The following is a 72,089-nucleotide window of genomic DNA, read 5'->3' as shown; positions in this document are numbered from 1 at the left end:
GGACATATTAGAGCTCATTGTACCTTTCTCATTTTCGGAGAGGTATAGAACTCTAAACCTCTAATTTGGTAGTTATCGGACAGTCGTTGTGGGGTAGCGAGAGTCTCTAGGACCGAAGTTTGATTTATCAGTTCTTTGATTTAGTGGGCTACTATAGTGTTGGTATCATCTTTATCTTTTTGTTTATGTTTCGAAAATTAGTTGTAATCTTGGATGACCGGTTAAATGGAATTGTTTTAATTAGATCTAGTTTTATTTTGATCTCTTATTTATGATTGGATTGATTATTGTTCTTGGAATTTATGCATACGTGTTGGAGCTCTTGAAAGTTGTTGAGGGTTCAGATCCTCTTGTGTACCTAGATATCGATCAAGCTGGGATCAAGTGGTAAAGTCCAAGTTGAACTAGGATTTTGAAGGGTTTTAGAGTTGTCAGAGTGTAAAATATTCAATGTGGGGGAGTGGAGACCTTGTAGCAGGAAGACTTTATGCCAAGGCTCCGCTCTTAGCCAGATTCTCTAGTTCAAGAATTCATGCAACTGCTTAATCTTCAAATATCTGCATCGGGGTCATCACCAGCTGTTGAATTTCCTTTATAATAATCTTATTCGTGGTGGTATTAGTAATCGGTACAGCGTCTTTGAATTTTATTCTCTAGGGTGTTATGAGCCCAAGTTGAGGGTTATGTGGAGGGATTCCTTGTATGTTATTCTTTGATTGGGGATTGGAAGTTTTAGACACGAACCAAAGCCATGGTAGGGTTAGTTCAGTCTTGATGGTTCGGTGTGCATTATTAGGCAACAAGTGATGTTATTGGTTAGCAGAACGTGTGACATCCCCAAATTCACAGCCAGAAAATACCGATTTGTTTAAGCTTTCTTTTAAAATCCGAGTAATCTTTTAAAGAAAACTGTTGCGGAATTTGTTCCCAGAAAACATGATAAATACTTTATCCAAACATATCTGAAGAGATGTATTTTATTCGTTTTTAAACATTTGGGATGTCTTGGTCAATACAGATACATAAGCATAAATCGAACTTAAATTCATCTACACTAATGATATACATCTCTTTAATCTCTAAGTTTAATGTGCCTTTGCATCGATTCTTGTGATACAAAAATATTGAGCGGGTCAGGTTTGGAAAACCTGGTGAGTATATAGGTATTTCAATCCCACAATGTTATAATATATATATATATATATATATATATATATATATATATATATAATTTAGAATTCACACAATATAAAATTTGCTCTCTCTCTCTCTCTCTCTCTCTATATATATATATATATATATATATATATATATATATATATATATATATATATATATATATATATAACCAACTCTCAACCCACCCCATCAATCCTCTCAACGAGATTATCCATACCCTTGGACGTTAAATTTTAACTCTTACTCCCGAATCTAATCCATTTTCTCGAGTCCATGATTGTGCCCATTCCATAGTCCCGAAAAAGGGAGAATTGGTCTATGTCTAAATCCATACTCCTGGACTAATGACAAATTATATGTCCTATCATACTCCTGGACTAAGGACAACTGACTATGTCTTAATCCATACTCCCGAATTAATGAAAACTGACTAAGTCTTAATCCATACTCCCGGATTAATGACAATTAACTAAGTCCAATCCATACTCTCGGACTAGGGACGAATAACTATGTCTAATCCATGCTTGCGAATCAATGACATATTTTAAAGTTCTATTCTTTGTATATATCTCGCTCGTACTCATAAAGAGATACTACCCCATAAACATTATAACAAAGCTTAGGTTTACTCTTTAACCTAAGTTATCATAATCAATCGGGTATGTTCTTTAACACTTAATTCCGACATCACCAAATAACTCATACAAAACATACATTTAATACATTCAAACAATAGTTGTATTAAAAACATGTTCATGAAAGGGACTATGCACTCACATGATAAGAGGATTATCGGACAGCATTACGGCTCTTAAAGTAGAACTCTTCGATGAAACCGGGATATCTTCACACACCGGGCTTCTCGCAGGCAGAGCTTCGGCACGAAAACTCTTTTCTTCTCGGGATCTTTGGAGTGTCGGGTCTTGCTACGGGTGTCGGGATTATACCGGGGCTTCAGGGATGCTTCAAGAGGGCAAGAAAGGGTGTAGAGAGTGAGAGAGTAAGTGAATTAGCAACCATGGTCGGCTGCCCTTTGGTTTCTATTTATAGGGTCGAATTTCTGGACTTTCGTCGTGAATCTCAAATATTCACATTGTGAGTTCAGTGTTCATCAGGTGAGTCATCGCAACTTGGGTCTGTCATGCTCTAGAAGATGTCCATCATATGTTCACGTCATGAACACCCTATTCACCTCGTGCCCCGAACTTCTGAAATTCATATCTCTCGTATATGAGCTCTGTTTTTGACGTTCTTTATATCCACGCGTAGGTGAGATTATGCTCTACAACTTTTGTTTAGACTTCGTCGGCTAATTCTAAATTTATTTTTATTATATTATTTTTAGTAGGTCGGGATAGGAAAACTCCGTTACAAATTCATAACTTCTTCATCTGACGTTCGTTTTTGTCTGTCTTTTTACTATTGAACTATTATAGACGAGACCTTCAATTCTCATTTAGATTGCTTCGGCCAAAGATCACTCGATCTTAATTTCGAGATTTGGTATGCGTACCGCTAAGCAGAAACTTAGAAAAATGATAACTTCCTCATACGAAGTCAGATTTGGGCGTTCTCTTTATGCACGCTCTCGGTTTAAGGTATTATACGACTTTTGTTTAGATCGCTAAAGCTAATTATCGCTCTATCGTAAATTCACTATTTACATCGCGTTGTGTCGTGAAACTTCGACAGGTCATAACTTCTTCGTTATAACTCGGATTTTGAATTCTTCATATATCTGGAATACTTGTAACATATACTACAAATTTTATTAAGACTATTCATTCTAAATAATCCTCTATCAAAAAGTCGTTTTCGACACTTATCATCTCATAATTGACTAGCCCTGATCTACGGGCGTTACACCTATCTCCCCCTTAGGATGATTACATCTCGGAATCATCAACAAGATAGGTCTGGTATAATGATTCCATGCGTCATCTTTCCATCCTAAGTAATAGCCATAATCTATATGTATCTTCGAACGAGTATCTAGCTTTTGGACTTCTCGATCGCAGGTACCGCTCAATCCTGCATCTGCTCTTTGTACCATGTTGGAGGCTCAATCGTAACCTTCGAGTTTCAAAATAAATCCTTATTGAGGACTCTTTCTTCTTCTTCGGATAGGTACTTTCCTTTACCTATTGTAACAGACCGATGGGTCATGCTCTAATGATCTCTCATCGTATGATGCAATGCTTAGACTCAATTCTCTTATGCCTCGTTCCTGAGTTTAACAAAAGAAAAGAAGAGAAGAGAAAAGAAAGTAACGAGAGAAAAGAAGAGAAAAGAAAGGAAACAAAATTTTCTTTTGTGTTCCCGAGTTGGAGAGAAGTGGAAGGAAAATGAATCATTTTGTTCTTTCTTTCCAAATCCTCCCAAATCGGAAGGAAAGTTAGGAGGGAAAGTGATCTTCCCATTTCCCTCCACTTCCTTCCAATTCCCTCCTTTAATGAAACTCGGGAACACCAATTTCTTTTATTTTCTTCTCATTTCCACCCATTTCCTTTCCTTTCTCTCCTTAAGTTGAACTCGGGAACGGGGTGTTAGAGTCAAATTCCAGAATGGAATATACCTGTAACGCCCGCGTTTCCAGGCTAGGCATTTTCGTTGATGTAATAGTCTAGGTTAACCTTTGTAACCCATTTTGAAATAATAAGAGTGTATTATTTGAGTATTATGTGTTTTGTGCTCAATTGCTTAATTATGTGGTTTGATTAATTAAGAATAAAAATAAGCATCAAAATTAAAGTGTGAGATAAGCCCGATATCATAAAGTTGTAGTGGTCGAAACAAGGATTCCGGAGATATAAGGAATGTCGAAATCCGAGTTATAACGAAGAAGTTATGACCTATCGAAGTTTCACGACAGAACCGGCACGACCCAGCGCGACCCAGCACGATGTAAATAGTGAATTTAAGGTAGATAGATATCTATCCTTAGTGATCTAAATGAGAATTGAAGATCTCATCGATAGTAGTGCAATGACGGAAAGACGGACGGAATCGGAGTTCAGATGAAGGAGTTATAAATTTCGAACGGAGTTTTCCTGTCCCGGCCTACTAAAGATAATATATAAGTAATATACTTGTAATATATTAAAAATAAATTCAAAATTAGCCAATGGAGTCTAAACGAGAGTTGTAGAGCATGATCTCACCTTCGCGGCGACATAAAGAACGTCAAAAACGGAGTTCGGATGCGAAAGTTATGAATTTCTGAAGTTCGGGGAACGAAACCCCAAAACTGTCAGAGACCACGACGTGGCAAGTAGTGTCACGACGTGGCAAGTGTCCTGACACCTCCGGGAGGCCCCCAGATGCAACTTGGGATGACGCATGTAGTGACGACCAAGCCCACGACGTGGAAAAAGGTTGCCACGACGTGGCAATGGCTAAATTTGCCCTATAAATATATTTGAAGGGCCAGCCATTTAGGGTTGCTATTTTCTCTCCTCTCTCTCCCGTTTTGCATCGATTTGTGTGCCAGAAGTACCCCGAAGCCCCGGTATTATTCTCGAGCCCCAAAGCAAGTCCCGAGATCCCAAAGATCTCGAGAAGTGTGGTTCCCGAGCCGAAGCTCTGCTCGCGAGAAGTTCGATTTTTGTAGAGATCTTCCAGATCTGCAGAGGATTACTACTTTTGCAAGTCGTAGTGCTGTCCGATCATCTTCTGATCAAGTGAGTGTATACTACCTTTCATAAACACGATAATAATACAAGTATGGTTTGAGTGTATTAAGTATATTGTTGTTTATATGTGTGAATGTGTATTCACTTTCTTCTAACTCAAAGATATGATTTATTCTCTAAGAGATACGTGTTATGTCTGTGTGTGCCTCATCTGCTATGTGAAATATGTGTTGATTAAAGCATGATATACAGGTTTTTAAACTATGTATAAAATGTATATTTTTATCTACTAATATGTTGGGTAGAACATGGGTAGATAGTTGGTGTGTAATAAACTGATGAGAGGCCTCGTTGTTGTTTGATTTAGTCATCTAGCGGAGTTTAGATGACGACCACTGACTTTTCTAGATAGTCTTGTGGAACATTAGCAGGTTCACCACCTGTAGGTGTTAATGAACTTGGGTGTTCATTCGCTATACTCCATCCCCCTCATGGTTTCCTTATTTGACTTATATTGCTGAGGTACCCCCGAAGCATGTGTTGTCGCCCTGATAAAATATTCTTAGACTAGGTCCCTTATGTTAGTTGTCTTAGGGACATAAAGTGAGAATAACAGGAATGGGTAATTGGGTTATTGTTGGTTGGTGGAAATTAAATATAACTATTTATTGTGGGTTGAAAACCCTATATGCTCACCAGGCTCCCAAGTTTGACCCACTCAGTTTTATTTGTATTACAGGAAGTGGCGCAAGGGCATAAGATGGATGAACCATCAAGTTGTTTTGTTTACAAGTCTGTATATGTATATATTTGTTGAATGACTTGTAATGTTATCGTTTATGCTTATTGGTCTGTATCGGAACATGACACCCCGAGTTTTGATTATATAATGAAAATACATTTCTTTTATGAAATGCTTTGGTAAACATTGTTTTATCATGTTTTGTTTTTTGGAACAAATTCCGCAACTCTTTAAAATCAAAAGGATTTACTCTGAAATTATTTTAAAAGCATAAATGAAAATCGGTCTTTTCTGGCCGAGATTTTGGGGATGTCACAGTTGGTATCAGAGCATTAGTTTAAGCAAACTACGAAGTTGTAGGATTTCTAGACTTAAACTTAGAATGCTAAGTGGAATTTTGAGATGTGTGTTTGTTATGTTTCAGACACGAGCACTAGTTTATTTTAGGAAAGTTGCCTAAAATGCTTTATGTGCTAAATGTTATATGTTGCCATATATGATATTAATTGTTCGGATCTATGGTTTGTTGCCGACCGGATCTAGAAACCTTATGTGTGTAGGATTCTAAGCATACGTCTATGAATTTAGAACTAGCATGTAAACGTTTCGGAGTGATAAGGATGATTTGAATATCTATCGTGATTGAGGATCTAATTTCACCTTATTCGGTGAGTAGATCAAAATGGTGAGAACAAGAAGTGGAGTTGGAACTGCTGATGAAAACAGGAATCAACCACCAGTGATTGAACAAATACCTGTAGTAGCAGCAGCACCTGAGCCAATAACCATGGCTGGTGTGCAAATGATGATTCAGACGATGTTGGATCGTCAGATGGATGAAACTAGACGGTTGCTTCAACAGAATCGTGAAGAACTATCAATTCGTGTGGAAGAGCCTGAATTAAATGAAGGGCACTCGGAAGGTGGAAACTTCAGTGGGTCTGTTGGTCAAGCCAACCCACCGATAGTTAGGCAAGATAACCATGATGGAAGGAATGATGGAATGGGATGCAAGTTCAAGGACTTTCTAACTTGCAAACCATAGACCTTCAATGGAAAGGAGGATCCGATTGGGGTTATGGATTGGATCTCAGAAATGGAATTAGCCTTCATAACTTGTGGTTGCAGAGGCAAGTTGCAGACTATCTATGCAGTGCGTCAGTTCCGAGGTGGAGTCGTTCGTTGGTGGAACACTCTAGGGAAGACCTTAAGCCCTAATGAGCCACTGCAATTGTCATGGGCAGAGTTCTTGGTGCAGTTCAAGCGCAAGTTCTGCTCGGCTCAAAATCTGTTGGAGTTGGAGAATAAGTTTTTGACAATGACGAAGGGTAGCATGTCAGTTGATGAATACACCAATAACTTCACCGATAAGATGGAGTTTGCCTTGCATATCGTCCCAGATGAGCTGAAAAAGGTGGACCGTTATGTGAAGGGACTCCCATAGGAGTACAAGGTGCCAGTACGTCAGGCACATACTCTAGAGGCAGCTATTTGGGCTGCCAAATCTGTTGAGAACATGATTAAGGGGAAAACCACCGACAAGGTTGAGGTTGGTGAGAAGAGAAAGTTTGAGGGAACATCTGGTTCCGGTAAGAAAGGCAAATTTTCGAAATCTGATTGGAAAAAGTTTGGAGGAAAAGGAGGCGAAGCGAAGTGGTGTGATAAGTGTAAGAAAAAGCACTTTGGGAAATGTAGCGAGGATATAACCTGCTACAAGTGTGGAAAGGTTGGACATTTTTCCAATGAATGTCCGAACAACAAAAGGATGTGTTTTGGTTGTAATGAAGAGGGGCACATTTTGAAAGACTGTCCGAGGAAGAAAGAGGCAACAAAGCCCAACATTCCACCAAAGCCGAAGGCGAGAGCCTTCCAGATGACACTTGAGACCGCGAAAGATGAAGCTGATGTCGCTTCAGGTACCTTTCTCGTAAACGAATTACCTGCTCAAATTTTGTTTGATTCTGGAGCCAACTACTCCTTTATTTCGCATGAGTTTGGTAGAAAGCTAGCTTTGCCTGTTGATAGACTAGATAATGCTTTATTAGTTGAAGTAGCTACTGGCAAGTTTGTACCTGTTAGCCATCGTATGAAAAACATCTTAATCGACCTTAATGGGAATAAGTTCCACGAGGAATTATTGCCTATCGAACTTAATGGTTTCGACATCGTGTTGGGAATGGATTGGCTTAGTGCCAATGATGCCGAAATCTTATGCAAGAAGAAGATAGTTAAAGTAAACCCGCTTGGGAAAGATTCGTTTATGGTGTATAGGGACAAACGCAGAGTGAATTCTGGAATCATTTCTCTAATGAAAGCCAGAAAGTGTTTGACCAAGGGATGTACATCATATTTAGCATTCGTGATCGATGCTAAGAAGGAAAAGAAGGTGATGCAGAGTATTCCAGTGGTGTGATTATCCGGAAGTATTTCCCAAAGATCTTCCTGGATTACCACCTGATAGACAAGTGGAGTTCAGAATTGACTTGTTGCCAGGGACCACGCCAATAGCAAAAGCACCTTATCAGTTAGCACCGATGGAGATGAAGGAGCTGATGATGGAACTTCAGGAGTTATTGGACAAAGGTTTCATTAGACCTAGTTCATCGCCCTAGGGAGCTCCAGTGTTATTTATGAAGAAGAAAGATGGAGGTATGAGAATGTGCATCGATTACAGAGAGTTGAACAAGGCAACAATAAAGAATAGATATTCGTTGCCGAGGATTGATGACCTATTTGATCAATTGCAAGGTTCGAGCTATTTCTTGAAGATCGATCTAAGGTCAGGATATCATCAGCTAAAAGTAAGAGAGCAAGATATCGAGGAGACTACATTCAGAACTAGATATGGACACTACGAGTTCTTGGTTATGTCGTTTGGACTAACCAATGCTCCGGCAGCATTCATGGATTTAATGAATAGGGTTTGTAATCCTTTCCTTGATAAATCTGTGATAGTGTTCATAGACGACATTCTGATTTACTCGAAAAGCCAGGAGGAGCATGGCAGACACTTGCGAGAAGTGTTAGAAGTTTTGAAGAAGGAGATGCTATATGCAAAGTTCTCCAAATGTGATTTTTGGATTCGTGAAGTCAAATTCTTGGGTCACGTGGTCAACCAAGCAGGGATAATGGTTGATCCAGCAAAGACTGAAGCTGTGATGAAGTGGGAACAACCGAAAAGTCTCACAGAGATTCGAAGCTTTTTTGGGATTAGTCGGATATTACCGAAGGTTTATCCAAGGCTTTTCTTCGATCGCTACTCCATTGACAGCTTTGACCCACAAAGGAGCTACTTATGCTTGGAGTGATAAGCATAAAGAAGCATTCGAGAAGCTGAAGAAGAAGCTATGCGAGGCACCGATACTTTCTCTACCCGATGGAGTTGAAGACTTCACTGTTTATAGCGATGCGTCTGGTGTTGGATTGGTTTGTGTTTTGACCCAAAGAGAAAAGGTGATAGCATATGTGTCTCGACAGCTGAAGGAGCATGAAAAGAATTACCCGACTCATGATTTGGAGTTGGCAGCGGTAGTTTTCGCTCTTAAAATATGGAGGCATTACCTCTATCGCACGAAGTGCAAACTTTTTACTGATCATAAGAGTCTCCAATATCTCTTTAATCAAAAGGACTTAAATATGAGGCAACAACGCTTGCTGGAGTTACTCAAGGACTACGACTGTGAGATACTTTACCATCCCGGTAAAGCTAATGTTGTTGCTGATGCTCTCAGTCGGAAAGTCAATCTTGAAAGGAAAAGGCCAAGAGCGTTGAGAATTGAAGTTGTCTCGACCATTGTGGAAAGTATAAAGAAAGCTCAAGAGGAAGCTTCTGAAAAGAATGACCGAAAGGAGGAACATTTGGGCAAAACGTTGGTGTTCGGTGTAAATAGTCATGGAGTGAAGGTGTTCCAAGATCGGATTTGGATACCTAAGACAGGGGGAATCAGAGATCTTCTGATGGAAGAAGCTCACAAGACCATGTACTCGATTCATCCCGGTAGCACTAAAATGTATAGGGACCTGAAACCCTACTACTGGTGGCCGACGATGAAGCTTGATGTTGTAAAGTATGTGGCTGAGTGTGTGACTTGTGCGAGAGTAAAGACACAACATCAGAAACCGTACGGGAGTTTAGAAGCATTGCATGTGCCTATCGGTAAGTGGGAAGACATTGCTACGGATTTTGTCACTAAACTGCCCAGAACAAAGAATGGTCACGACATGATTTGGGTGGTCGTTGATTGATTCACTAAGAGTGCGCATTTCATAGCAGCCAAGGAGAAATGGTCTATGGAAAAGCTTGTGAATTCTTATGTGAAGGAAATTGTGAGGCTCCACAGTGTTCCGTTAACGATTGTATCGGATCGTGATAGCCGTTTTACCTCAAGGTTTTGGAAAAGTCCACAAGAGGAAATGGGTACCAAGTTGTGTTTAAGTACAGCTTACCATTCGCAGATTGATGGTCAGAGTGAAAGAACAATACAAACACTTGAAGATATGCTGAGAGCATGTACCTTGGAATTCCTAGGTAATTGGGATGAACATTTACCATTGGTAGAATTTTCCTATAATAATAGTTTTCACTCGAGCATTAAGATGGCACCTTATCAAGCTTTGTACGGACATAAGTGTCGTACGCCGTCTTGTTGGCTTGAGGCTGGGGAAAAGCAGTTTATGGGACCGGAGATGGTTCATCAAACTACTGAAAAGTTGAAAATATCTAGGGAAAGAATTTTAGCAGCTCAAGATCGTCAAAAGAGCTATGCTGACAAGAAGCGAAGACCGATGACTTTTGAAATTGGAGATTCGGTTTTGCTTAAAGTCTCGCCGTGGAAGGGACTTATAAGATTTGGTAAAAGGGGAAAGTTGAGTCCAAGGTTTATTGGACCGTTTAAAGTTCTTTAGAGGATTGGGAACCAAGCTTACAAGCTCGAATTACCCGAAGAACTGAATGGAATTCACAACACTTTTCATGTGTGTTATTTGAGGAAGTTCATGGGAGAAGTTCCCGACATAATTCCAATTTCTGAATTGAGAATTGATGAGAAAAAAAGGTTGATTGAAGAACCAGAGGCAATTGTTGAACGAAAGACTAAGAAGTTGCGACGCAAAATGGTTGGGTTAGTGCTTCTCCGATGGAAACACACGAATGGGCCGAATCTCACCTGGGAGACGGAGAGTGACATGTTGAGTCGCTATCCGCATTTGTTTGTTGATGTGTGATTCCGGGGACAGAATCATTCTAAGGTGGAGAGAATTGTAACGCCCGCATTTCCAGGCTAGACATTTTCGTTGATGAAATAGTCTAGGTTAACCTTTGTAACCCATTTTAAAATAATAAGAGTGTATTATTTAAGTATTATGTGTTTTGTGCTTAATTGCTTAATTATGTGGTTTTATTAATTAAGAATAAAAATAAGCATCAAAATTAAAGTGTGAGATAAGCCCGATATCATAAAGTTGTAGTGGTCGAAATAAGGATTCCGGAGATATAAGGAATGTCGAAATCCGAGTTATAACGAAGAAGTTATGACCTGTCGAAGTTTCACGACAGAACCGACACGACCCAGCGCGACCCAGCGCGACGTAAATAGTGAATTTAAGGTAGATAGATATCTATCCTTAGTGATCTAAATGACAATTGAAGATCTCATCGATAGTAGTGCAACGACGGAAAGACGGACGGAATCGGAGTTCAGATGAAGGAGTTATGAATTTCGAACGGAGTTTTCCTGTCCCGGCCTACTAAAGATAATATATAAGTAATATACTTATAATATATTAAACATAAAGTCATAATTAGCCAATGGAGTCTAAACGAGAGTTGTAGAGCATAATCTCACCTTCGCGGCGATATAAAGAACGTCGAAAACGGAGTTTGGATGCGAAAGTTATGAATTTCTGAAGTTCGGGGCGCGAAACCCCAAAACTATCAGAGACCACGACGTGGCAAGTAGTGCCACGACGTGGCAAGTGTCCTGAAACCTCCGGGAAGCCCCCAGATGCAACTTGGGATGACGCATGCAGTGACAACCAAGCCCACGACGTGGAAAAAGGTTGCTACGACGTGGCAAGGGCTAAATTTGCCCTATAAATAGATTTGAAGGGCCAGCCGTTTAGGTTGCTATTTTCTCTCCTCTCTCTCCCTTTTTGCATCGATTTGCGTACCAAAAGTACCCCGAAGCCCCGGTATTATTCTCGAGCCCCGAAGCAAGTCCTGAGATCCCGAAGATCCCGAGAAGTGCGGTTCCCGAGCCGAAGCTCTGCCCGCGAGAAGTTTGATTTTTGTAGAGATCTTCCAAATCTGCAGAAGATTACTACTTTTGCAAGTCGTAGTGCTGTCCGATCATCTTCTGATCAAGTGAGTGTATACTACCTTTCATAAACACGATAATAATACAAGTATGGTTTGAGTGTATTAAGTATATTGTTGTTTATACGTGTGAATGTGTATTCACTTTCTTCTAACTCATAGATATGATTTATTCTCTATGAGATACGTGTTATGTGTGTGTGCCTCATCTATTATGTGAAATATGTGTTGATTAAAGCATGCTATACAGGTTTTTAAACTATGTATAAAATGTATATTTTTATCTACTAATATGTTGGGTAGAACATGGGTAGATAGTTGGTGTGTAATAAACAGATGAGAGGCCTCGTTGTTGTTTGATTTAGTCATCTAGCGGAGTTTAGATGACGACCACGGACTTTTCTAGATAGTCTTGTGGAACATTAGCAGGTTCGCCACCTTTAGGTGTTAATGAACTTGGGTGGTCATTAGCTGTACTCCATCCCCCTCATGGTTGCCTTATTTGACTTATATTGCTGAGGTACCCCCAAAGCATGTGTTGTCGCCCCGATGAAATATTCTTAGACTAGGTCCCTTATGTTAGTTGTCTTAGGGACATAAAGTGAGAATAACGGGAATGGGTAATTGGGTTATTGTTGGTTGGTGAAAATTAAATATAACTATTTATTGTGGGTTGAAAACCCTATATGCTCACCAGGCTACCAAGCCTGACCCACTCAGTTTTATTTGTATTACAGGAAGTGGCGCGAGGGCATAAGATGGATGAACCATCAAGTTGTTTTGTTTACAAGTCTGTATATGTATATATTTGTTGAATGACTTGTAATGTTATCGTTTATGCTTATTGGTCTGTATCGGAACATGACACCCCGAGTTTTGATTATATAATGAAAATACATTTCTTTTATGAAATGCTTTGGTAAACATTGTTTTATCATGTTTTGTTTTTGGGAACAAATTCCGCAACTCTTTCAAATCGAAAGGATGTACTCTGAAATTATTTTAAAAGCATAAATGAAAATCGGTCTTTTCTGGCCGAGATATTGGGGAAGTCACAATACCTTCCTTCATATTCTAATGTGATATAATCACATTTTAGCATGTAGCATTTTTATCTACTAATTTCTCTAACAACGAGTGCGATACTATTGATCGCATTGATTTCTATCTTCTGACTTAAGTCAGATGTTACATCAAACTTGGTTCTCTGAACCATGTAACAAACTCATCGTAGTCGGACTCAATTTGATATGACCACTAGGGTCGGAATAACAATCATCTTACTAGTTATTACCAAAATAATGGTAATGACATAGTTGAATAAAACATAATCAATTACTAGCTTCTTGGTAACCTTCTGACTTTCCCTGATCCAAGTGCGATTCCTCTGCTTCCGGTAGTATAGGCCTCTACTACCATTCACACCTACTCACACTCGTCCCAAGTATTGTCCCGCAGTCAATCCAAGTCACCACACAAGAAGATCATACAATCATCCAACACATCATATAACAAAAACCAGGGTTTATATTATTTCTTGAAACGATTACACAAAGGTTCAAGTTCACCCTATAATATAACTCTAATCAGCTACACTTCTTCATACTAGTTATATCCTGATATGAAGTCTTCATCCTTGATTCCTCGCATTGTCATCCGCTTCGTCAAGGATCATTTGAAATGATCTTGTCTTTCGCTATGGCATCACATTCGGCCTTGTAGCCTCTTCTCTTCTTGGGCAGTTTTGCTTGAAGTGTCCTTCTTCACCACACTTAAAGCTGGATTCTCTTTTGGTCGTGCATTCACTGGCGTAATGACCAATCTTCCCGCATTTGAAGAAGGTCATCTCTTTAGAACATCTCCCAATGTGCTTCCTCTTGCACTTATCACACCATTGCACTCTTTCTTCGAACTCCTTCGAATCAGACTTCGAGAATTTTCTCTTCTCATCGGACCTTGAGGATCCTTCAATCCTTCTTTTCTCACACACTTCATCCCTTTCTAGATTCTTTTCCCTTATTTGGGTCTCAACATTCTTAGCAGCCCAGATGGCGGCTTTCAAAGTGGTTGTTTGCTTGACCATTGGACCAAAGTCCGTAAGTAATCCATGCGCAAACTTGTTAACCTTGGAGAGTTCAGTTCGAACTAGGTAAGGGACAAGCTTCATCTTCTCCGTAAAACTAATAGCGTACTCGGTGACGCCCAATCTTCCCCTCTTCAGATTCTGGAACTCATTTTTGATTTCAAGAAGATCCTGCTCAGAGCAGTATTGCATTTTCAATTGCACCACAAAATCTTCCCAAGACATCTTTCCAGCTTCTCCCTTGGGCATCGAACCAGCTAGTAGCTTCCACCAACTTAGCATTCCAGACTTTAACAGAGGTATCGCGAGAGTGGTCTTCTATCTGTTGCTACACTCGCAACTCTCGAACATTGTATCCATCTCGGAGACACATCCCATAACTTCCATTGTGTTGGGCTTCCAGATAGACACAGTGGTTTGGATGCCATGAAGTCCTTGTACTTGTATCCTCGTCCGTCATTTCCTCCATCCTGGTTGTTCTGCCTAACAATCGATAGGTTGACTTGACCAACAATTCCATTGAAGTTTCCTCCTTTTGACTGCCCTTCATTCACTTCGGGTTGTTCAACCGGTATTGTAAGTTCTTCATAATTATGCTGAAGCAGACGTCTAGTTTCCTCCATTTGGTGGTCCAACATCATTTGAATCATAGCTTGTACCCCAGCCATTGTTATCGGCTCAAGTGTTGCTACTACAATAGCTACTTACTCAATCACATGTGGTTGATTCCTATTTTCGTTTGCGTTTACAGCTCCACTTCTGGTTCTAGCCATTTTTGATCTATACACTGAATAAGGTGAACATAGATCCTCATTCACGGTAGATATTTAAATCATCCATATCTCTCCGAAACGTTTACATGCTAGTTCTAATACCGTAGTCATACGCTTAGAATCCTAAACACATAAGGCTTCCAGATCTGGTCAGCAACAGACCGTAGATCCGAACAAATAATATCATATATAACAAACATATAGCATTTAGCACATAAAAGCATTTTAGGCATCTTTCCTAAAATAAACTAGTGCTCGTGTCAATTTAGGTGTACTAACTAAAATATTTTAGACATACTTCTCATAATCATTACTTAGCATTTAAAGTTGAAGTCTAGAAATTTCCTACAAATTCCTAGTTCGCTTAAACTAATGCTCTGATGCTAGCTGTGACATCCCCAAATTTCACGGCCAGAAAAGACCGATTTTTTTATGCTTTGTTTTAAAATCAGAGTAATCTTTTAAAGAAAACTATTGCGGAATTTGTTCCCAGAAAACATCATAAATACTTTATCCAAACATCTTCGAAGCGATGTATTTTATTCGTTTTAAAACATTTGGGATGTCCTGGTCAATACAGATACATAAGCATAAACCGAACATACATTCATCTACACTAATGATATACATCTCTTTAATCTCTCAGTGTAATGTGTCTTTGCATCGATACCCGTGATACAAAAATATTGAGTGGTTCAGGTTTGGAAAATGTGGTGAGTACATAGGGATTTCAATCCCACAATGTTATAACATATATATTATTTAGAATTCACACAATATCAAATTATCTCTCTCTCTCTCTCTCTCTCTCTCTCTATATATATATATATATATATATATATATATATATATATATATATATATATATATATATATATATATATATATATAACCAACTCTTACCACACCCCGTCAATCCTCTCAATGAGACTATCCATACCCTTGGACCTTAAATTTTAACTCTTACTCCCGGATCTAATCCATTTTCTCGAGTCCATGATTATGCTCATTCCATACTCCCGGATAAGGGACAATTGGTCTATGACTAAATCCATACTCCCGGACTAATGACAGATTCTATGTCCTGTCCATACTCCCGGACTAAGGACAACTGACAATGTCTTAATCCATACTCTCTGATTAATGACAACTGACTAAGTCTTAATCCATACTCCCGAATTAATGACAATTAACTAAGTTCAATCCATACTCTCGGACTAGGGACGAATAACTATGTCTAATCCATGCTTCCGGATCAATGACATATTTTAAAGTTCTATTCTCTGTATATATCTCGCTCGTACTCATAAAGAGATACTACCCCATAAACATTATAACAAACCTTAGGTTAACTCTTTAACCTAAGTTATCATAATCAATCATGTATGTTCTTTAACACTTAATTCAGACATCACCAAATAACTCACACAAAACATACATTTAATACATTCAAACAATACTTATATTAAAATCATGTTCATGAAAGGGACTATGCACTCACATGATAAGACGATTATCGGACAGCACTACGACTCTTAAAGTAGAACTCTTCGATGAAACCGGGATATCTTCACACACCAGGCTTCTCGCGGGTAGAGCTTCGGCTTGAAAACTCTTTTCTTCTCGGGATCTTCGGAGAGTCGGGACTTGCTTCGGGTGTCAGGATGATACCGGGGCTTCGGGGGTGCTTCAAGAGGGCTATAGTGGGTGTAGAGGGTGAGAGAGTAAGTGAATTAGCAACCATGGTCGGCTGCCCTTTGGTTTCTATTTATAGGGTCGAATTTCTGGATTCACGTAGTGAATCTCAAATGTTCACATCGTGAGTTCAGTCATCATTAGGTGTGTCATCGTAACTTGGTTTTGTCAAGCTCTGGAAGACTCCATCATTTGTTCACGTCGTCAACACCCTGCTAACGCTGTGAACTCTGACAATGGGGGAAGTTCGTGGCCCGAACTTCAGAAATTCATATATCTCGCATACGAGCTCCGTTTTTTACATTCTTTATATCCACGCGTAGGTGAGATTGTGCTCTATAACTTTCGTTTAGACTCTGTCGGTTAATTTTGAATTTATTTTTATTATATTATTTGTAGTAGGCCGGGACAGAGAAACTTCGTTAGAAATTCATAACTTCTTCTTATGACGTCCGTTTTCGTCTGTCGTTTTACCGTCGAACTACTATCGACGAGACCTTTGATTCTCATTTACATTGTTTCGGCCAAAGATCACTCGATCTCAATTTCAAGATTTGGTCTACGTACCGCTAAGCTGAAATTTAGAAAAATCATAACTTCCTTATACGAAGTCAGATTTGGGCGTTCTCTTTATGCATGCTCTCGGTTTAATGTATTCTATGACTTTTGGTTAGATTGCTAAAGCCATATATCGCTCTATCGTAAATTCACTATTTACATCGCGTTGTGTCGTGCTAGTTCTGTCGCGAAACTTCGATAGGTCATAACTTCTTCGTTATAACTTGGATTTCGGCATTCTTTATATATCCGGAATCCTTGTAACATATGCTACAACTTTTATTAATACTATTCATTCTAAATAATCTTCTATTAAAAATTCATTTTCGATACTTATCGTCTCATAATTGACTAGCCCTAATCTACGGGCGGTACAGAATGGGGGTAAGCCCAATTGTTGTTATTGGTTAGTACAGTGGGGGTAAGTCTGAGTGTTGTAATTGGTTATTGGATCAAGGGTACATCTGAGTGCAGTTATAGGTTAATGAATAGGAGTTAAGACTGAGTGTTCTGATTAGTTAGTGGATCGTAGGTAAGCCCAAGTGTTGTTATTGGTTAGTGGATCATGGGTGGGCCTGATTGTTGTTAGTGGATGGTAGACTGAGGTGAGCTCGAGTATTGTCAGTGGATAGCAGAGTAGAGTTGTTAGAGCCAAGTAGGAGCATGGTGTAGTCTAGTATGTGATCATTTGGTTTTCATGACATTAGTGCTTTTATAGGTGCGAATATCAATAAAGGCAATCTGACGTGGGTTTCATGTTCTATTTTTCTGTAGGGCGGCGTCTGCCTGGGAAGATATCAGACCGATCAAATCTGTCGATTTTGGTCAGCATAGTTGATGTTGGTTAGTGTCATCTACTGGAAGTTTCTAGGATTTTAGTTGGTGCGTCAGTACATGAGGTTTTCGACTATGGAATGGGTGGTGGTTTCCTTCTTTTGCTTTTCAATGGGCGCACAAGGTTAGGTTTGCGATTATTGGTCAACATGGGTGATAAATGTGGTGGCTCGATTTATCTGAAGGTTATGTATAACTTTAGGATCTGTAGGTGTGACAACCTGAAATTTCTACCTTGTACATTTATTCAAATCTATCAAAGTTAGACTCGTTTTGCTATCTTTTAGCACTGTTTAGGGTCTATTTGAGTGTTCCAAACCTATTACAATCAAGGTAGGAGTCTAGAATGGGATAACTCGATGCATATCAAGCAAACTCGGGCCAAACACTCCAACATATAGAGTGTGCGGCCACACACTAGAGTGTACGGACAGACATAGGTGTGTGCGGCCACACACCACTCCCAGCCGCACACTCCAGTCGCACACACTCCCAGCCACACACTCCCACCTATATATTCAACACTTGGTCATTTTTGAACACTTTTCCACTTCTTCAAGGCTGGAACTCAAAATCCTCTCAAGTATCATCCAACTTTTCACTTTAATCTTCAAAAAAGTAAGTGATTCATCCTTTGATTTGCAATTACATTACCTTAACTAGCCTTCCCCTTTGCTTTGATCCATGAAAACACCTTTTTGGTGTTAAATCTTCAAAATCACCAAGAACACACACTGAGTTTTGGACCTTAATCACCCTTTTCAAGCCTCTATAACGTTTATACACTTATCAAAACTTGTTATATGCTAAGAACACTTGATGATATACTTGAAAAACACGGTTTTATCATCTTCATAAAGGGTGTGCGGCCTCACACCTTCATGGTGGCCGCACACACCCTTTTTAGGTCCATAAATGGCAATGAACTCTATATAAGGCTAAAGCATAAAGTAAGAAACCTTCCTAGATGAGTCCTAAAGCCTTAAAATACGTTTTGGCACATTTCTTAGTGAGTGTGCGGCCACACACCCACTGTGGCCACACACACACAAATAGGGTGTATTTTTACCATACACCCCTTATATACAATCATATATGGTTGTAATACTTCAATATAAGTGTCTACTAGTCGCTAAGGTAGTTCCAATTAAATAATTAGTTGTTATAAGCACTAAATGTATACATACATACATACATATATATATATATATATATATATATATATATATATATATATATATATAGTATGTTACAACCCGTGAAAACTACGGGTTAAATATTTTTAAAATTTAATTAATTTAATAAAATTTAAGTTTTTTTTAAAAGTTAGATAATTTGTCTCTAACTTTATAATCGTTAATTTAAATTAATTATGCAATTTATTTTGAGTAGTGTTCCTTCAAAAAAAATTTATTGATGTTGCATATCTACATACAAAGTTTAATAAAAAAAAATATTGATTGTAATTATGTCATGTATTCTATCATATAAATACCACCATATAGAAAATTGAAGAATCAAATAAAAAATTTATTTATAATACCGCAAATATGAAATTCAAAGAAATAAAATATATAATTCAAATTCATACTTCTTAATTTACTTTTGAAATGGTTCCTATATTAATATTTAAAGAAAACAGCAGGTAAGGATGTTGATATTAATTGTTGTATATTGTTGATACCGGTAAACAACAAAGTTATAGTTTAAAATTAAAAGGTTTTTTTTTTTCATGATTACTATATATGTTATTATAATTTGTAAAAAAAATCACATAGCATGAAGATAGGCAGGTGTTATCTCCTAATAGACCTAAAAGAATATGTTGAATATATGTGAATGGTTTAATTATGGCTAAAAGCACAAACCTGAATCTATACTTATTTGGTTACTCTTATCGATTAGTAGTAAAAAATGATGGTGATCACCTGCTTTGAACCTTTATTTAATTTCTTATTCATATTGTGTGAACAGTTGTTTTAATTTTCAGGGGTTTGTTATCCGTTTTAGGTGAAAACATGTTTTTACTTTTTAATTCTTTAAGCTTAAATAAGAAAATGATCGATACATTTAGCAATAAAAATGAAATAACTTTATTTTATAATCATTTTGTTATTACTACTTATAAATTATAATAAATTTAATAATTAGGTTATTGATATATGTTTGTAGTCTTTATTTTTTAGAAGTTATTAGACAACCCAAATAATTAGTAGAAATAATCCAAATATTTAAATAAATAACTCAAACTTGAACTCTAATGAATTTTATGTTTTATCCATATGCTAATATATACTTTGTGGTACATAGTTTACGGATTAATCATAAAATAAACTTGTTCTTTACCATAGTTATGATAAAAAAAAAACTATGAATATCAACATGTAATATAAATATTTGATAGATTCCAAAATGTGTTTGTACCTAAGAATAATTGCAATATGCATTGACACAGATTAGGTGTAATTAAATAAAATTTAGATTCAGATATTAAAAACGTCATTTAGATTTATATAAGTAAGTTATACGAAACACCAACAATAAAGACGACAAATTAGGTTCGGATTCAAATAAAATCATAGATTATTATCTCAAGGTATCAGGGCCGGTCCTGAAAAATGAAATATTTTTAAAGGCTCAGGACGAACAAGAAAAAAAAAAGACCCTTATCTTAATTATAATTTTGTATTTTTAAATAAAAATATATAATGAAAAAAATTGAGTAATGTGCAGCCCCCCATGCAAGGCATCTCCCCACCTCACATTTCCTCTCATTAATCATCTTTTTTCTCATGTGTGCTGGGATTATGATGCCATGAGCAACACCAATAGCTAAGGTTATGGTTAATTATGTTTCTCATCTAAAAAAATATACACCATCGTGAACACAGTTAAAAAACCAGGCAGTGTAGTGTAGTCTAACCGAGTTAAAGAAACAACATTTGCAATAACAAAATTGAGAGGAAGGGAAACTAAATATTAGATTGATAATAGAAGCTAATAATTGATGCACATCATTGCCTTTTTCCTCTGGTAATGCCGCATTTATTAGGTTGAATACTACTTTATGAAAATGGTTCAGTTGTGGAGAATTTCGGGTTTTAAGGTGGTGGGTGACAAAGAAGGATGTGGAGACTTGCCAACTAAAACTTACATGTTAATCATCTTGAGTTCATCAGACTACATATGAGAAACCAATGTCAAAACCTCCACACAAACCAAAGAAGACAAAAAATTAGTGAAAAAGTTAACTATTCAATCACCTTCATGACCTGTAAATCATACACCGACACATACCAATCGGAGTATACAGAAGCAATGTACTGGCGAGAAAAAAAACTACGAATTTTGGTAACTGAATTGCTGATTTTAAGATTTTCTATAATTACCGGCCAGATTTAATGCACTAAATTATGGTATGTATTTTAAAAATGAATTGGGATCCGTAAAATATTGAATATGAGCATAATTTGAAATTTGAAAAATTAATTGGGAAAACTAATAAAGCCTATAAACGAATATTTATGCACAAATAATTCCTTAAATCTTGGACTTAGTCGGTTAATTTTGGATTGAAATAATGATTCCAAAAAATTTACGTATACAGAGGGATTCATACCAAATATATGTGTAGCTATTTTCGTATTATTTAAAAGCGAAGGTTTATATCATATATGTAAACGAAGGGTAAAAGGGTAAAATCACAATGGCCGAATTCTGCATTGAAAGGAATGACACGTGGATTAACCGTTTAGTACACACTAAACACCTAATTTTAATTTATTTATTTTTTGCATGTTATTTTTTCTCATAATTTTCACTTATTTCAATTTCAAATTCAAATAAAATTTCTATTAATCATTTGTACTTAACATTATTTTTAATCAACCCGTATAATATACGGGTCTCACAACTAGTATATATATATATATATATATATATATATATATATATATATATATATATATATATATATATATATATATATATATATACTAGTCGTCTATCCGCGCAAAGCGGCGGGCGACGAATAATTTGATCTCTTTAAAGTTAAAACCATTTTGCGTTCACTTCGAGAAATGAATATTAAATAACATCTATTTTTCAAGGGCATTACCATACCATATTAAGGGGGTGTTTGTCACACCCCCAAACCTGAACGGCGGAAACGTTCGGGGGCGGATGACTTCATGTGGTAACGTAACAATTGAATACATAGTAAAGAAAGCAATACAACCATCATATATATAATTGAAAGTTTACATTTGCCGCAGCATCCCTTCATCAAAAGCGTAATGAATACCTGAAATTACTGATTTCCTGGGACATACAAGTAATTTTGAAAGTGTAGATCAGCATTTAAGCTGGTGAGTTTCATAAGTATTTAACTGACAATGTTTGTATGAAATGAAATGTTTTGTCTTTGTTTGTTTGTGTTTAGAAAATCCTATATTTTCTACTAGTATAAAAGTAGCCTTCACTCAAGACCATTGTTTGTTTCTAGAATGTATGTAAGTGTAAAATAATCAATGTGTTTGAAAACCTCGTAAATGAATGCATTTTTAGTACCCCATGTGACTTTTATAACCATACTATTGACTCGAAATGCCTATACACAACGTTCTTCAGGCGTTGGAATGTTATGACGTTTGTCACCCCAAACGGTGGACTGCAGCTAACAGTCAGGGCGCGGGTTGTCAAGCCCCTATAGATCTATACACAAACACCATGCTCCCCCTCCAAGGGATTCTGGTATATAATACAGGACTTGAAATGTGTACTCGAACGTACATGAAGTTAGTGTCTCACAAAACCGTGGTATAAAAACAGATCTACTTGTTAAAATGTTACGTTTGTTCTTGTATACGAAAGTGACTTCTTGAAATTCATGTTTCTAGTACATAAGAGTTAGAAATTTCTTCGTAAAACTATACCTATTATAGTTTTCTAACAGTGTGTCTCGTTTGTTTAGAAATACCTAGAAAAGGAATCATTTGTTTATGAAAGCATAGATTTTTGGTGTAGAGTCTAAGATAGACAAGTATAATCTACGAAAAGTTTAGTTTATACATGAATTACAACAAATTTATATTTCAAAAGATAGAATGCTATTTTAACATATGTTATATATATATATATATATATATATATATATATATATATATATATATATATATATATATATATATATATATGAAAGTTCCTTAAAAGTTTGTAAATCGCATGTGATTTGGATATATAACAGCATATAAAAGAGTTCTTTATGTAACACACGATAATACTCGTGTGTTTTACTTGTAATCCCCCCCCCCCCCCCCCCTTGAAAGCATATAAAAGAATTTATAAAATATTTAAAAGGTAAATTAAGGGGTATGAACTCACTTGAAAGTTTGAAGATAGCGAGGTGGAAAACCAGGCAGAGTTTCGTCTCGGGAAACGGATTTTTCTCGGGATTCTCGGGAATCTCGGGAGTAAAATCGACCCTCGGGACTTGAGCAAAAAGACCAGAGCTTCGGGTTTGAACGGGCACGGAAAACGAGACAAGATTGTAAGAGAAAGGAGAGAAATGAGCATTTTTCTCGGAAGCCCTCGCATTCTATTTATAGGAGGGTCTGAGAAGCCTCGTACGCGGGGCGTACGCTCGTACGCAGCGTGTACGCGTACGTCATGCATGACCGAAGCCTCGACTGCCTCGGCTTCGGATGGGACGGATCAGTCTGTCGGGACGGATGGGACGTCGGGTCGGACGGGTCGGTCGAACGTGCGGGTCGGACGGGTCGGAAGCCTCTCATAGGGTGACGTGGACGATCAGAGGCCAAGTCTCTCGGGTACGCAGGGCGTACAGGGGTACACAGCGCGTACCTCGGATGAGGACGCTGACTCCTCTTCGGATAAGGCTTGAATTTTGAATTAAATAAATATATAATTTATTTAATAAACTTCAAAAATTCATATCTTCTTCATACGAACTCCGTTTTCGATGGTCTTTATATCCACGCATAGGTGAGACTACGCTCTACAACTTTCGTTTAGACTCCGTTGGCAAATTCCGAAATTATTTTTTTATTATTTATTTTATAACTCATCGTGTTTAAGGAAATTTCTTTAAAAATTCATAACTTCTTTATCTGATGTCGGTTTTTGCTAGACTTTTCACCGCTGAAATACCATTGTCGAGACCTTCGATTCTCGTTTAGGTCATTCCGGCCAAAAGTCACTCGATCTCCGATTCGAGTTTTCAGCTGTCTGTTGTTAAGCTGAACTTGGAAAAATCATAACTTCGATATATGAAGTCGGATTTGGGCGGTCTTTTTACGTACGATCATGGTTTAAAGACATTTAAACATAGAAGGAATTTAAATAGAACTATTTGTACATTTTATTATGAAAGTAAATTTTATTACTCAAAAGTGGTTACAATACTTTGACCTTTTTAGGTCATTACAAAGAGTTGAAATATCGGGTTGTCACATCATCCCCCCGTTAGAGAGAATTTCGTCCCGAAATTTAAAGTAGTAAAGATACTAGTGAACATGAAAGAGATGAGGGTACTTTTGTTTCATCTGATCTTCGCGTTCCCATGTGAATTCAGGTCCCCGCTTGGCGTTCCAGCGAACCTTCACGATGGGTATGCGACTTTGTTTTGTTTGTTTGACCTCTCGGTCCATGATTTCTACTGGTTCTTCCATAAAGTTGAGGCTCTCGTTGATCTCGATCTCGTCGAGTGGAATAACAAGAGTCTCGTCGGACAGACACTTTTTCAAGTTTGAGACGTGGAAGGTTGGATGGATGTTACTAAGTTCGCGCGGTAGGTTAAGCTTGTAAGCCATAGAGCCGATTCTGGCAAGAATCTCGAAAGGCCCTATGTATCTTGGATTTAGTTTCCCACGCTTTCCAAAGCGTATTAAACCCTTCCACGGTGAGACCTTTAATAAGACGTGGTCTCCTACCTGGAATTCCAAAGGTTTCCTCCTTTGGTCAGCGTAGTTTTTCTGTCGGTCTCTAGAGGCTTTCAATCGTTCATGAATCTGAACGATCTTCTCTTTCGTTTCTCGTATGATTTCCGGACCGGTGAGAGTGCTTTCAGGAACTCTTCCTCTAGCTAACTGGGTATCGCCAACTTCAGTCCAGCACAGAGGGGATCTGCACTTTCGACCATAGAGGGCTTCAAACGGAGCAACCTTTATGCTTGTATGATAACTATTGTTGTATGAAAATTCGACAAGGGGTAAATGGATATCCCATGCCTTTCCAAAGTCAATTACACAGGCTCTCAGCATATCTTCTAAAGTTTGTATCGTTCTCTCACTTTGCCCGTCTGTTTGTGGGTGGTAGGCTGTACTCATGTCTAGCCTAGTCCCCAGGGAACTTTGTAGTGACTGCCAGAATCTTGAAGTGAATCTACTATCTCGATCGGAGATAATGGATATCGGAACACCATGCAGTCGCACTACTTCCCTTAAGTAAGTTCTTGTTAGCTTCTCCATTTTGCCAGTCTCCTTGATGGGTAGGAAATGCGCGGATTTGGTCAATCTGTCGACAATGACCCATATGGTATCGAGTCCACTTGTCGTCTTGGGTAACTTGGTTATGAAGTCCATAGTAATCCGCTCCTATTTCCATTCTGGTATTTCTGGTTGTTGTAGTAATCCTGACGGTTTCTGATACTCGACCTTAACCTTAGCGCAAGTAATACATTTACTTACGAAGGTAGCAATTTCTGCTTTCATGTTAGGCCACCAGTACAGTTTCTTAAGATCCAGATACATTTTATCTGAACCCGGGTGAACGGAATATCTTGAGTTGTGAGCTTCGGTCATGACTACGTTTCTGAAACCACCATGTTTCGGGGTCCAGATTCGGTCCATGAGATAGTAGGCTCTGCCACCCTTGACTTCAAGATTCTTTTCCATTCCTCGCATGGATTCACCCGCCACATTTTCAGGTTGCAAAGCTCCCATTTGTGCCTCCTTAATTTGTGTGGATAAGTGGGAATGGATAGTCATAGTCAGAGATTTGACCCTCCGACCAGTGTATTCTTTTCGACTGAGAGCGTCAGCTACTACGTTGGCCTTGCCAGGATGATAACGAATTTCGCATTCGTAGTCATTTAGTAACTCAACCCATCGTCGTTATCGCATGTTGAGTTCCTTTTGATCGAAAATGTGTTGAAGGCTCTTGTGATCGGTGAAAATAGTACTCTTTGTTCCGTATAAGTAGTGTCTCCTGATCTTCAGAGCAAATACCACTGCTCCTAACTCGAGATCGTGTGTCGTATAGTTCACTTCGTGTGTCTTAAGCTGTCAGGAGGCATAAGCAATAACCTTCCCTCTATGCATAAGAACACAACCAAGTCCTTGATTTGACGCATCACAATACACTACGAAGTCTTCTATCCCTTCGGGGAGGGATAGTATCGGTGCGGTGCACAAGGCCTGTTTTAGCATCTGGAATGCCTTCTCTTGTTTCGCGTCCCAGTCAAAGGCCACGCCTTTCTGGGTTAATGTAGTAAGAGGTTTCGCAATGCTAGAGAAGTTCTTTATGAATCTGCGATAGTAGCTAGCGAGACCTAGAAATTGACGAATTTTTGTAGGTGTCTTTGGTGCCGACCAGTTCTCAATGGCCTTAATTTTGGAGGGGTCCACGTGTATACCTTTCTCGCTAACAACGTGGCCTAAAAATTCGACTCTTCGAATCCAAAATTCGCATTTAGAGAACATCGCATAGAGTTTCTCCGTTCGCAGTGTTTCTAGGACTTTTCGTAGGTGCTGACTATGCTCTTCCTCACTTCGAGAGTAGATAAGTATATCATCGATAAAGACGATGACGAACTGATCCAAGTAAGGGCGGCATACCCTATTCATTAGGTCCATAAATACTGCTGGTGCATTGGTTAATCCGAACGGCATCACTACAAATTCGTAGTGTCCATAACGAGTTCGGAAAGCTATCTTTGGAATGTCCCCCTCTAGAACTCGTAATTGGTGATATCCGGATCATAGATCTATTTTGGAGAAGTAGTTCGCTCCTTGAAGTTGATCGAATAGGTCGTCAATACGGGGTAGAGGATAGCGGTTCTTGACAGTAAGTTTGTTCAGCTCTCTGTAGTCGATGCACATACGGAACGATCAGTCTTTCTTCTTTACAAACAAGACCGGTGCTCCCCAAGGTGAGAAAGTTGGTCTTATGAATCCTTTTTGAAGGAGTTCATTAAGTTGACTGGAAATTTCCTGCATCTCTGCTGGTGCGAGACGATAAGGCGACTTCGCTACTGGGGTAGCTCCTGGAACTAAATCGCTTCTGAACTCGACTTGGCGTTGCGGTGGCAATCCTGGTAGTTCTTCTGGAAAGATATCGGGAAAGTCGCGTACTACCGAGATGCCCTTGATGTCCTTCAGTTCTTGACTTGTATCAATGATGTACGCTAGGAATGCTCGACAATCCTTCCGCAAGAACTTGCGAGCTTGGATGCACGAAATGATGCGAAGGTTTGTACTAGATTTGTCGCCGTAGATAACTAATGTTTCGTTGTTAGGGAGGTTAAGACGAACTGCTTTTTCAAAGCACATGATGTCGGCGCGAAGAAGACTCAACCAATCCATGCCGACTATGACGTCGAAACTTTTAATTTGGACCGGCATGAGATTGATTGGGAAAGAATGGCCGTCTAAAGTTAACGTACAACCCATGTATATGCAGTTAGTGTTTTCGGTTTTTCCATTGGCCATCTCTACAGTGAATGATTTTTCTAACTTGCTAGGTTTAGGTTTAAGTAAATGAATAAAGTTTTGACTCACGAAGCTTCTCTCCGCTCCACTATCGAATAATATGCATGCATATGAATTATCGAGAAGGAACGTACCAGCAACTATACTTGGGTCAGCCACAGCTTCGTCGTGGCCTATTGCCAAAACTCGTCCCACACCTCCGGTGCCTGCTGCCTTAGGACAGTTCCTCTTGTAGTGGCCCACCTCGCCACAACCGTAGCAAGTCTGCCCTACACCCGCACCGGGAACTTGAGTGATCGGCTTTGCGGGGTCCTTGCAGAAACGGGTTGTGTGTCCCTTCCTGTTGCAGTTGGCGCACTGCATTTCCCGACAAGGTCCATGGTGGTGGTAATTGCATTTGGTGCACTTTGGGAGGTTACCTACATAAGGCTTTGTTGGGTAGGTATTTGTAGGAGCTGTAGTAGGTACAGTGGCAGCATTCACTGAAACCAGTTGTTTCTTTGCGGATTCCTGGGAAGACCCACCCTTCCCTTTATTCCACACTCTCTTCCTGCTATTGTTGTTGTTGTTGTTGTTGTTGTTGTTGTTGTTGTTGTTGTTGCTGTTGTTGTTGTTTCCATTCTGTGGTTCTGGTACAGAAGTGGTTGAGTTCTGATGACCTCCGTAGTCAATCAGAGATTGTGCCAGTTCCTTAGCACTTTCAAAGGTGTCAGGTTTGGAAGCTAACACGCTTGATCGAATTTGGGGCGTCAGTCCCCAGATGTACCTTTCTATTTTCTTGCTCTCGGGAGCAATCATATCTGGACAAAGAATTGCCAGCTCGCAGAATCTGTTGGTATAAGTAGCGATGTCGGTACCAACCATTCCGAGAGTCCATAGCTCGTGTTCAAGCTTTTGAATCTCTCCCCGTGGGCAGTATTCTCTCATCATCATGGCTTTCAGGCTCTCCCAGCTTATGGAGTTTGCCACGATTAGGGTAAGTACTTTAACGTGGCCATTCCACCAAGTTAAAGCTTTATCAATAAGGGTGAAAGTTGCAAATTTGACTTTGCTGTGCTCGGGACAAGAGCAGATTTCAAAGACTGTCTCCGTCCTTTCAATCCACTGCCTCAGGGCCATCACACCACCAGTTCCATAAAACATCCGGGGCTTGGCATTAGTGAAGTCCTTATAGGTACATTCTCGGGGTGGTCCATGACTCTCTCCATGGTTGGATGGGTGTGTGCCAGATCCCGAGCCATTAGTACTCGAGTTATTGATCTGTGACATGGCAGCTGCCACCGCTGCTGTGACTGCTGCTTGGAACATAACGGCATCAAATTGAGGTGGTGGAGGTGGTGGTGGTACAGGTGTTTCCCCACCGTTGTTTCGCCTTGGGTTCCTACGCGGAGGCATCCTTCAACTATAGGTTGAAAAGACCAGGATAAGAATTCCATAGAATAGAAAATGTAGGTGTCTCATGAACTAAATTGCTATAGTTCAACAACAGATGATAGTATGAGTCTTAAAATAGAAGAATGAAAGTTATTTGTAAGACTGAAAGTATGAAACAAGTATTTGGTTTCTTAAAGACCTTTCAAAGTTTGAACGAAATACTTAACGTAGTAGTAATAGTGTCACTTATATTAATATAGAAGTTGTTACAATGATCATGAAAATTTGACCCCTATAAGGGTCTCCGATTACAAAGTTCGAGAAATTTAAAGACTTTTAGCCAAGGTCCTAAGCTATAACAAAATTTGAGTCCTTGACAAGCACTACTTGCGTCGTAGGTTGCGCTTGGAGCTTGACTCTGCATCTGATTGCTTCGACTCCATTAGACGCCTATCAAAAGCGGCTTGTTGTTCCCTCAGTTCTGCGAGGGCTGCAATCATTTGCGCTTGGAATGCTTCAGTTTGGAATACAGCATTGTCTTGTATCTTGTCCAGCCTACGGATGTCAGAAGTGTGAACCTGCACTTCCACATTGACATCCCGGAGTCGGCTAGCTTGAACTCCGCACTGATAGGACTTATTGGCTAACTTATCAACCATTACCGGGAGTGCTCGATCAGCCGAACCTCCGCCGCGGACATCATAGAAGTCCCGGCACATGCCGTAGGGAGGGCGTAGGTTTTGCTGTTGGCTCCAATGGTGGAGGTGACTTCCCCAGACGGGAGTCGGTCCTTGAAAGTTCCTTACGAAAACGGGAGGTTGAATGGGTGGTGGATCGATAACTTCCGGCTCTGAGTCGGTACCGGAGTCATCACCCACTTCTATGGGTTCCTCGTCCTCTTCGGGATCATCTTCGATCCATCCTCCGTTGCCTTGGTTAGGAAAGTAGGGGTCGCCAGGGTGGTGAAATCCAGCCATTTGACTGTACGAGAAATAGGGTTATAAGAATTGAATAAAGTTGGAACATGCAAAGCATGTAAGTTAAACTAGTTTAGATAGCAAATACTCCTATAGTATTTAAATTCTTATGTTTCATTCTTGTAATGGTTTGGTAAGGTTTGACTTGTTGCTTACTACGATCATTCCTCGATATACGTTGGTCCAATCTCGGGCAAATATAGTTGATCACGCTATATTTGTCCCAAATCTGATTACATATATCGAGTCTTAATCGTAGAGTCAACTTGTCTAAATACTTGTTGTATAGTTAGATATCATGAAAATAATTTGTTGTATGCATGTAATTGTACTTAAATGAACTATCAATTTAAGTTAAACGTAACGCTGCTTAAGCGTAAGAAGAAAAAAAAATGTTTTGTCAGAGAGTATTAGTCCCTTAAGCATTTATAGTTTGTATATCTTATGTGGTTCGATATATATTTAGTTCACTATAAACATTGCTCTGATACCAATCTGTCACACCCCCAAACCTGAACGGCGGAAACGTTCGGGGGCGGATGACTTCATGTGGTAACGTAACAATTGAATACATAGTAAAGAAAGCAATACAACCATCATATATATAGTTGAAAGTTTACATTTGTCAAAAGTTACATGTTCAAAACCAATTACAATATGATGTCAAAAATGCGAGATTAAACTGGCGCCGCAGCATCCCTTCATCAAAAGCGTAATGAATACCTGAAATTACTGATTTCCTGGGACATACAAGTAATTTTGAAAGAGTAGATCAGCATTTAAGCTGGTGAGTTTCATAAGTATTTAAGTGACAATGTTTGTATGAAATGAAATGTTTTGTCTTTGTTTGTTTGTGTTTAGAAAATCCTATATTTTCTACTAGTATAAAAGTAGCCTTCACTCAAGACCATTGTTTGTTTCTAGAATGTATGTAAGTGTAAAATAATCAATGTGTTTGAAAACCTCGTAAATCAATGCATTTTTTATACCACATGTGAGTTTTATAACCATACTATTGACTCGAAATGCCTATACGCAACGTTCTTCAGGCGTTGGAATGTTATGACGTTTGTCACCCCAAACGGTGGACTGCAGCTAACAGTCAGGGCGCGGGTTGTCAAGCCCGTATAGATCTATACACAAACACCATGCTCCCCCTCCAAGGGATTCTGATATATAATACAGGACTTGAAATGTGTACTCGAACGTACATGAAGTTAGTGTCTCACAAAACCGTGGTATAAAAACAGATCTACTTGTTAAAATGTTACGTTTGTTCTTGTATACGAAAGTGACTTCTTGAAATTCATGTTTCTAGTACATAAGAGTTAGAAATTTGTTCGTAAAACTATACCTATTATAGTTTTCTAACAGTGTGTCTCGTTTGTTTAGAAATACCTAGAAAAGGAATCATTTGTTTATGAAAGCATATATTTTTGGTATAGAGTCTAAGATAGACAAGTATAATCTACGAAAAGTTTAGTTTATACATGCATTACAACAAATTTATATTTCAAAAGATAGAATGCTATTTTAACATATGTTATATATATATATATATATATATATATATATATATATATATATATATATATATATATATATATATATATATATATATATATATATATATATATATATATATATATATATATATATATATGAAAGTTCCTTAAAAGTTTGTAAATCGCATGCGATTTGGATATATAACAGCATATAAAAGAGTTCTTTATGTAACACACGATAATACTCGTGTGTTTTACTTGTAATCCCCCCCCCCCCCCCTTGAAAGCATATAAAAGAATTTATAAAATATTTAAAAGGTAAATTAAGGGGTATGAACTCACTTGAAAGTTTGAAGATAGCGAGGTGGAAAACCGGGCAGAGTTTCGTCTCGGGAAACGGATTTTTCTCGGGATTCTCGGGAATCTCGGGAGTAAAATCAACCCTCGGGACTTGAGCAAAAAGACCAGAGCTTCGGGTTTGAACGGGCACGGAAAACGAGGCAAGATTGTGAGAGAAAGGAGAGAAATGAGCATTTTTCTCGGAAGCCCTCGCATTCTATTTATAGGAGGGTCTGAGAAGCCTCGTACGCAGCGCGTACGCGTACGTCATGCATGACCGAAGCCTCGACTGCCTCGGCTTCGGATGGGACGGATCAGTCTATCGGGTCGGATGGGACGTCGGGTCGGACGGGTCGGTCGGACGGGCGGGTCGGATGGGTCGGAAGCCTCGCATAGGGCGACGTGGACGATCAGAGGCCAAGTCTCTCGGGTACGCAGGGCGTACAGGGGTACGCAGCGCGTACCTCGGATGAGGACGCTGACTCCGCTTCGGATAAGGCTTGAATTTTGAATTAAATAAATATATAATTTATTTAATAAACTTCAAAAATTCATATCTTCTTCATACGAACTCCGTTTTCGATGGTCTTTATATCCACGCGTAGGTGAGACTACGCTCTACAACTTTCGTTTAGACTCCGTTGGCAAATTCCAAAATTATTTTTTTATTATTTATTTTATAACTCATCGTGTTTAAGAAAATTTCTTTAAAAATTCATAACTTCTTTATCTGATGTCGGTTTTTGCCAGACATTTCACCGCTGAAATACCATTGTCGAGACCTTCGATTCTCGTTTAGGTCATTCCGGCCAAAAGTCACTCGATCTCCGATTCGAGTTTTCAGCTGTCTGTTGTTAAGCTGAACTTGGAAAAATCATAACTTCGATATATGAAGTTGGATTTGGGCGGTCTTTTTACGTACGATCATGGTTTAAAGACATTTAAACATAGAAGGAATTTAAATAGAACTATTTGTACATTTTATTATGAAAGTAAATTTTATTACTCAAAAGTGGTTACAATACTTTGACCTTTTTAGGTCATTACAAAGAGTTGAAATATCGGGTTGTCACAGTGTTTGGCTAAGTTTTTTTAAAACAACTTATTAGGTTCCACATCACTATAAGTTAAAAAAGTGTTTGGATTAAAATAACTTATTCTGGTAGGGAACCTCTAATACGTCATTTTTCATAAGTTACCCTACACTTACTTATTAACTTATAAACTAATAAACTAATAAGCAATAAGTTTTTTTTGCCAAACACCCCCTAAATGGTTATTACTTCCATTTATACATACCCAAACACTTGTACTGTTTATCGTCAACTTGTTTATTGTGATTTTAAACCAAGTTTGGTCACAATTAAAACATTTTCAACGATGGTATGTAATTCAATGATTCATATTGATTTAGGTTCTCGAAACCTTAAAATATTGAACACAATCCATGTGATGAAACTTGATATTATAAGGACCAGTGATAAAAAAAGGTTTAATTTTTAGACTAAACAAGATGAAAAATATATAAACTACCTTAATCATGTCAAATCTTGTGTTTAACCGTTCTTTATTGCAAAAGTAAGATGCCAAAATATACAAACAAATGATAATACAATGCTCTAACTGGCCCTCTTGGTTGAGTTCTTTGAACCTGCAAAGCCAACACATTAAAGAAACATAGTAAAAACATTTTTAGGAACAAACCTGATATAATAAAGCCTTCACCCAATATATTTATAAGATAAAAATACAAAAAGTTAAAAATGATGAAATCAATTACAAGTAAGGATTAAAATAAAAATATGTTAAGAAACAACCATCTACAGGAGGGATATTTGAATCAACATGTATTTTCTGATGGTTTCAAATTTTGAATTATCCGAAATTTAGGGAAGGAGATAGAATTTGTTGAGAAATATAAGAATTCAAAACACGGGTTAAAATTTAATATTATTTTAATATATATATATATATATATATATATATATATATATATATATATATATATATATATATATATATATATATATATATATATATATATATCATTACATGGTTTATAGGATTCGTTTGTTCTCAAGACTCCAATTGACACCCAACAATCTTATATCGATCTTTCATTCGAGTTACACACTACCGGTGAGTTCATACCACTTAACTAACCTTTTAAATGATTTTAAATGTTTTATGGGGGGAATACAAGTTGAACCATTAAGTTATTATATCAATCACATGAGACTGATATCAAACAACTATTTTCCAAACATACTTTACAAACCCTTTTAATTACTAAATTCCATATCAAACTCTTTTTAACTTATATCATTGTTAAATTCATGTCTATATAGATATAGTTATATAAGTAAGATTTGAAGGACTTAGGACTGATAGCTCACTTTATTTCTTGTCCCTTGTTTGGTTGTGGACTTAGAGTACCCTGTTATTTCTCCGAAGGTCGTGGAAATCTTAGTTATATTCTATGTATATGTGTTTAGATATAAGGGTTTTTACTTCAGTCCCATGCCTTTGGAGTACCAAAGGTATGAAAACATGTTAAATCATATAAACAATAGTCCAAGTAAACTATAATGGGTATAGTTTAGGAGATCACTACTTATTATTACAAGGATATACTATGATAAGAAACAAACATAACTTAATATTATGAGGAACAAACAAGAACATATACATATACAAGTACAGAGAATAGAACATATACATATAAAAGTACAGAGAAGAGAACATATACATATACATTTACAAGTAAACAGAAGGAACATACCCCAACATAACTATTAGAATATGAGATTACTTCTACATGACGTAGATTTCACCGTTGTCATGTTGGTAACTAGAGTCTCCTGGGGGGAGAGCGGGCATTGTGTATATAGATCTATACGGGACAGACTATCCCGCACCCCAACTGTTAGCTACAGTCCCCGGCCGACCAAGCCAAGGGGTGACAAATGTCACATTTATTTCGACGTCTTTCATCGTCGTGTTTTACAGCCGTCAATCAGTATGGTTACTAATCTCATCTTACCTTATATTGGCTTTAAGGTAATTAGTACTACGGTAGTTTCCACATACAAAACTACAGTACTATAATATTTTCCCTAATACATTTATCTTGAAATGTTTTCTCATAAAAACGATAATGTACAAACTATGATTTGATAACGATAGCCCGACTTGGAAAATATATACTCTTACAAACAAACAAACCGAACATTGGGTCTTGGTAGAAGACTGAAGTTTAGTAGAAAATATGGGATTTTATAAGAAGATACAAACATTGTACAAACAGTTTACGAACATTTTACCACAAGTAAACTGATGAGTTGAAAAACTCTTTGATCGTTTAGATCTCACACAGGCTAATCAGAATAATGCAAAAAGAATGACAAACAAGAGAATGAATCAAAAATAAGCTGAATGATTCAGTTGATTCATGCCTCAGCAGAGCTCGATAAAGAACTTCCAATGTAGAGGCTTTTAGGGTTACAATCAATAAAACTATATTTGCTGTGAATGATCGACTGAAAAGCTACGAACAAAGATGCATGCAAGCATCTATAAATACTAAACCCTAAATATTAAATCACGGATGGACAGGCCCAATCTGGATACAAAATTGGACTAAGGACCGAGCCCAAGACGCAACACATAATGGACCCTACAATCTCCCCCTTTGCGTAAATTGGGGCGAGACTCTACTTTGGCTTACTAGATCCTGCTGCATTAACTTTCTTCATGGTATCGAACAGACAAGGAATGATGGCAAGAATAGTTTGTCTGAAACGAATGTACCAGTGCATCATGTCATTGAAGTACTTCTTATCATCTTCAGAATTTTGCTTACATCGATTGATGATCCCCAGAACATGCTCCAAACACGAAGTGGTATAAAGATGTTTGTCAGCCAAGGCGAACAAAAATTTTTGGCCTTCATTCCTGGTGAACATAACTGAGTTTCGCTTCGGATCGATCCTCCCCATCTGCATTTTATTCAGATCACTTGCAGAGCCGACTAGGGAGATGGTGGGCTTCTTCCTGAATACGTTATCAATTTCCTGATCCATCTTAGCAACCTCCATGATATAGCAAACCAACATCCTCTTGAAGTGATCTATGATCGGCCCATATTCAGCTTCATTGGTGAGGAGGATGTTATGCAAGATGATCCAATCGTGAGGATTCATGTTAGGAAGATCAACGAGAGTAATGGCATGTTCAGCTTTATCTGACCCCCTCAAAACTTTGAATGTGACGTTCGTGAAGTTACCCTCCCGAAAGGGTTTGAGGACCCGAACGTTGACGATCTTCTGTGCACTCCACGTCTGATATTGAGGCTGAGCAAACCTCAGATAGAAGTCGATAAGTTCCCTATCGACCTTCGGGTGAGGATGAGGGACTTCAGCAATGTGGGGAAATGCATGAAATATAAAGGCCTTTCGGGTCAAGGGCATGTCGAACTGAGAGTCAACAGAATTAACCCTGTCCAAAGAGATTACAGGTTCAAGCCAGAGGATGCTAGGGGACTCGATTGCTTCTTTGATAAGCTTCTCAAGAGTCCATGGAGGGAATAGGGTTTTTCGAATTTCAAGGAGATCATGAGCCTCCTTCATCCTCCTTTCATTTGCTTCAGCCTCTCTAGCGATCCGAGCACTCATGTCTGGTTCCTTGTCCCTGGCCTATTTCTTCAAGATATCAGCAATGGTTTCTTTGTCATCGTCGCCATCACTGTCATCAAGAACCTTTTTGCCTTTGTCTTAAGCACCCGAACCTGAAGCATGACCAGTTGTTGGTGGTTCGGTTGCTTTAGTTGGAGCTGAGGAAGAAGTAGGAGGCAGTTGAGCTTGATGACTACCCTTTGAAGCTCTTTCTCCCCCTTCTTTCACATCAGAGATGTGTATGAATTACACAGTCTCCTGCTCTGATACCAATTGATGAGTTGAAAAACTCTTTGATCGTTTAGATCTCACATAGGTTAATCAGAATAATGCAAATAGAATGACAAACAAGAGAATGAATCAAAAATAAGCTGAATGATTCAATAGATTCATGCCTCAGCAGGGCTCGATAAAGAACTTCCACTGTAGAGGCTTTTAGGGTTACAATCGATAAAACTATATTTGCTGTGAATGATCGACTGAAAAGCTATGAACAAAGATGCATGCAAGCATCTATAAATACTAAACCCTAATTATTAAATCACGGATGGACAGGCCCAATCCGGATACAAAATTGGACTAAGGACCGAGCCCAAGACGCAACACATAATGGACCCTACATAAACACTTACAAACTTTTACTACAAACTTATAACGAGAACATTTTCAGCATACATTTTACGACATCAATGACACTAAATACTTATGAACTTACCAGCATTTTATGCTAATACTCTCTTTCAAAATAACTTGTATTCTCAGGGAACCAGTAAGACAGGTACACCCAAGCAGCTTTTGAAGGACGGAGTGGATACAAGAATCATTTTTATTTTTGATTGTACATTTTTGGTATCATTTAAACTTTACAAAGGAACACACTTGTACTTAACTATTATATTAATGCAGTGCATGTTGTTGCTTGTTTTATTATTATGCATTGTTATGATACTGTAAATGACGTTGTCCACCCCCGAATGTTTCCGCCAAATCGGTTTGGGGGTGTGACAGTAGGTCAAGGACTAATAAGTGGATGCTTCTCTTTTGGATCGAGGATGTTGTGTGGAGTTGTGTTTTTCGTCGAGCCACTTGTTTCTCGCTAAAGTCGGCATAGGTTTTGCGAGGCAGTCTATTGTTCAAGAGATGTCACAATAGATGTGATTCAGACCACTAGAGTCTCTGCTCAAATTGGCTTATGAGCCTGGCTTTGGAACCTTGGATATCAATGGTTGTAGGTGCTGGCATTGACGTGATTTCAGCTCGTGTCGAAGGAATCGGGTTTGCAGGACCCACAAGGGGTTACTTTGAGAGTTGAAGTGAGAATTGATATTGAAGACGAAATCTAAATTAAGTGGAGGAGAATTGTAACACCCAGTTTCCAAAACAGATCGGTTTAGGTCATCAAGGAGTCAAATGCATGGTTTTTGGGTAAGACCGGGTGCCACGGCGTGGCCACAGGGAGGTCACGACATGGTAAGTTAAAAATGAAACGCATATTATGGAGGGCATGTCATGACCTAACAAGAGGATGGTGACATCGTAAGGGTGGTTGCAGCCCAAGCCCACAAATTTAGGGTTCTCTCCATGCTTAAGGATCTTATCTCATGACCTAGGGTATCCTTTTTCGCCTCCACTCATTTCAAACGAAACCCTAGCCCCATTTGTCAGTTCTTTCTTAGGTTGAAAGTTGTTGTGAGAGTCAAATTGTAGTATCTTTGTCTTTGTATTTGTAAATAGTGAAAGTCTAAGGACTTTCGTTATATTAATGTATTTACAAAGCATAATAGAGTTTCGTATGTCATGCCTAGTCCTTGTATTTTTTGGTCCTTGAGTACCATATAAATAGGGTAAGTACTTAGAGATTAGGGCAAGAACTTTGACAAATATTCTCTTGTACTTGAATTCTTCCGGTATCATTTTGGACATCAATTGTATCATTTCAGACATCGATTAAACTAAAAAACAGATCTTATTTAGATCTTTGTGTTCTTACTTGCTTTCATCAATCGATTGGCTTAAACACATTTCATTTAACTCTTCAATTAGTATCAGAGGAGGAATCATTACTTTGATTAAAGAATTTGTTCACATTTTTTCGTCTTTTTGAGTCATTCTTTCTTACTTGTTTTTCCACAAGATCAAAAGCGTAATTCTTCGTTTAATCAAGTGTGATTATTCAATTCTTCTTCTGTTTTTGTCAAACCTCTTTTGGTCTTTTTGTGTACCACATTGCCTTTGCTCATGATGTTCTTACCCAAGCTGATATGCTCACTGAAATCCATGTAGCACATTGGTACATACAAAATTTGAACATGTTTCCTAAATAATGTTGTTAAATTAGTTTCCCGTTTTACGGTATGTTTCATCCCATAATTCCAATGTTTTCCTTTATTTTGGTAACTTCCATATGTTTTGACAATGATTCCACCTATTTCATTGGTTGTTTCAGGTATCAAACTTTTGTGTTTCTTGTGTTCGTTTTCACTGCTAATCAGTGTTTAGTACAAAATGTTATAACACTCAAGGGATGTTTCTTCTTATTTTCCATCAAATGTTGTCTGGATGGATTGTTGTCTAGAAATATGATCTTTGTTTAATTAAAATGTTGTATGGAACAAATATTAAATGCTTGTATGTCCGAACATCAAGTGATATGAATGAAACAAAACCAATTTGCAACCATAGACTTTGTCTTTTGTTTACACAGGCATATATATAGTATACCACTTCTTGTGCTGCTCAAATTTTGAGCAAGACTAATGGTTTGATGTGGACTCAAAACACAAATCAAACATATTAACACAAAGTTTTGATTCGAAAAATTACGACCTCGAATCTTTGAAATTCGGGTGCATTGAAGATAGGAAACACAAAATAGAATGTAATCACCACATCTCTATGAGGAAAGCATCGCCGATTGATCCTACTGTTTCTTTTCTTCCTTGTTGTTAGCAACTGTTTCCTTCTCACGTGCTTGAGTGGCACTGGTTGGAGATGCCATTGACGCATACTTCTCGGTCTTCCCCAACACAATCTCGATCTAAATCTCATTGAAAAAGAGAAAGAGAGGACACACAGAGAGAAAAATGTTAGTATTTATCAGTTTTCATAGTTTATCACCGGTTTAGATCTTTTGTAACGGATGCCTCAACATAATTCTACTGAAATTAATCTTGACAAATATCCGTCACTAAAGACCCGTGTTTTGTTTTTGTCGTTAATGAACATCATTGTTTAACATGCTTTGTAAAACTAACCCTGGCCTTTTGAATAAGTCGGCCCCTCGTTTCATCCTTCATGCCAATGGTGGATGTCACGACCTCTGTCGAAAACATAGTTTTTTTTAGATTATCAATGCATTGTCATGTGAAATACAAAAGTAAATGTGTCGCAGTACTCTTACTTTTTTCGACAGCAAGTCCATTGTTCTTGAGTATCTCAGCTACTGTAACAACTGTAGTAATTGCTAAATATAACAAATACCAGGAATGAATCAAAATCTAATACACAATATAGAGTAGCTAGAACATATCTGTATTTAATAAATTAAATATTATTTTTCAATCACACGTAACACATTCTAATAAAATTGGTTTTGACTTCTATGGAAAAGAAAGAAGCTAGTATACATAAAAGAGGTTTTACCCATTCCCAAAGCAGATAGCTCAACTTCATCATGTTGTTGAATGTACCTCTACAACATAATACATAAAAAGAAAAAGAATATGAATACAACACCATTAATCCAGATAACTATAATAAATCATTAAAACCTATATGGTTTTCATCTCAAAAGCAGTTGATAATAAACCAGATTGGTATATATTTTGTTATTGTTAACCTCTATTGAAAAATCTCCAATTTTCATGCTTTCATGAGTTTCTATGGTTGATCCTAAGCAACCGTGGTAATTTTGATAAAAGATTGTTTTCCCCTTGGTGCTTTCCTTATATAGTAATATAAACCAAGATTTTTTCTTGTTTTGTAGTCTTTTACCAAAATCAGGATTACAAAACAACATCAGACAACATATTCAATTTGGTTTATGATACTAAAATCCATTGCTGATTTTTAAGGAAAAAACAACATACCTTAGCAAGATTGACATAGAAGAAAAGAGGTTTTTTGGTGTTGGAGACTTGAATTCGGTTTTTCTTGGGATGTTCGGGGCTTGTGATGACAGGAGCGACGGCAGTTTCAGTGGTCATATCTCTCGCTTTTTAATGATCTCAAAGAGACACACGTAATTCGAATGTATTTATTATAAGTATGTATCTATATTTACTGCCTCGCTTAATGTATTCTGAGCGGGAAAACGTACAGTTGGGACCTGTGTTAGTAGAACCGAATAAATTTTAAGAAAATGGTGGATATATACGTACCCCTCGAGCGAGATCAAGGAATCGTGTTTCTGGTTATGTTTATGCGTAGTGGTTGACTCGGTAAAATGGCCATTTTTTGTGTCCCGTTGAACTTGAATGTACGGTTATACGAAATAAAAGGTGGTACTCATGGATTTACATTCTCTTTGTATTATTACCATGGCTACTTATTCGGAAAATTGAAGGTTCAGGATTGGAGTAGAGTTTAATAAGGTTGACAAATGTTTAAATCATTAAGATCTTTTTTTTCCTATATTTGTATTATCAATTGAATGATACGAGTTTTCAATGTTTTTTTTATTATAAAGTTATTTTATCCACATGAAATTTGACAATCAGGCAAGTTTTTTTGTTTAATATATTGAATCTACTTATTCGAACAGAGTATTTGTTATTATTTAAAGTCATAACTACATAAAAGTCCTTACATATTAGGCTAATAATCGATTTAGTCTTTATATTGTTTTTTATTCAATTAAATCCCAAAAACAATTAATTTTATTCATGTTGATCCTTATACCAATCAACATGTCATCCCACTTTTAAAAATTACATATTTGGCTCAGATTTTAAATTTCTTTACAAATTTGCACTGAAATACAGACGTTTTTTGCTCAGATTTTAAACTTTATTATAGATTTTGTCTAAAATTTACACTTTTAATCTAGATTTAAGAATTTTGTTACAAATTTATCATAAATTTAGTTTTTTATAAATCTTTTTTTCTTAATATTGTTTTGAATATGTTTTATTTCATTATTATATCATATTTATACAAAAAAATAAATAAATAAATAAATAAATAAAAATACATTATTTCACATAATAAAAAAAACCTTATTTTTTGTATAAAAAAACATTTTTATACAAAATACCTATCTATAAAAATAGATATTTATTAAGTAAATAAATATGTACAAATCCTTTTTTATACAAAAAAAATATGTACAAACATGTATTTTATAAAAGAAATGTATACAAACATATATTTTATTAAAAATGCATTTGTATACAAACACGTATGTATAAACAATATATACAAACATGTTTTTATAATATATAATAGGGAAGTGAAAGGGTCGTACCATGAGGGGTACTTTGGGTATTTCACTAACCAATGTCTGGATCTTTGAAGAAATTAAAGTATATACTTGTTATGCATGAGGAATTCAAAGTACATTCTCTATATTGATGAAAGAGTAAATTAAACGAATGGTCCCTATGGTTTAAGGTAATTTGCACGTTTGGTCCCTAACTTATTTTTTTAACTCGGAAGGTCCCTATTGTTTGTTTTTATTACACGCTTGGTCTCTGTCTTACCTAAAAAAACTATTTTACCCCTGATTTTTTAATTTATTTAAATAAACACACTCTTAACCGCAGTCCCCTCACCTTACCCTACCTATCCCATCATTTTTCCATATTCAAATAATAGTCTTTTTAGGTAAGACAGGGACCAAGCGCGTAACAAAAATAAATAGAAGGGATCAAACCTGTAACAATAACGACCTTCCAAGTTAAAAAAATAAGTTAGGGACCAAATGTGCAATGTACCCCAACCCATAGGGACCATTCGTGTAATTTACTCTTGATAAAAAAAAAAAAAAAGTAAAGTCTGTTGTTGGTAAAAGCTAACATACATTCCCTATGTTGGTAAAAAAAAGTAAAGCCTATTGTTATATTTTGCAACTCAAATTGAATTCTTTCTCACACTTATTACATTTGCATTCCACATTCTTCAAGGCATAGAATAGTAGTAATTAGCTTCATCTCATGTATTGAAGTTTCAAAATCAGTTGTTTGGATGGTTCATTTTCCAAGCCTGCTAAAACATTAGGATGTGAATCAACTAACGCCTGCAAACTTTAATAAAATTCAAAATATCGGTAAAACATAAACATGATTTTTGATGATTATATAATAATTTTATTTACAACAAAATTGCACAAAACTTTACTAAAGCTTATCTCTTCAGCAAATATGACTGAACCAAAAAAATGCTAAAAGTGATATTTGATAATTTCCAAGAAACAAACCTGTGTACATCCCAATGAGGATTCAAATCAATAATCTCCTACAAATAAGAAGTTTTTATCCTCATCAACAAAAGAAAATAACCATTAAAAGGTTTCATTACAGAAAATCTCAGATGAGGCACCAATAAATAAGATGCAAGCATACACTAAAAAAATAACCATTAATAGGTGTAATTCACAAAAAAAAATTCAGAAGAACGACCAATTAAGGAACCATTATGAGACAACTTAACAAATCAATTTAATAAATCATCCACTGAAACCATAAGAAAAGCTAACTTGCAAAAAGAAATAACAACAAACAATAGACTAAGAATGGAAGTATCAATAGATCAAACAACAATTGCAATATTGAAGAAAAAAAGATATGCAAGTTGGACTTTCACGACTGCAACATTTTCCATTATATAGAAATACAGCAAGCAACCATTACATTTGAAAAAAGCATTGAACATTGGAATCAAATCACGAATGAAGGAACACATCCACATCAATCATAGCAATGTAATTTAATTTATTTACGTATCATAGGAATAGGATCTACTTCCATTTCATTCTAATCTAGCATTCTACTATTTTTTTTCTCTTAGCAAGGCAATGCATTTTGAAAATCAAGTCCATTACGACAATGTACTTTCAATTTTTTTCTTATTATGACATTATATTTCAAAAATGCTCTTTTACGAATAATAGATTTTAAAACTTAAAATGTTTTATTTTTGAAATACATTAATTTATATATTTCACTAAGTAAAATTTTTATTTTCATTTCTTTATTACGATCATCACTTTTCACATTGTAAATTAACTTTCACATGTTTTAGTTTTATATTTCACAAATTGTAAATTTTTGTATCCCTTTTTTATGTGAATGGAACTTCCTACATTTAAATAACTGAAATAAAGTAGTGTGACTAATGGTTACAAATAGTAAATTTTTGTTTTAATTTTACATTTTACAAATAATTACAGAAAGTATGTAGCTATTTCTTGCAATTAGCCCTAGTATAAAACTGAAACTGTAAACAAGAAATACAATCAATAACAGAAACACATACATCACAAACAGAATAAGAGGGGCATACCTAGAAATTTCTAGTGAGCTACAATAAGCTCTCCAGTGATATGAACCAACCACCCCTATTAGGAGGGCGTTATATTGAGAACAAAGATTTAGTCCAAACACAAGAAGCCAAGTAGGGTTCCAGATCAGATGTTTACAATACGAAATAAAGATGATTATATCTTGTTTCAGTTTCTGTAAACTCTTAAATTATTTTTTTTCTCGCCCACATCTATCTGAAACCATACTTGGCTTCTTGACAATCTGATGTTATAATGCCTGAAATGACACCTGTCATGGAGAAGTTGGGAAGATGGGCGTTATCTTGTTGGATTTCATTTGGTTATGAATATTCTCAAGTTGTAGAAGATGGAGCCATTGCTTATAAATGAAAAGTTTATATGCTTTTTTTAGAAGATAAGCTTCACAAAATGTTCTTTTATTTTATAAGCTTGTTTTGCAACCTTTTCTACTTCCCTTGCCTGTGTTTCAGAATGACAAAGAGCTTCTTATAGATTGCTTCGACCCATATGAAAGGCTTGTTAGTTCCCCTCATTCTTTATGAACTATGAAAAGTTAGAATACATTAGCACCTTAAGTCCATTTGGCGTTTAACTTACAATCAATCAACTCAAAAAATCCAAATATAGAGATGTAACCAATATAAATGGTAAAGCAAGATGTTGTGTTATCAATGGTATTCAAAATAAAATTTCATGAACAGGAACAGATCGAGCCAACAAGTTTCTTTGAGATTTATTTGATGAAAGATCTATTAGTTAGACATGAGGTGGTATCGATGTTTCATTTCTTGCCCCACTAAACTTCCACCATAAGTCCTTAGAGCATTGGGTGTGGGCAACAAGATGCAACATCAAGTTGTTTCACCTCACATGCCACATAAGCAAATGGTGTTACAACATCAAGTGAGGAAATGGGCAACAAGATGCAACACCACCTTTTTTGAAAATAAATATGTTTTATTTTTGATTTTTTTTTCGTATTTGTTTTTTTTTTCTTTTTCTTTTTTTCGTTGCTAGTCTTTTTTTCCTTTTTATGTTTTTTTAATCAATAAAATTAATATATTTTTATAAAACATAAAATTTTAAAAACAAAAAATACATAATATTTAAATTCTAAAATTACAATTACAATTAGAAAAACATAATTTTAAATCTAACATCATAACTAAAATACCATTCAATTTACTTCTAAAACAGCACAACAATCCTAATTAACCCAAATATTTCTTCCTAATTTGTTCCTTCATTACTTGTAGCACCGCTAGATCCTCAGGCGCCAAACCATTCTCGCTTATCCGAAAAATTGACAACTGATGTATCATTAGTTCTCTTTCTTTTTGCTCTCTCCCATGCTTGCCTTTCTAGGAACTCCAAATGACGATGTTTCAAGTCATTTTTTTCTTTTATTAATAAATTGTGCTCGTCGAATTTCACACTTATTTCCGCCGCCTCTTTTGCTTTCGCCTCAACCTCCACCGCATGTCTTGCAGCGCGTCTCGCTTTGTTGCGTCCGGGTGGTCGTCGTGGTGGGGATATCTCCTCGATATCATCCGGGATCTCATCCGTGTCAGCGTTTAGGTCGATGTGAGTCCGTGCGTCTAACACGTCGACCGAGCTCGAATTGCGAGACCTTTTGGATTGAACCCCCGACGATGTAAGCATTTTATGCCACCTTGGATTCGCTCGCAACAACTCCCATGATTTTTCAAAGTCGTAAACATGTCCTATTTCGACCAGATATTGTTCCTAAGCAGATTTGAACAAATCGAAGTTGTTGGTTCCGCTTTGCTATTGCGCCTCAAGCCGGTTATAAATATCGTTGAATTTGCTTCACCGCTTAGTTATTTGACCCCATTTGCTGTTCAACATGTCATTGTTGCGATACAAATTTTTCTTTAAAATATCGTGAAACTTGTCGAGCACCACCCCACAATAAGTTCCTTTTTTATTCCATTTCCGTGGAGTTCATCTTTTGAAGTAGCACACCAAGCCGCCGTCAAAGCATATTCCTCATCCGGTGACCACCATTGTGGAACGCCTGCATTTTCTGTTTCAACCGCTATCGATTTTCCTTTCTCTTTCCCTCTCTTACTACCTCCCGCTTCCACTTGAACCGATGGTTATGTTGTAGGCGATGGTTGGTTGGTTGTCGGCGATGGTTGGTTGGTTGTTTGTTGCATCGAAGCAAAAGTAAGGAAAAGATTTTGTTGTAAATTTTTGTTTTGACCAAATAAATTTTGTTGAAGGTAAGGTGAGTTGGGAAATTGCAGTTGCGGTGAAGCGGGATTGAATTACAAAATGAAAACATCTAACGCTTCTAAGGCTTCTTTGATAGAATCAACCCATACATATAGCGAAAACTTACTTTTATTGAAACATAAACACCAAACAACTTGAGTTCTAGGTTGATTTCTGTAACAGCTTGGATTCCCAGGTATTAATTTATTCCTCTAATTTTTGGTGTTTTGTGAGGAGACTCGGTGAGTTGGAGCTCAAACTCGCCGAGTATGATTGCGGTTTAGGAAAGGGTTCGCATCCGGACTCGGCGAGTCCAAAAGGTGGACTCGGCAAGTCCATGCTATTTAATGAAACCCTAAATTTCAGGGTATGAGACATATTTAAAGGGGCTTATGGCCGTCATTTGCGGCCACCAACCCCAGAGAGAACCCTAAAAGAGTCCTTGAGAGTTTTGTGAGAGAGAAGAGGAAGATCTGTGATTATTTGTGGGTGATTTTGCATATAGAAGAGGATCAAGGCAAGAGGAGACCGAAGGAGATGCTAATCCAATGATTATTGAGCTCAGAGACTTCATTTGAGGTAACCATTCATTCCTTTCTCAGTCCTTGGTGTAAATCTTAGAGTTAGGGTTTCTTGGTGGAAAGATCCATGGAGTAATTGGCCTCTTCTTGTGATCTGGACCCAAAGAGGTCCAGAGACTCTTTTCCCTCAAGCTTTATAAGTGTTAATGGAGGCCATGAGCTTAGAATAGCATTCTAGAGACCATATCATCAAATAAGGCCTTTGGACCTTTGCATGAGCACCAAGATTATAACTTTACGTGATGAATGTGCTTGGAAGGATTGGATCAATGAGTTAATGGAACGGAGCTGACCTCAGGAGTGAGTTTAGGTTCATGCATGGCTTAGACTCGCCGAGTCCAAAGAACAGACTCGGCGAGTAGCATGAAGATTGTCCATAACCACTCAGCTAGTGGTCTTGCCGAGTTAAGGGGTTGACTCAGTGAGTCAGGGAGAGTCAGAGAGGGTCGACAGGTGGACTGAGTCAAGCTGGAACTCATCGAGTTGTTCTTGAGACTCGGCGAGTTGAGTCATGGTGGCCCCGCGATTTATGCCAGGTGAAACTCGTCAAGTCAGAGAAATACTCAACGTGTCAAGAGAGGATCCATGGGAGTCAGTGGACACGTGTAGACTCACCGAGTCGCCCTAGTGCACTTGTCGAGTCCGGTCAACGTTAACCGTTGACTTTTGTTGATTTTTAGGGTTTGGTCAGCGATGTGGCCTTTGGGCCAAGAGAAGGGTAAAATGGTCTTTTACCCTTAAGAGGGTGCCAAGAGAGGGTTGATTCTAGTCTCGAGAGTTATATTCATGAGAGTATATGCCTTATGTGTTAGGCGGTGGCGAGTTCGAGATTCAAGTGTGGGGATATTTGCTTTCTGCTTACCAGGTGAGTCTTCTCACTATACTTTACCTTGAGTAGGTAACTAGAGTTATGTGACAGAGTATTTGTATGCTATGTATGTTATGTGTTGTACTGCATTATTTCTATGTGATTTATGTTGTGCATGTTTACAGAGTTAGAACCGGAAGGTTCACAGAGTTAGAACCAGAGGGTTGATAGAGTAGGGTCCACGGACCCACAGAGTTATAGCCTCGAGTGGCTACTATGTGTTATGTGTGGTATTTTGGGGGACTCACTAAGCTTCGTGCTTATAGTGTTTTGTGTTATGTGTTTCAGGTTTCTCTCAGGATCATGGGATGGCACCGGCTCGATTGTACACACCAGAGAAAGAGTCATGTTTTGAGGATCCTGGTTTATTAAGCAAGTAAAAATGGAGTTATGTTTTTGTAATTCGATTATGACTGGAATTTTAAGAAAAGTGTTTTTAAGAATTAACGTTTATTTTTCAAATGAAAAATTGTTTTGAAATTTACGGTGTTACAAGTTGGTATCAGAGCCTTGGTTTGAGGGATTCGGATGCACCTTCGGGTAAATCTGGACTCAAACTGAGGATTTAAGAAAATTTTTCAAAAAGAAATGTGCTTTTATAAAGAGAATAAGAGTTTGAAAGAGAAAGCAAAAAGAGCAGTGTGTACAATCAGCCAGAGCCCGAACGGTGATTTCCCCAAAACACCCTTATTTTGTGTTATGAGATATTTGTGATATATTTTATGAGATGGTGTGCATGCTAGACGCAGGCTAGGTAATTCATATTTTAGGACTAGAGTGGCCTGATTTGTGATGCCTTAGCCTAGGGTTGCTGATATATATGATGTGCTTTTGAGTATGTGCTGAGCGAGAGTATCCAGCATGAAAATTTTAGGGGATTTGTGCAGGGAAGTAATATGGAAGAAGTATCTATATGAGCATATGAGGAGCTTGCCGAGAGGGTAGCCAGATGCCCACGTGGGGCGGAGTTGTTAGAGTTTAGTGATATCCATCACGAATGAGGAAGGTTAGTGGATAATAACCTAAGGAGGTTTTTCATGCTGAAGGGGACGCTTTAATGCCCGAATGCTGCTTGCTTCGTGCTTTGTGGAACTCTCGATGATGGGAGTCAGCTACTAAGTGAATATGACGATATTCAGGAGGTAGATGGCTAGCATCATTAGGAGCTCTTCAGCAGCTGATGGCAGAGAAGTGTGGGAATCTAGGAAGAGCCTAGGGAGTAACCTTAGCCAGATGAGTACGCTGGCAGGGTAGAGAATTTCGCTGGGGAGCGAGCACGCGCAATGGGATTGGTGAAAGAGCAGGTCGAGCAGCTACTTAGGAGCTCCTGGATGGTCCGTGTGGAAAGTATGGGTAGATGTGGCAGGTAGTATGGGCCCGTACTACTGAAAGCAGAGGACCCATAATTGATACAGGGAGTATTCTGGAGGTTCTAAGGAGCGGATTAAGGAGTGATGTTATGGTTCGAGTACCATACATCGGAGCGGATTGAGGAGTGATGTTATGGTTCGAGTACCATACATCGGAGCGGATTGAGGAGTGATGTTATGGTTCGAGTACCATACATCGGAGCGGATTGAGAAGTGATGTTATGGTTCGAGTACCATACATCGGAGCGGATTGAGGAGTGATGTTATGGTTCGGGTACCATACATCGGAGCGGATTGAGGAGTGATGTTATGGTTCGAGTACCATACATCGGAGCGGATTGAGGAGTGATGTTATGGTTCGAGTACCATACATCGGAGCGGATTGAGGAGTGATGTTATGGTTCGAGTACCATACATCGGAGCGGATTGAGGAGTGATGTTATGGTTCAAGTACCATACATCGGAGCGGATTGAGGAGTGATGTTATGGTTCGGGCACCATACATCGGAGTGGATTGAGGAGTGATGTTATGGTTCGAGTACCATACATCGGAGCGGATTGAGGAGTGATGTTATGGTTCGGGTACCATACACCGGAGCATATTGAGAAGAGATGTCATGGAATGAGTACCATGGTTCGTAGTGAATGATGCTTGTGGTTCTCCAGTTATCCGGTCATGATTGAGTTCGAAGAGGCGTCCCTTGAGAGGGAGATCGAGAGCCTCTCAGAGTATTTTAGTAAGGAGTCAGAGAGAAGGGAGAATTTTGGTCTGAGTTGAGCGATCAGTCGATAGAGGAGATGTCACCTTCTATGATCTGGGTGGTACTAATTATGTTCGTGTGCAAAACATGAGAAGCATGATGTTTAAGTTTTGGGTTTGGGGGTAAACCCTGCAGGTTGTCATTGATGATGATTTTCCACCAGAGTATCAGGTAGCATGTGTGCCGCGAGGCAGTGATTTATCATGAGCAGATAGTCAGTTCGGACTGAGATAGTCGAGGACTACATTACACCTATTTGAGTATAGTAGGATGTATTGTAGTTGTATCAGTAGGGAGTTCAGTCGAGTTTAGCAGTGCAGTGGGTTTTCTATCTATGTTGGGTATTGAATATGGGAGTGGGTCCCTGTTCTTAGGATGATCCATGTGTTGGAACGTTGGTCGATGAGTTGAGGTGGGGGGTACGATGATTTTGTAGTTCAGTCTATGAGCCAGTGATGTTATTGGGCAGTTGAGTTGTTTGGTATTGGATTGGTACGAGACTTGGAGCGACTAGAGGCAGTCGTGACGAGAAGTTCTTGAGGATTTCATCTGAGGTTCAGAGTATATGAGGTCGATTGCTTCCTTAAAGGGGATTATCGGGCGTTGTGTAGCACTTTCCAGGGGCAGGTGCGATTTTGCTGGTAAAAATAGTTTGTGGGATGGTTGTGTGATAATTGGTGATGGTTCGAACCCTGAGTGGGGGAGAACCGGGTACCGTATGGAAGAAAGCAGACATTTGTCAAGAGCAGTTATAAGTGCAGTATAGAGATCTGCGGTAAGAATTCATGAGACCAGAGATGTTGGTGATCGAGGAAAGGGGTCAGAGTGAGTTAATGCGGGAAGTACTTGTTTGAGAAGGATGAATGTCTCCACGGCAGGTGGTTAATGGTCAGGAACCTGGTAGTGGTCAGTGTTGTTGCAAGTAGGTAGAGAATGATTGGGCAGCCAACTCCCGGGTCGGTATGTGTATTCTTGCTTGGATTTTGAGCAGTAGGAAAAATGGTTTCGGAGAAATATCAGCGTATTTCGTAGCGTTAGCGTTTTCTCGTATTCCAATTGAGTAATTGGATACACCGAAGTTGCAATTTGGGAAAAATGAAGATCTAATTATGGGGTTCAGAGGAAATGTATTATTGTATCTATATGATGCTTGGGGCAGGAGATCAGTGGTTGTGGCAAGATCTTGTGATGTTCGGTTGGGGTGTTCCGAGGTATCCGGGTATGATATCTTTATTTCAGAGTTATTCGTGAATCTTGAGTTGAGATGACTTGTGGTATATCAAGTATCTATGGATCTAGTGGGAGCCCTTTGAGTATTGGCATCCAGAGGGATTATTTAAGAGAGTGGATCTCCGCAAGGGTAGGCATTTTGTTATGTCGATTGCCTCCAAAGTCTGTGATGCATATTCGAGTCAAGTATGGGTAGCTACCTATGATAGTCTGCGGAGCATGAGTTAGTGGAGGTAGAGAGTGTTGTGATTCTGCGGGGAGCCGTAGTACTCACTAGTCAGAGAGTGTTGTGATACTACGGGGAGCCGTAGTACTCACTAGTCAGAGGGTGTTCTGATACTGCGGGGAGCCGTAGTACTCACTAGTCAAAGGGTGTTGTGATACTGCGGGGAGCCATAGTACTCACTAGTCAGAGGGTGTTGTGATAATACGGGGAGCCGTAGTGCTCACTAGTCAGAGGGTGTTGTGATACTGCGGGGAGCCGTAGTACTCACTAATCAGAGAGTGTTGTGATACTGCGGGGAGCCGTAATACTCGCTAGTCATTGAGAGGTCATCATGATGTTGCAGGGAGCCATAGTACTCACTAGATGGCAAGAGAATGTGATGATGGAGTGTTCTCCGATCAGTGTATGATGTGGAAGAGTTTCGGGCTTGAGTAGCCCTAGTATTGAGTTTTTGGAGCCTGGTTGTTGAACCGGAGGCGGGATTGGGGTCTCCGTCTCTGTCGGGAGATGCGGCGAGATGCGCAAGGGATATGCGCAGCAGAAACCAGAGATCAGAATTGAGACGATCCTCGGTTGGATTGTATTTTTCTCGCATAAGGAAAAGAGAATTTTGTGACTTGCGTGTCACTAGGCCGGGATAGTGGTCACGGGGAGGAAGTTAGTGGGATATTTGGATCATGATATGGGTGATCTTTGGAGGCTCAGCTGTGGAGTCAAAAGCTGACCTGGTGCTCAGTCTCGAAGAGGGATATGAGAAATGAGCTAAAGCTTATCATGGTGATGTCTGAGGACACTTCAGAGCGAGCGAACGATTCAGACGCTTGAGGACATGATTCGGGCATGTGTGTTGCATTTCGGGGGAAGTTGGGATGCATATTTGCCCTTGGCAGAGTTTTCCTACAACAACAACCATCATTCGAGCATTGGTATGCCACCCTTTGAGCTGTTGTATGGGAGGAGGTGTCGGACCCCCATTTGTTGGGGAGAGGTTGGACAGCATGTGATAGGCAGTACAGAGATCATGCTACAGACGACAGAGCAGATCCAACAGGTCAGACAGAGGTTGTTGACCGCTCAGAGTCGTAAGGGGTCCGAGATGACTTGGGAGCCGGAGCATGAGATGCATGAGCAGTATCCGGAGTTATTTGCAGAGCGAGACTTCGAGGGCGAAGTCTAGTTCTAGTGGGGGAGAATTGTAACAGCCCGGATTCCCAGGTATTAATTTATTCCTCTAATTTTTGGTGTTTTGTGAGGAGACTCGGCGAGTTGGAGCTGAAACTCGCCGAGTATGATCGCGGTTTGGGAAAGGGTTCGCATCCGGATTCGGCAAGTCCAAAAGGTGGACTCGGCGAGTCCATGCTGTTTAATGAAACCCTAAATTTCAGGGTATGAGACCTATTTAAAGGGGCTTATCACCGTCATTTGCGGCCACCAACCCCAGAGAGAACCCTAAAAGAGTCCTTGAGCGTTTTGTGAGAGAGAAGAGGAAGATCTGTGATTATTTGTGGGTGATTTTGCATATAGAAGAGGATCAAGGCAAGAGGAGACCAAAGGAGGTGCTAATCCAGTGATTATTGAGCTCAGAGACTTCATTTGTGGTAACCATTCGTTCCTTTCTCAGTCCTTGGTGTAAATCTTAGAGTTAGGGTTTCTTGGTGAAAAGATCCATGGAGTAATTGGCCTCTTCTTGTGTTGATGCTTTAGATCTGGACCCAAAGAGGTCCAGAGACTCTTTTCCCTCAAGCTTTATGAGTGTTAATGGAGGCCATGAGCTTAGAATAGCATTCTAGAGACCATATCATCAAATAAGGCCTTTGGACCTTTGCATGAGCACCAAGATTGTAACTTTACGTGATGAATGTGCTTGGAAGGACTAGATCTATGAGTTACTGGAACGGATCTGACCTCAGGAGTGAGTTTGGGTTCATGCATGGCTTAGACTCGCCGAGTCCGAAGAACAGACTCGGCGAGTAGCATGAAGATTGTCCATAACCACTCAGCGAGTGGTCTTGCCGAGTTAAGGGGTTGACTCAGTGAGTCAGGGAGAGTCAGAGAGGGTCGACAGGTGGACTGAGTCAAGCTGGATCTCGCCGAGTTGTTCTTGAGACTCGGCGAGTTGAGTCGTGGTGGCCACGCGATTTATGCCAAGCGAAACTCGTCGAGTCAGAGAAATACTCGACGTGTCAAGAGAGGATCCAAGGGAGTTAGTGGACACGTGTAGACTCGCCGAGTCGCCCTAGTGCACTCGCCGAGTCCGGTCAACGTTGACCGTTGACTTTTGTTGATTTTTAGGGTTTGGTCAACGATGTGGCCTTTGGGCCAAGAGAGGGGTAAAATGGTCTTTTACCCTTAAGAGGGTTGATTCTAGTCTCGAGAGTTATATTCATGAGAGTATTTGCCTTATGTGTTAGGCGGTGGCGAGTTCGAGATTCAAGTTTGGGGATATTTGCTTTCTGCTTGCCAGGTGAGTCTTCTCACTATACATTACCTTGAGTAGGTAACTAGAGTTATGTGACAGAGTATTTGTATGCTATGTATGTTATGTGTTGTACTGCATTATTTCTATGTGATTTATGCTGTGCATGTTTACAGAGTTAGAACTGAAAGGTTCACAGTGTTAGAACCAGAGGGTTGATAGAGTAGGGTCCACGGACCCACAGAGTTATAGCCTCGAGTGGCTATTATGTGTTATGTGTGGTATTTTGGAGGACCCAATAAGCTTCGTGCTTATAGTGTTTTGTGTTATGTGTTTCAGGTTTCTCTCAGGATCACGGGACGGCACCGGCTCGATTGTACATACCAGAGAAAGAGTCATGTTTTGAGGATCCTGGTTTACTAAGCAAGTAAAAATGGAGTTATGTTTTTGTAATTCGATTATGACTGGAATTTTAAGAAAAGTGTTTTTAAGAATTAACGTTTATTTTGCAAATGAAAAATTGTTTTGAAATTTACGGTGTTACAATTTCCTGGCAAATGGGCAATTTCGCATGTCATGATTCACCAACCTATTACAAATCGAACATCTTTTTTTTCAAATCCTACTTGCATTCGTCGGAGGAGGATCCATTTGAACATTGAAATCGTTGTTTGGTTGTTGCTGAAAAAAATATGATACTAACACATATTGTATCGAGTTCGTTAATTACATAACCAAAAACTATAATTCATTTGTACTTGATCTTGATTACTGTTCGGATGCTCCATTGCAATTTCAAAGAAAAAAATGTACGAGGATGATATACATGAAGTCAGACGTACAGAGATAAATATATGGGTTAAAGGATAATGAATACAAATTAAAATTATATTTATAATTAGGCTAAAAATAAAGGATTTGATTGGGAATAATATCTTTTTTAACTAACGAAAACACTTGGTCTAGAATGATCCGTACATCCACACAATATATGTGGATAGACATTTGAACTTCTCTCTCTCTCTCTCTCTCTCTCTCTCCATATATATATATATATATATATATATATATATATATATATATATATATTATTACAAAAGAAATATATACAAATACATTTTTATAAAAACATATTTATAAACATGTCAAAGACGTATTTAAACAAAGTGTATTTGTATACAAATAGGTTTTTATAAATTTATTTTGTATACGAAATACCTATTTATAAAAATATATATTTATTAAGTACATAGAGTACTTAATAAATTTTGTATACATTTTTTATAGAAATGTGTTTGTAGATATTTTTATGTATAAAAATACATATTTAGAAAAATATGAAATACGTATGTAAAAACATATTTATAAAGTACAAATACCTATTTATAAAAATACCTATTTTTATAAAAATGTGTTTATATATATTCTTTTTTATAAAAACATGTTGTACACATTTTTTTATACATATGTATTTATATACAAATGTATTTATTTGAGTTTGTATACATTATTTATAAAATACATGTTTGTATATAGTTTTTTATAAAAACGGTTTTGTATATATTTATTTACTTAATAAATAACTATTTTTATAAATAGGTATTTCGTATACAAAAATGTTTTTTTTAAACTTTTATATAGAAAAAGTAAGGTTTTTTATGTAAAATTATAAATTTTTTGTATAAATCTGATTTTATAAACAAAAAAATACATCCAAAACAAAATTTTGAGAAAAAAAAGATGTAAAAAAACTAAATTTAAAATGAATTCATAACAAAATTCTGAAATCTATGTCAAAAGTGTAAATTTTGGACCAAATTTAATAAAAAAAATTAAGATCATGGCCAAAAGTGTAATTTTTGAATATATGATGATCTGTTGACCTGGTAAAAGGGTAAAAAATGAATACAGTTACTGGTTTTTTGGACTTAATTAAATAAAAAGTATATATAGACTAAATCGATTATGAGATTAATATATAAGGACTTTTATGTAGATTTTCCTTAATTAAAGAGTAAAGTAATAGTAATTAATTTTTACTTATATCAATATGTCACTTTATTTATGTATGGCTTATGGCGTTATGTATATTGTAACTTTATACATTATGATATAATATGAAGATATCTTTTTTAACATACCATCATTATATCAAAGTATCTTTAGAAAATATCTTTTGTTAATCATCTCTTTTAAACCCTTTCTCTTTCTCTCTCCACTCGGCTTAACCTAGCCATAGGCCAACCTTCTACCCTAGCCACCGGCCATCATATTTTCTTCTTTCGGTCACTCTCTAACACGCCTTCTCCCTTATCGTTGCCCCTAGAAAACTCGGAAAAAAAAAAAGAAAAAAAAACCCAATAGGATTACAAGTATCAAAGTATATATCTCATTAATCCCAATCTTCAATGTAGTCTTAACTATAAGCCATGGACAAGCTATAACATGGTTGGTCACCTCCAAGAATTCAACGAAAAAGCTCATGAACCATTTCACAAATTTATGTGCGGTCGCATATATTCCGCTGTCAAGATGTGGACCTATAGAACCATGTCTTAGCCTCTATTTTACATGATTCTCAAGAAGCATGCAACTGATCTACAAGTTTGGCAAAACCTAGAGACATTGTGTAAGATCCCATTTTGTCTTATAGTACAATAGACATTTTCTATGAAAGACTATTTAGGTAGATAGTCTTGATAAAAGTCGTAGTAATTGAAAAAGCGAAAACATGGATATAAATAACGCCTAAATATCACTTTATATGAGGAAGTTATGCTTTTTAGAAGTTTTAGCGCATCAGTACGCGATGCAAAAATCGAAAAAGAAATTGGTTTATTATTAGCCGAAACAATCTAAACGAGATTTAAAGATCTCGTACATATAATTCTGCCGATACAAAGACAGTTGAGAACGGAAGTCGTATGAAGTAGTTATGATTTTTATATGGTTTTCACAGACTAAGCCCTTTAAAAATATAATTTTAAAAAAATAAGAAATTAGCCGATGGAGTCTAAATGAAAGTTGTATTACTCGTCGATAGTTACGTGTGGATATAAAGAACGTCGAAAACGGAGCTTGTATGAGACAGATACGATTTTTAGAAAATAATTAAATCTCATTGCGCACAGCGCGCACTGCGCGCTTCTAGAAGGTGGGACACAACTAGAATTGTGACACATGGCAGCATGACATTGGAGAGATGTCACAAAAGCACGGCGTGCAGACCAAAAGTGTGTGGCGCATGTCCCCAAAATCCGCCTATAAATTGCATTTAACCCTCATTCACCTCTCATACTATTCCGTCTCTGATCTCTCACTAAAAACCGACTTTTGGGAGATTTTCGGGGTTCGTAGGAAACTTCTTCCTAGCAAGGTTAGGATGCTTCATCAAGCCCGACTGATAGAGGTGTATGTATCAAGTATCTGTCAGCGATCTTCCTAGTTTTCAGTAGGATCCATGTAAGTTAAGCTATGCTTTAAGTGTAACTTATATTTATATTCATATTCGTTCTTATGAATATATCAATAAGATTTATCAGCAATTCCAGTTACAATACTGATTGATCTACTTACAGGAGACGTGTCTAGAATGGTCACATTGGCTTAGTTGTTGGATTTTAGAAAGGTTATATGCTGAAATGGTCCTGCCTCCCAACTTTCATGTCTCGTTAATCCTTATTTGATAAAACTCTCGGTATTCAATGGGATTAGTGAAAGATCCAAATTTCAATACTAGATTGTCATAGGAATTAATAAGTTATAGTATCATAGGTTAATACTTGTTAGGTGTATTACCCGCCATTTGGCTCGCCAGCATGATCACCCAGAAAGCTACCAATCGTATGAGAAATTGTCTAGGTGAGTTATCTCACTATACCATGTAGTACATTATATATATATATATATATATATATATATATATATATATATATATATATATACATATATATATATATATATATATATATATATATATATATATATAGGGAAATGATCAAATGAGAACATCTAAAAGGTTGAGAACGCGAGAACAGTTGTGGACCAATTATTTTATAACGGCATTAGAGGCATTTTACAATTTAATTAAATATGGATAAATGGAAAGTAATTAATCAATTCCGAAAATTATGGGAATTTTTTCCCCAATTATTAAGAATACTTAAAATCTTCCTTTTAATTAATAAATTAATAAAAATATCATTTAACATGAATTAAAAAAACGTTTATTTGTTTTATATTTTTATTTTTACTAACAACATTTGATAATAAATAATTTATCGGTTTACCTTATTTATTTTAAAAAAATATATATCTTCATAAATAATGATTTATACATTACATTTAAAAATGAATAAAATTGTAAATTATAAATGAATAAACTCAGTTGTATTTATGAATACACTTGTAAAATCATAAATGAATAAAACCCGAAAAAAAAATTATAAAATCAACTAAAATGGTACTCATATATAAATAAATAAAACACATTTCTATTCATATAAGAATATAATTATAATAGTGAATGAGTAAGTGGCAATATATATTTTTTCTGACATGGAAACTAGTGCTACAATTACAATCATAAATGAATAAAACACATTTTTCTCCTTCCAAAAGAGGTATTGGTGTCGGTGTTTCATTTGTTAAATCTCCTACCTCCCACTATATGCATGTTTATTCATTGTATCTGCAAAATGTTAATGAAACAATTATGTATAATTATATAGTCATTCACACATAAATACACTGATATTCACAAATGAATACCTTGTTATTCATAAATAAATATAGTCATTCAAACATAAATTCACACATAAATATATTGGTTGTGGTTGCTTGCCTTGCTCCTCTAGGACCATCCTCATGGAGTATTCATTGATGATTAACTGCAAAATGAGATATCTAACATTATATTCATATAAGATTACAACTGCAAGCATTCAAGTTCCATTTTTCTGAATTCAGGCATTTCATTGAGTACCTTATGTGCATAACTTATCTTCTTCCCCTATTAGCCAATTTAAATGAGTAAAGTACCGTACCTGAGAAACATTTTCAAGAAAAATAATTGCAAAGCTTTGGTGCATACAGTAAAATAAACAATAGAAGAGGTTCAAATCAGCTTAACATTTAGCTTTCCAATTAATTTTACAACAATAAAAGACTGCATATGTACAGATTCGAACAATATATAGCATTGTAAGGCTCAACTCAAGATAAGAGGTGGACTTCTACCTACAACCAAGATTAAGACACTTGTAAAATGCCACTTTCGACCACCACCAAGCCAGCACTCTACTGTAATACGTAAATCATGCATAGAAAAGGAAGAATTCCCAATTCCCTGTCTTTTCCCTGTTCTTCGATTTCTACCTACAACCAAGATTAAGACGTGGTGAGAGACAAGAATGAAAAAGAAAAACTTGATTCTGAAGAAAAATGGCTACAATTCGAATCAGAAAAGAAGAGGAAGTGGGACTCGCCATTTTTTCTCTTGCTCACATACCTGCATCGAGATGATGAAGAACGAAAGTCATTGCTGGGGTCTGCCACTGTTTGTCGCCAACATAACTCTATCACCGATGCTTCCCCCTCCTCCTTCTCGATCTCACTCTAAATCCTCGTGTAGTCTCTCATCTGTTTCATATTTTTAGATGCTCTAGTGGTGTATAGATGAGGGAGGCGACAAAGTGTGCCCTAGGTATAGAGAGAGAGAGAGAGAGAGAGAGAGAGAGAGAGACGGCAAATTAAAAGGAAAGATATCAGTGTGTGAGATGTTATAGAAATTAAATAACATTCAATTACTATTATACCCTTTTCACCATTTAAAGTTACACTTTAATACCAATACTTTTCAGAATTTACATAAATGGTCCGTCTGATAATAGCCTTAAATTTGAATATTTAGATGGTCTAGATCTGTTCTCGCTTTCTCAACCTTTTAGGTGTTCTCATTTGTTAGTAAGTTTAAATTAATAATTCTTAAACTTATTTATTATAAAATATTCTAAGTGTTTTAAATAAATGATAAGCATTATAAAAAATGAGTGTATAAATTACTTTTGTAACGGATTTATGAGTATCAAATAATAGATCTCATATTAAAATCGCATCATCTCAAGAGCCGCTACCCGTGAAAATAAAAATAAATTGAATTTAGATAGACATATTTTATTTTTAATGAAATTTAAACTATCTTTTGATACATGTTTTATATTTAGAATTTTATTTAAACTTTTAATATTTTTAATTTATTTTAATCTATTTATTTTATGGAAAATATTATTATTATAAAAAGTAATTGTTAACTATTTCTTTTTTTTTTTTTTTGTTAATTTGACATTTTGATTTAGATCATCTATTTAAAGTTTTTAACTATTAAAAAAAGGTTTTAAATTTATTATAAAATTATGTTTTGAATTTAACATCATATTTAGATTATCAAACTAATTATATTATATTGAGAATAAAGAATTAATATTGAAATTACAATAATATTGGATTTAATGTACTAATTTAAAAAGAAGTTGAAAGCAAAACAATTATAAATTTAAAATATCTGTTGTTTAAATATAAAAATGTCATAGTTTATATAATAATTCTTATACTAATTTAGTATAAAATATTGATTATTTTAAATTATATGATCATATTAAATCTATTAAAACTATATAAGCTTAATTTTCTCAGCGGACTCTATCAGCATGTTACTCAAAAATAAAATTAAATAGAGTATATGAATTAATGTTATTTATAATTGTTGTTATAATTAACTAGTTTAAAAAATAGATTTTAAAAATTACATTTGATTAACTTTTTAATTTCTATTACTATAGTTATTTAAAACACCAAACATTATTTTTCTTTTTTAAAGTTAACAATATTACTTTTACCTATTATCGTTGTAAGTTATTTGTAAGATACTTATTTAAAAATTATTAATGTTTATAAAATTAGTTTTAGGAAATCTTTTAATTGATTTGGGATTACAAATTAGTTTTCATGTTTAACACTGTAATTTACCCTATTTTGAATTATATGATTATATATATATATATATATATATATATATATATATATATATATATATATATATATATATATATATATATATATATTAAAACTGCATAATCTCAATCTTTTGAATGATCTCTACCTGTGGATTACTCATGAATAAAATTAAATATAATATATGGTTTAATGTTATTTATAGTTGTTGTTAATGTTAATTAATTTTTAAAAATTTATTTGATTAACATTTTAATTTCTATCATTGTAATTGTTTAAAACTTAAAAAAATGATTTTAAAGGTAACAATATAATCATTTATATAGAGTTATTTTTAACTATTGTTATTGTAAGTTATTTTAAGCTAATTATTTGAAAACTTTTAATTATTATAAAAATATCGTTAGGGAACATTTTAGTTAAATTGATATTACAATTTATTTTTTGCATTTTGCACTATAATATATCACTTGTAACTATTCACAAAATATTCTTTGGATTTTTTAAGTAGAACTGAAATCTATATTGATGTTGACCCTATAAGGATGATATTTGTATTCTTAGTCCTGATAATAAATTGTTAATGAAACGGATGAATATTTTATGTTGTATTGCGAAAAGATTGTATCACCATATCACACACTTGTAACGCCCCATTTTCGCCTTGCAGCATAAACGACTGGCTACGTAAAATAGGCTTTTCGGTAAAGTACAATTTAGGATAGATAGTCTTGATTAAAAGTTGTAATAGTCGTAAAAGCGAATTCATGCATATAAAGAATGCCTAAATCTGACATCGTATGAAGAAGTTATGAATTTTAAAACTTCCATCACAACAATGTACGACACAGAAACCGAAATATAAATCGGTCGATTGTTAGGAAAAATAATCTAAATAAGAATTATTGATCTCGTCAATATGATTTCATCGAAATAAAGATAGTCGAGAACAGAATTCATATAAGAGAGTTATGATTTTTATATGAACTTTAATAGTCTAAGCCTACTAAAAATATATCTTTAAAAATAAAGCAAGAATTATCTGACGGAGTCTAAATGAACGTTGTAGATCTTGTCAATAACTACATGTAGATATAAAGAATGTCAAAAACGGAGTTCGTATGAAGAAGACATGAATTTTTGAAGATTTGGAAATTTTCATGTGCCCGTAAGAGGCGCAACGCGCACGCCTTCTAGAAGGGGCCATGCAATACTACCCAAAAGTCGAAACGTGACATGTTGTAAAGGGACCCTTGCCGACCAGTTCTTATGTGGCATGCATATTGTCTATGCATGGCATGCACATCGACTATAAATAGATCTTTTCCAAGCGAGTTCATCTTACTATATTGTATTCTCCGGTATGTATCCTTTGTATGTTAGGATATAGTTGTCATATAGTATACAATTATTGCCTGTAGTTATGGAATGTAGTTTGATATATGTGTTAATATATTATGTGGGGGATTTGAGGGTGGACCAGCTTCATGCTAAAGGCCACGGACTAGCTTTATGCTAAAGGCCAAAGTGCGGCCCAACTATATGTTGTAGGAAAAAAATTGGCAAACTAGCTTTATGTTGAAGGCCAAAGGGCAGATCAGCTTTATGTTGAAGGTCATTATGTGTATACATTGTATATGTATTATAGCATATGGTATATTGTGGGGAACTCACTAACCCTAGCGATTACCCCGTTGTTATAAATTTTTTTCATGCACTTCAATGGTTTATGAGAAGGGAAAGGTTCAACTGTACACAAGCGCATTCGCAATCATGTTTCCGCATAATATAGATTATAATCTGATGTAACTGGATGTTTTGAATAAAAAATGAATATTTTGGGTTGAAAATCATGACGTTACAAGTTGGTATTAGAGCCCTGATTTGAGCGAACTGGATGAAGACTCGTGTGATTCTAGACTCAAACTAAGGACCTGAGTAAATTAATAAATCCTTTTATAAAAATAATAATATGTAAACAAAAGGATACGATGCATACAGTCTGCCGAAGCTCAGAAAGGAAACTGATTTACAAAATATCCATATTCGTTATATCTATTGTTATAGGAACTGATAAAAGTGCATGTTAGTATGTAGGCTAGGGATTTTTCAGGAATTGGTAAATATAATTACTTGATAAATTAGATGCCTTATAGCCTAGGGATTTTCTTGTTATTTGCTACTTAGAACCTATACTCATATTAGTTAGTTATTTGAAAAATACATCAAGTTGCATGCTCCCAAATTTAAAAAGTTTTAAATTGCCTGATTTGGCACTACTGCGTAGCTCTTGTCTGAGTCAAACTATTGTAATGTCATATCATTCAGTCAATAGATTATTTGATTTTAGAGGCATGCAATCGTATTCATCATATACTTAGGTAGTATTGGTATAAATTCTTCCTCGACGTGTAGTAAGGGTCTAGGGAATTTAATATAAGGTTGATAGGATATATGTTCGTAAGGGATGGAATCTGTAAAGATGTAAAATCTTAGTGGAGTCTAGGAAAACCTTTTGTATGCGCTTATAGGGACCCATATGAAATGGTTTTCATGTGTAGTATTGTGTAGTGACTTGGATACAACGCAACAATTTTTAGGATAAGTATGAGTATGTGTGAGAGGTAGTAGAGGCCTATACTACCTGAAGCATAGGACTCGCACTTGGATCAGGATAAGTCGAAAAGTTTCTAAGTCACTAGTAGTTAGGTAGATAGTATGGCTAACACTATACAAAGCTAGAAATGCTACCCATAATAAGGTGGTTATACCACATTAGAACATGAAGGAAGGTGCCTTATATGATAGGCGTTAGATTTATTTTATGATGAACCTTTTTACATCAAAGGAATATTAGGATAATCCAATGGGAACCTCTACGAAGCAAAATGTTGGGTCAAGATAAAGATCAGATGTCACAGGTCTACGTGACTGGGTTTCGGCTGAGGTTTCTCAAGTCGTCATAAAAGAGTTACCGAGCATGATTGATCGGATCACTGACAGACTGATTGTCAGGTTTATGGAGCGAACTATAGCTACTCAGGCTATTGAGGAAAAGATAAGAGAAATCCCAGGTGGAAGTCGGGAGGCAGGACCAAGGAAGAGCAAACGAATGTAGGAGCTTGCTCCTATAATAAGGGCCAAATAGTTTGGTGAGGGTATGAAAATTGTTCAAAAACGAGAGGACTACCCCATATGTAAGAATTGTGGAGGAACCCACGGATTTACATGCCACAGGTTCAAATGCTTCAAGTGTGGGAAAAAAGGCCATGTTCGGCAGGATTGCATCAATAAAGAGGTGTGATTCCAATGTTTTTAACCTGGCCACAAGAAATATAACTATCCTGGATTAGTGGCAGAGGAAAATTAGACCTGAACACATACAGTTACACAAAAAGAGCAAGAAGTTTTGCATTCACTGGAATAGGAACCTACAACCGATGAAGGAGTTTTGTGGTTTCCTATCAAAGAAGAATGAGTGACACCATTAGGAAGTAGTTAATAGTATGCTACTATGTCTGCTTTTATAACATCCTGAGATAAGGTATGTATCGATGACCTTTACTTTTATTGAATTGTCAAAACTAGCCCCTTAATTGAGAAAAAGGTGGCAAATAAGTATGCGGGGCTTACGCATGTGTACGCTCAACATACTCATGTGCGCAATATGGATGCGGAGGCCACCAAGTACGTTGGGCATACCATAGGGTACATTGGGCGTACTAGGCTCATAGTGTAAACCCTAATTGTGTTGTATGTCCCTATATAAGGAACATGATGGCCTCATTTTCAGCCACCATTTTCAGCCTTCAACTCCCCTCAAACCCTAAATCTCATTTTCATAACTTGTGTGATCATTTGAGGCTTATTTAGTGATCTTATATGATTCTTTTGTGAAGAAGGAGCTTTGAAGGAAGAAGAGTTGTTGCCCAAACTTTTGGATCTGAGTTCCCTATAGTTTTTGCATCATTTAGAGGTATCAAGCCCAATGCTTTCTCATTGTTTTGATTAGTTCATGTGTTGGTCCATTTTAGGTTTTTATGTCCCAAGCTTGAAGTTTTATGAGTTTGATGAACTCCAAAGCATAATACATGTCCATTTTGGTGTTTCTATTCATTCGGACTCATAATAATGAGATCTTGGTCATTAAAATCTCTCCATGCATGAGATATGAGGACCTTTGTGAGTAAAGGATTATAGTTTATGAGTTTTAGATTTGTCCAGCCATGCTAAGGCTTAAAGTCACTAACTTTATGGAGTAATAGACCTTATTCAACCCAGATCTGTAGTAGTAGCAATGGTCTTAACGGATTAAGACTAAAAGAGTGAAAAGAGAAAATATAGGGAGTACATCGTGTGTACTCTCAGCTATGTGCAGCGTAGTGCTGAGTCACCTCGATGCATGCATGGCAGGCTGTATGCCCAGCATAGAGGGACGTATGCCCAACGTACGCGCTGGCTGTAACTTTCGTTGACTTTTAGGGTTTTGGTCACGTTGTGGACTTTGGAGGTCATTGAGGGGTAAAATGGTCTTTTACCATTTTGAGGTTTAGTAGAGTAACTTAGCCTAACATCGTTTGAGGGTTATTAATATCAATTATTAATTATAGGTATATGTGATATATGTTAGGCTGAGTCTAGATTGGCAGTTCGGGTGCAAGATATACTTAATTTACATTACGAGGTGACTTTTCTCACTATACTTACCTGAGTGGCAATTACTGTGCGACCGGAGGGTCTTACTTGTGTTATTGACCAGAGGGTCTTATTTGCTTATACTAAGATATGTGATATTATGCATTATGTGTTTGTGACTATTGTTCTCTATTATTATGTGCATTTATTTAGCTATGATCGGAGGCTCCATACCGAGCCGTGAGACCATAGGGTCTTCACTGAGACACAGGACCGGAGGGTCCATACCGAGCCGTGACACCGTAGGTTCTTCACTGAGATAAATGACCGGAGGATCCTTATCGAGATTATAGCCATGAGAGGCTAACTATTTGTATGTGTGGTATTTTAGGGAACTCACTAAGCTTCGTGCTTACAGTGTTTGTGTAAAATGTATTTCAGGTACATCTCAGGATCGCGGGAAGGCATCGGCATAATTCTACACACCAGCATGTTGATTTGTGTTTATGTGGATTCTGGGATAATTGACAACAAACTCTGATGTTTTGTGATTGGGAAAAATAATAAATTTGGCATGAGAATTGTTAAACTATGCTTTGTGTGAACTTTTAAAAGTGAAAAACTTGTTTGAAAATTTTGAGTGTTACAAGTTAGTATCAGAGCCTTGGTTTAAGGGATTCAGATGTGTCCTCGGGTCTGTCTAGACTCAAACTGAGGATTTTAGGAATTTTTCACAAAGAAATGATTTTCTAAATGAGCAAAGGATTTTAAGAGGAAACGAGAAGAAGCAGTGTGTACAATTAGCCAGAGCCCGAGCGGTGATTTACCAAAATACCCTTACTTGCTTGTATTATGAGATAAATTACTCTTGAGCTATTAGAATTGCATGCTAGATGGTAGGCTAGGTATTTTAGGGATTTCGAGCTAGAGTTTCTTGAATCATGATGCCTATGCCTAGTAGGTTGTTTCTTGATCTACACTATTTTTTCTATTTGTTCTGTGTGTTGCGTAGTTGTACGGAAAAAATCTTTAAGAGACAGATTAGAGTGGAAGAGTAATCTAGGAGGGTACCTAGATGTTCAGCTTGAAGAGTCTACTGAGAGAGTAGTTTGATATCCATGAGGGATAGAGTACCTGTAAATTAGGGTCCTAAGAGGACTTGGGACAAATACAGGTTGTTGTGGAATGTAGTATTTGGCTCGTACTGTTGAAAGCACCGGATCCGTATGCGACTCAAGTAAGAATCTTTGGGTACTAAGGATCATGTAAGGATGTGAAATGTGTGTGTGTGTGTGTGTGCTTTAGCCTGTTCCTGATAATTTATGTGTTTGTGTTCCAGAGAGAGACTATGGTGGTTACCCGAGGTTCAGGCTCCAGCAACCATGAGAGGGCGAGTACCAGTGACGAGGAGATCCACAGGATTATTACGGATGAGGTGTCCACAACTATCAGAGAGGCCATTCTGGAGATGTTCTGGTCTATTAAAACCACATTGATCGAGACTTTTGACGAGCGTTATGTTGTCATCACTGAGGTTGCCGCATGCAGCCACCACAGCTCTTGCAGCTACAAGGCCACAGGGGGTGATTCGTTGATGTTTCAAGAGTTCAGCAACACAAATCCCCCAGAGTTTGACAGGACCCATGACCCGATTGCTGCGATGAGATGGATATTTGACGTCGAGGGATGCTTTTATACTTGTTCATATGCCCTAAGAACCTGAAGGTTCGATTTGCGCTGAAATAGCTTCGCTTGGGAGTGAAGGACTGGTGGAAGTTTGTGATGACTGATTACACTCCCGCAGATCATGCTGCAGTGACTTGGGAGAGATTTACCTAGCTATTTTGAGACGAGTTCATTCCCCAAGTGGAGAGGGAATGGCTGGCCTAGGAATTTTTGTCTCTCAAGCAGAAGACAAAGACAGTGACAGAGATCACGAAGGATGCTTCATGAGAGAGCGTTATTCTGCCCTGAGAACATGGGTACTGAGCAGGCACGTGTGAGACGGTACTTAAGCGTATTGAGGAGGGACATTTGAGAGTACATGACTAACTCATCATATCGAACATTGGTTGAGCTACAGACCAATGCCAGGAGGAGGGAGATCGAGTTGGAGACTCAGACGAGCGAGGAGAGAGTGTCTCATGGGAGAGACAGGAGACGAAAGCAGTCGCAATCGGCGACCAAGGGGGCTAAGCTTGCTAATTCTGTAGCAGGAGGCCAGAAGGGACGAACTTGTGGCAATTGCGGTAAGAGTCACGAGGGATCTTGCCAACAGGGGATTTGCTACAAATACGGCAAGGAGGGGCATATGGCGAAGGATTGCCCCAAGGGATTTTTGGTTTGCTTTCATCGCAACCAGACTGTCCAGCAGAAGGTCGAGTGTCCTCAGCTCACTCATGGACCAGCCCAGGCCTCTTCTCCTGCCACCTTGTATGTCACTGATGGATGGTCGGGGAAGGCCGAGGCTCTGAGAGCTCATGGGAGAGGCTTCTAGCTGACTGTAGAGGAGGTCCATGCAGCACCTGACGTTGTTGTTGGTACGTATATCATTATTCATGTTGTTATTATGACTTGTTTATGCTTATATTGTGTTTAATATAGGAACTTTTCTTGGGAATTTTGTGTCTGCCTTGGTGCTATTTTACTCGGGTGCGAATCGATCCTTCGTGTCTTTATCCTTTATTCGTCACATTAGTGTTAGACACGAGGCTTTGAGTCGACCACTGAGGGTTTCTATAGCCGACGAGCATGTGGTTTTTGCCACTGATGTATTCTGGGGTTGTGTTTTGGATATTTTCGGTGTTGAGTTTCTGATAGATCTGGTGTCGATAGCAATGGGAGATGTATGCGTCATAGTGGGCATGGATTGGTTGAGCCGATTTGGAGATGTAATTGATTGTGAACGTTAAATGGTGACGATTCGAGACCCTAGTGGGGGAGTACTTACTGTTTATGGTGAGGGAACTAGATCAGGATCAGCTTTCTACTCTGCCGCCAGGAAAAGACAGAGTCTGCAGCTAGGATGTATGGGCTTCTTTGCTTATGTGGTGGATACTCAGGTTGTCAAGGAGAGATTAATTTATGTTTTTGATGTTCTGGTGGTATGTGATTTCCTGGATGTTTTTCCCGAGGATGTGTTGGGTGTGCCTCCTGAGAGGCAGGTGGAGTTCCGGATCGATTTGATTACGGGGGCAACACCTATTGCCAAGGAACCATATAGCCTCGTGCCGCCTGAGATGCAGGAGTTAACCTCGCAGCTTTAGGAGCTGTCGGGGAAGGGTTTCATTCGACCGAGTAGTTGGCCATGGGTAGCGCCGATCTTTTTTGTCAAGAAGAAGGATGGTTCACACCAGATGTGCATCAATTACTGGGAGTTGAACAAGTTGACGATTAAGAACTACTATCCGTTGTCAAGGATCGATGACTTATTTGATCAGTTGCAGAGAGCATCCTCGTTTTCCAAGATTGATTTGAGATCTAAATATCATCAGATGAGGTTCCGCGAGGAGGATATCCAGAAGATGGCCTTTCAGACTCGTTATGGAATTATGAGTTCGTGGTGATGCCTTTCGGGCACACCAACGCACCGGCAACGTTCATGGACCTCATGAACCGGGTGTGTAGGCCCATGTTGGATCGATCGGTGATTGATGTGAATATTCAATGCGCTAGTTTTTTATTTTTAAGTCCTAATTTATCGCATCTAAATCACACCTTACAGGCAGTGAACCCAATCGAGTATAGTATAGTTTTGATAAGCAAGGGTGTCGAACACAAGGGGAACGGTAGTGAATTAATTTAAATTATTTTATTATAGGTTAAAAAACACACGAAAGGAATAAACAAAATTTTTATTAAATCTCAAACGAATAACTAATAGCAAATCTCGATAAACTGACAGTAAGACAATTCTCTTCAAGTACTTTGGTTTAGACAAATTACACCTTAAAAGCATAGACAATTGCATACACATATTCATTTATTCATGTTCACTGATTCCTAAAATGATTAGATTCACATTGACTATTACTAATCCTTTAGCAAACAAGTCAATTCAAACGGTGATCAATTGGTTAAACTAACATGCCTCCTAGTGTTTAGTTCGTATCAAGCAAGACTTGTAATAATAGTTAATTAAATTACTAATTCAATTAACCTATTGTTGATGGTTGTCACACAAGGCTCACACATTTACTTATTTTTTTCCTAGTTAACCCTAGTTTCACGTTAGCTATTCCTAGGCATATAATCATGATGGTCTTCAAAATCATAAGAGACAAGTAATCAAGCAGATGGCCATACAACTCAATATACTTAATAATAAACAGAAAATAATTGTCATTAACACATAAGGATCTTTTAACAAGCTTGGCAAGATAAATTAAACATAAATAAACAATCCAATATAACAATTAATCCAAAAATCAAGGTTTTATCTAATCATAAACTCAAGCAATTGGTTTTGACACCAAAATCAGAAAGTAAAACATAGTAGTATCACAGTGGAATGCTAAGCATGGTCACATTAATAAACCACATGATTACCAACACGAATTCGCTCTCTAATCCTTCAGATCTTTGCTCCTGTCAGCTTAACGGCCTTCCGGCCGCCTTCTAGACCCTCAAAACGGCTAAATATATGTTACTTGTTGACTAAGGATCAATGGTAGTCGAAAATCCCCCTTCTGGTTGGCAGATATTCTCTTTTTATAACCTTTGGAACCGACTTACGTACGCTGGGCTTAAGTTGGTGTACGCTGTGCGTAGTGAGAATCCTATCGCGATTAGGAAGTTCGGACACCAAGTCCAGTAGGTTGGGCGTAAGTGAAACTATGCGTGGCGTACTCTTTGTTTCACCAGTATACGTAGCGTAACTTATATTACGATTAGCATAATGGAAGCCTTCATCATATCTTCTTTCTTCTAGCTTCTAAGCCCGATTTTTGCTCGAATCTTTTCTTTTCCGTTCTATTGATAATTAATAGTTGTAAATCATAATTCAAAGCATTATAAGTACCTTTCAGTTCAAAATAAGAATAATAAAGGCTAAAATATTAAGATATAATGTATAAAAATATGTATAAAATACACATATCAGTGATCGTGTTCATTGACGATATTTTGGTATACTCGAGGTCTAGCGAACAACATGAGGCGCATCTTCGGGAGATTCTTTGAGTGTTGAGGAGGGAGAGGCTTTACGCCAAATTCTCCAAGTGTTATTTCTTGTTATGAGAGGTCCGGTTCTTGGGACACCTCGTTAATCAGAACGGGATTTTGGTCGACCCAGCCAAGATTGAGGTAGTTATGCAATGGGAGGTACCGAGATCCCTATCCGAGATCAGAAGTTTTCTTGGCCTGGAAGGTTATTATCAGAGATTTATCAAGGATTTCTCCAAGTTTGTTGTCACTCTCACTAAATTGACCAGGAAGGGAGTTGCTTTTGCTTAGGGGCCTGAGCAGCAGGCATCATTCGAGACTCTTCACCAGAGGTTGTGCAAGGCTCCAGTGCTAGCCCTCCTGGAAGGAGTGGAGGACTTTGTAGTCTACTATGATGCATCCATAGCGAGATTGGGTGATGTTTTGATGCAGAGGGGGCACATGATAACATATGTGTCGAGGCAGCTGAAGCCTCACGAGACAAGATATCCCACCCATAATTTGGAGCTGGGGGCGGTGGTATTCGCCCTCAAGATTTGGAACCACTATCTTTATGGTGTCCGATGTACCATATACACGGACCATAAGAGCCTTAGGTACCTTATGGATCAGCCCAACCTAAATATGAGACAAAGAGGTGGTTGTATGTAGTGAAGGACTATGAATGTGAGATCTTGTATCATTCAGGCAAAGCTAATGTGGTAGCTGATGCCTTGAGTCGTAGAGCAGCGGGTGCTCCAATTCGAGATGTACATATGCGGATGATGGTGATGACTCCAGTCTTAGATACCATCCGAGAGGCCCAAGTGGTGGCCCTTAGACTAGAGAACCATAAGATAGAACGGGTGATCAGACAGATTTTGGATTTCAGATGGATAGTCAGGGGATTGTGACCTTTCATAGGCAGATATGGGTGCTATATACGGGGAGCCCAACGGATTTTGATGTAGGAGGCCCATAAGTCGAGGTTTTCCATCAATCCTAGGGCCACTAAGATGTATTTGGATTTGAAAAATGATTATTGGTGGCCCTGTATGAAGAGAGATGTGGCATGGGTTGTCGAGAGATGTTTGACATGTCGCAAGGTCAAGGTAGAGCACCATCGTCCTCATGGTCAGTTGCAGTCTCTGAAGATTCCCCTATGGAAGTGCGAACAGATCTCCATGGATTTTATTACAAAATTGCCAAGGACTGCGAGGGGTGTCGATACGATATTGGTGATTGTAGACCGGATGACAAAGAGTGCTCACTTCCTGTCTATAAGTGAGAGCTCTTCCGTGAATTGGCTAAGGTCTACGTTTGAGAAGTGGTGGCACGACACGGACTGCCGACATCGATAGTGTTAGATCATGATGTGCACTTTACTTCATGTTCTAGAATAAATTACATGAGGAGTTGGTTACCCGGCTTCATTTTAGCACTGCTTACCACCCACAGACAGATGGGCAGAGTGAGCGAACGATTTAGACGCTCGAGGATATGTTACGTGATTATGTTATGGACTTTGGTGGGAGTTAGGATTCCTATCTTCCCTTGGCTGAGTTTTCATACAACAACAACCATCAGTCCAACATTGGGATGCCTCCCTTTTAGATTTTATATGGGAGGAGGTGACAAACTCTTATCTGTTGGAGGGGGGGGGGGATTGGACAGATAATGATGGGGAGAACTGAGATAGTGCTCA

The 72,089-nt window shown here is 37.5% G+C and overlaps 1 protein-coding gene across 1 annotated transcript; it reads right to left on the bottom strand.

Annotated features, from left to right (window-relative positions):
- Positions 1-39,056: 39,056 nt before the first annotated feature.
- Positions 39,057-40,827, bottom strand: LOC111898347 (uncharacterized protein At2g34160). The gene is made up of 5 exons (XM_023894274.3): positions 40,494-40,827; positions 40,048-40,096; positions 39,806-39,868; positions 39,660-39,724; positions 39,057-39,442 (listed from the first exon to the last, which is right to left on the bottom strand). The coding sequence occupies exons 1-5, from the start codon at positions 40,608-40,610 to the stop codon at positions 39,326-39,328; spliced, it is 411 nt and encodes a 136-aa protein (XP_023750042.1). The 5' UTR covers positions 40,611-40,827; the 3' UTR covers positions 39,057-39,325.
- Between the last annotated feature and the right edge of the window lie 31,262 nt (positions 40,828-72,089).

Source organism: Lactuca sativa, chromosome 5 (assembly GCF_002870075.4).
Source record: "Lactuca sativa cultivar Salinas chromosome 5, Lsat_Salinas_v11, whole genome shotgun sequence".
Taxonomy (NCBI): Eukaryota; Viridiplantae; Streptophyta; class Magnoliopsida; order Asterales; family Asteraceae; genus Lactuca; species Lactuca sativa.
Note: the sequence above shows the minus strand (reverse complement) of the source record. Positions and strands in the feature narration are given on the sequence as shown.

Coding starts and splice junctions, on each gene's coding strand:
- LOC111898347 (XM_023894274.3), bottom strand. CDS start 40,610: ATGACCACTGAAACTGCCGTCGCTCCTGTCATCACAAGCCCCGAACAT. Junction 39,869..40,047: donor GCTATCTGCTTTGGGAATGG/GTAAAACCTCTT, acceptor TGTTATATTTAG/CAATTACTACAGTTGTTACA. Junction 39,443..39,659: donor GACTTATTCAAAAGGCCAGG/GTTAGTTTTACA, acceptor AATGAGATTTAG/ATCGAGATTGTGTTGGGGAA.